This window comes from Cervus canadensis, chromosome 6 (genome assembly GCF_019320065.1).
Source record: "Cervus canadensis isolate Bull #8, Minnesota chromosome 6, ASM1932006v1, whole genome shotgun sequence".
In the NCBI taxonomy this organism is placed as follows: Eukaryota; Metazoa; Chordata; class Mammalia; order Artiodactyla; family Cervidae; genus Cervus; species Cervus canadensis.
Genome location: NC_057391.1, coordinates 22,436,399 through 22,508,487, shown reverse-complemented (window position 1 = coordinate 22,508,487; position 72,089 = coordinate 22,436,399). Strand labels below are relative to the sequence as shown.

Genomic DNA, 72,089 nt, shown 5'->3' with positions numbered 1-72,089 from the left:
GAAATGCAAATCCAAACCACAATGAGGTACCATTACACGCCAGTCAGGATGGCTGCTATCCAAAAGTCTACAAACAATAAATGCTGGAGAGGGTGTGGAGAAAAGGGAACCCTCTTACACTGTTGGTGGGAATGCAAGCTAGTACAGCCGCTATGGAAAACAGTGTTGGAGATTCTTTAAAAAACTGGAAATAGAACTGCCATATGACCCAGCAATCCCACTTCTGGGCATACACACTGAGGAAACCAGATCTGAAAGAGACACGTGCACTCCAATGTTCATCACAGCACTATTTATAATAGCCAGGACATGAAAGCAACCTAGATGCCCATCAGCAGACGAATGGATAAGGAAGCTGTGGTACATATACACCATGGAATATTACTCAGCCGTTAAAAAGAATTCATTTGAACCAGTCCTAATGAGATGGATGAAACTGGAGCCCCTTATACAGAGTGAAGTAAGCCAGAAAGATAAAGAACATTACAGCATACTAACAAATATATATGGAATTTAGAAAGATGGTAATGATAACCCTATATGCAAAACAGAAAAAGAGACACAGAAGTACAGAACAGACTTTTGAACTCTGTGGGAGAAGGTGAGGGTGGGATGTTGCAAAAGAACAGCATGTATATTATCTATGGTGAAACAGGTCACCAGCACAGGTGGGATGCATTAGACAAGTGCTCGGGCCTGGTGCACTGGGAAGACCCAGAGGAATCGGGTGGAGAGGGAGGTGGGAGGGGGGATCGGGATGGGGAATACGTGTAAATCTATGGCTGATTCATATCAATGTATGACAAAACCCACTGAAATGTTGTGAAGTAATTAGCCTCCAACTAATAAAAAATTAAAAAAAAATAATAACCATTTTGGGGGATAACAGAAATAGCTTTATGGTTATTTTTGTCTCTCTTATAAGATGGCTTCATTTCATTTCCCTTTCCAAATTTTATTTTCCCCTCTTTTCCTCTCTTCTTTTCTCCTACTATCCTCAATTCATTTCACCCCAAGTCATGAGCAACGAGACTAGTAACTATGCTTTATAAAGGACCCAAGTGAAATAGGAGTAAGTACCATACAAGTCATTGGTTCCTGGGCCAAGACCAGAGGAATTCAACAATGTTCATCTGAAATATGCTCACACAGACATAGACTATTTATGTTTGAACTTTGAAAATAACCTTAATGTAAACTTTCTGCATTATGGCTTAACATTGGGGAAATATTATCAGTCTCTTTTGAGATTTGTGTTTAGTCCTGGGCACGGGAGTAGCCCCAATCAAGAAACAGCTGACGCCTGGCTGGGGAGCACCCCAGTGAGCTGCCTGGTGTGGGCTGTGCACGTGGCTGCTGATTTGGCACTTGGGACCTCTCCCAACTTAGGCTCAGACACAGATCCTGAGCGCTGAGGCCTGGGGCTTCAACTATGAGACTGGTGACAGGAATAACTCTTCTCCTAGCTTTGGGTAAGTGATCTGGACCTAAGAAAGAATGACTTTCATGGCTAAAGACAAAGACAGATGTCTGCTGCTTTCACTTCTCCCACTGTGCTTTACCAAACTACAGGGAAGAATGTGCTTCTCTGTGTTTCTCTGTGTCTGTGTGTTTGTCTAGAGACCCTGATCATCACTGTAAGAGGCTATCACATCCTCTACTCACAGAAGATCTCCTGAGTCTCAGTTTTCAGACTGTAAGGAGTCTGGGGCTTCATTGAATCCAAGGGTCACGGAAAACAACAATTTATCTTTGGCTTTGTGGCTCTAAGTAGCTCAGTAATAAATACTAGTAATACTTATCTTGTCCTGTGCAACAAATTTGAAAATCCTCATGGACAGGGCAAAGCCAGAGCAGGGAATTCTGGCAGTGTTTGTGAACCTGCCCTTTAGGCGCACCCTGATTTGACAATCCTGAGCTAATTGATTGTTTCTCAATACCCCAGGTATATTGGGAGATTCTAAGACCACACAGCCAAACTCAGCAGAGGGCGCTGAAGAAGAACCTGTGCACTTGCCCTGTAATCACTCCACAATCAGTGGACGTGAGCATGTATATTGGTATCGACAGATTCCCCACCAGGGTCCAGAGTACTTGATTCATGGTCTGAACAACAACGTGACAAATAAGATGGCCTCTCTGAGCATCGCCAAAGACAGAAAGTCCAGCATCTTGGTTCTGCCCCAGATCACCATGAGAGACACCGCTGTGTACTACTGCGTCCTGAGAGACACACACTGGGACAGACCAGGCTGCGCCTGTGCAGTGTGTCCTTGCTGGGGAAGGGAAGCAGCAGCGATGTGCCTTGTTAGAGCCGGTTTGGAAGGCAACCTTACTATACCCATGAAAACATATAATAGGCATATCCTTAGTTAACAATATTGTACTGAGCACTTTAAAAATTACTAAGAGAATATATTTAAAGTATTCCTATCACAAAAAATAAATAAATAAAATTTTAAAAATAAGGAGAGCAAGAGAAAACTTTTGGACATAACCAGTATGTTTATGACATTGATTATGGTGATGGTTTCAAGACTATATTTTCCCCCAAAACTTATCAAGCTTTATACATTAAATGCATACTGGTTTTTGTACATCACTCATATGTCAAAGAAGTTATTTTTGAAAAATTTCAACACACTGACCTTCATAATATTAAAATTGTTTGCTTCTTAAAAGACACTGTTAGAAAAATTCAAGAAAAATACAAAAGCCACAGACTAGCAGAAAGTCTTCGCAAAATATTTAACAAAAGATCCATATCTAGAATATATATATTATATATAATATGTATACTATACATATAAACTCTTACAATTTAATAAAACAAAAATTTATTGTTTTTACATGGGCCAAAAATTTGAACTCTTTACCAAAGTATGCCTATGTATGGTAAATAAGTACATGAAAAAATGCTCAGAATCATTATAGTATGGGAGATGCAAATTAAAGGAATAAGATACCGCGACATACCTAATAGAATGGCTAAAATAAACATGACTGGCAATTCCAAGTGTTAATGAGGTTTTGGAGCAATTGGAGCTTCATACAGTGCTGCTAAGAATGTAGATGGTCCAACTGCCCAAAACACAGTTTCACTATTTCTTCCAAAGTTAAGCATACACATATCACATAACCTAGCATCTCCTTGCCTACTTAAAATCCAAAAGAAATAAAACCTTATGTCCATACAAAAAACGCTTAGACGTGAATGTTCATAATAGCTTATACAAGAGTAATTGGAAATAACTTTAAAGTCCATCAACTGGTGAATAAGTAAATAAATTGATATACAGCTGCACAGTGGAACACTACTTAGCAATTCAAAGGATGAACTACTACTAAATATAACAACATAGATGAATCCCAAAATAAATATGTGCAAAGAAACCAAGAGAAATTATATACTCTATGATACTATTTACATAATATTAGAGAAAATGCACACCAGTGTATAGTAAGAAAAAGCAGAGTAGTGACTGCTTTGGGATGAATAGGGGTTGGAGGGACATAGTAGGAAGATATATAGGAGGGATTAAAAATGAGCAGAGAATAGGGCCACTAGGGAACTTTAGGATCGTGCATCTGCTCTTTACCTTCACTGTCATAATTTCATCTTTGTATGCCCATATAAAAAATGATCAAATTGTACATTTTAAGTATATGCAGTTATTCAGTGGTCAAGTATGCCTCAATAAAGCAGTTTTTTTTAAAGAATAAAACCAAAAGCAGATAGAACCTAATGATGAAAAACAAGCTACAAATAACAGAATTTTTCACTTTCTCATAATTACAAAGGGGGAACTGTTTCAAACATGTGCATATCACAGGATACTTTATGTATCTCATAATAAATAGCATACTCTGTTGTAAAAAGGGATATAATCCATATATAAATTAATTCCCAAAAGTCATGAATTATTCAACATTTCTCAGTCTAGCCAAGGGACGGCAGTGTCTAAAAAATATTTGAGTTAGGCTTGTGCAGTGCTGGACAAAGAAGAAACCAGAAACCTGGTTTCTGATTGGTGCAGTTTCCTGCACCAATGGGAGACCACTGAGCTAAAGTGACCTCTGCTGGGGCTGGGGAAGCGCATTCAAGAAAACCTGCTTGGGCTCTGTTTCCTAAGGAATCATGGATGGAGACTCTTCTGCAAGTACTGGAAGGGACATTGGAGTTGCAGACAGCCTGTGAGGATGTAGTTAAATGTAGGGGAGTCAGGAGACAATGCCAACTCCCTGAGGGCAGGAACTGAGTCACCTTTAATCCTGGGAAAGCCCTTTTGAGACCCAGATACAGAAGTAAAAGTAGACAGTCTTCTGTGTTGACATAATAACCTTGTTGCCTGGGGGAGTGAGGCAGGGAAAGAAAAAACCATCTCTAGTATGAATGGAAGATCTTATGTGGGTCTCCTGTATTCTCTTTATTTTTGAACAGGTCTCATAGCCAAAAACTGGACCACTGATCACAGTCCCTCATCGTCCAAGAGAGAGAAGATTTCACCATAAACTGTAATTCATCAGAGAACTCACATGCCTTATACTGATGCAGGCAAAAGCATAGTGAAGGTCTGATCTTCTAGATGGTGTTGTGGAAAATTAAAGAAGGAAAAAGTCAATGAAAAATAAGTGCCAAGTCGAATGAGAAAAAGCAGAAAAGTTCCCTGAATATTACAACCTCACAGTCCAGCCACTTGGGCATCAACTCTATAAAGAAGACACATAGCGATCTCCAGACCTCTCCAGGCTGTCCTGAAATATACAGCTGGACCACAGATGCTCCCTGACACAGGACTCCTGAGGGGTGGCTGAGACACTTGCTGAGATGAGGAGCCTAAGAAAGATGCTATTGTCCCCTTGCCAAAGAAAGGGAAAGGAGTCAGAGCAGAAGAAGCTATGCCTTCATTCCAAAATTTAATTTGGCTTTTTGTCCTGGTAACTGTTACTTTTTAGTAGATAAAACCTGAAACAGGGGTGAGAATAGCATGAATGTCAGTGATTGCTGCAATAACTGTGCACAAATCTTGTGCCTTAATTGTCCCTGGGAAACTCTTTCCCATCTGTTATTCACATACCTTGTTAATAGAAAGAAATTCTGAGTCATTTATCAGGTTCCTTGTGGCATATTAAGGCTGCAACATGAGTACTGGTACAACAATATTGGCATACTGGGAAGACTCATGGGGAGTACTTTTTTCTAAGTGTATGTTATAAATATAGAGGTAGACCAATAGATACATGTGAGAGTGGGTGGGGTAGAGGCAGAGAGAAGGAGAAGAGACATAGATCAGCATCTAATCTGGTCTCCTACTGGCCTTTACTACTCCAACCTCGGACCTCACCTGTTCTCACTGCCCATGGGCTGCAGTCACACCCAGTTGGCCTCTCACCTTTGATATAGCTTCACAAAGAAACAAGTCATACTCAGTCCTGCGCAGAGCTCAATTTGTAGACTTTTTTCACTTGTCTTACTGTTGTTGATAAAAAGATCAGAACTTAGGACCACAACTGGGACATGTAAATCTTTTGTTTTCAGTCCTTCACAATCACTGTTACTTTATCTGCCTCCCTCCCATCTCTGTTCCTGCTTCATGTCCAGCCCCTTGTGTACCCTGTGACCCTTTACTACCCCTTTTGCAGACCCAAAGTCTAATGTTTCTAGTCACTGAACTACTTTTCAAAATCTTCTCTCACTTTATGGTTTCCATGCCCATTTCCCAAATCAGTCTTTAAAATGGAGTGATTCATACCCTAAATTACATTCAGTTCAACATGCTGGATTAACTGTCCTCAGATTGTATTTACAAAGGGAATGATTCAGGAGATTGAAAAGAAGTCACCTCAAATGTGCATTTTCAGTTGTTGAACAATTGGGTAGGAAGAATGTTTCATGGTAAAACAGTTTCCCACATTTCCAAACCATAGTGCCTGTGTGTAGGGCAGATTCCCTGAGCAGTGCCAGTGTTGGTATTTTTTAGAAATACATTTTTACTCAAATTTGTTCAGAAGGAAAATATACTATAAGAAGGAAAAAGGATAAAGGATTCTTTTGCTTGTCACTACACACAATAATTGGCAGCATCTGTTATGTAAGATGGATTTCATTTTCATAACAATCATGGAAATAATGGTGTACAATACACATTTAAAGAACCATATTCATTTAGATTTAATATAGTAGAAGGCATCAAATGGAGATATAATTATCTTCATTTTGCTGATAAGAAAACTGAGAGGCAGAAAAATTCCCATCAAGTAACGCTTCTGAGAACATGAATTCTGCGGAGGCACAGGAGATCCACGGCCACTCCAGAGACACTGAAGCCACTCGCCCATTATGTAGTCAGTCCTAGCCTCCACCCTCTTCCTTTCATTAAGTGCCACTGATCAAATTTTCTCATGGTCATCGCTCACTGACCTGGGGCCCAGAGGTAGGTCACACTTTGTACCCACTTCCCCAAACTGCATATCAGAAAATGGTGAAAACTGGGTCATTTTGCTCCTGATCCTATCAGGTAAATGAGCTACATCTTCTTTGATTCCAAAAATCTCTCCCGAGGGACAATGTATGCAGTCCTGGAACTGTCAGTTTCCTGCAGTTGAGAGCAGGGCCCTATAGTTACTTCTGAATACATTTAGAAAATTAAGATCATGGCATCTTGTTCCATCACTTCATGGGAAATAGATGGGGAAACAGTAGAAACAGTGTCAGACTTTTCTTGGGGGGCTGGTCTCCAAAATCACTGCAGATGGTGATTGCAGCCATGAAATTAAAAGATGCTTACTCCTTGGAAGGAAAGTTATGACCAACCTAGATAGCATATTAAAAAGCAGGGACATTACTTTGCCAACAAAGGCCCATCTAGTCAAGGCTATGGTTTTTCCAGTGGTCATGTATGGATGTGAGAGTTGGACTGTGAAGAAAGCTGAGCGCCGAAGAATTGATGCTTTTGAAGTGTGTTGTTGAAGACTCTTGAGGGTCGCTTGGACTGCAAGGAGATCCAACCAGTACATTGTAAAGGAGATCAGTCCTGGGTATTCATTGGAAAGACTGATGTTGAAGCTGAAATTCCAATACTTTGGCCACCTGATGCGAAGAGCTGACTCATTGGAAAAGACTCTGATGCTGGGAGGGATTGGGGACAGGAGGAGAAGGGGATGACAGAGGATGAGATGGCTGGATGGCATCACCAACTCGATGGACATGAGTTTGAGTAAACTCCGGGAGTTGGTGATGGACAGGGAGGCCTGGCGTGCTGCGATTCATGGGGTCGCAAAGAGTCGGACATGACTGAGTGACTGAACTGAACTGATAGTTACTTCATTTTATTTTACTGGGATTTCTGTTTGATATGACTCCTCCTTTATAACTTAACATAAAAACAATCCACCTTTATGGCACAATTTTCTTCCTAAAAAGCTCACTACATGCATTTGCTACTCCTGATTTTCTGGCTTAGCAATGCCAATTAGAACATCATTTGAACAAATAAATTGGAACACACAGAAGTGGTATTACTTAGGTTGTTCCAGTTAGCACACTTTAGACATATATGACATATATCTTAGTAACCTGAGTGTTTTTTAAAATTTCCCTACAAATTGCCATTAACAATCTGAGAAAGTAAGGATGTATTCTTAGAGGGCTGAGAGATATGGTCCTCCATATGTATAAAATTTCTTTGAAATCTCATGTTAATGAAACTCATGTGTTACACTCTATTCTGTACTATAACCTTATTTATTTCAATATAGCAACACAATGTCAAATTGGTGATCCAGAATTGCACACCATGTTTATCCCAGTGGTTAGTGTCACCCTCATACACTGTTTGCTGGCCTATTCTCCCTTAGGGGATACAACTATATTGAAGGAATTCTCAAGGAAATGAAAATACAATCAAGGCTGAGACTGCAGATCTCATGAAGAACTGGAACAAGAGCTTCTCATTGCCATTACAACAACAACCATCGTGATCACAATGGGGGGTAATAGACCTGGTGATAAAACTCTCATCTCGTCATCTTTGAACCTCCCACATTCCATTAAGATAGTATAAGATTAATGCAAATTTGTTTTTATCTAAATGAAGATGTTTCTGTTTTTATTTATGTTTATCTTTATTAATAGTGCACAATTACTATTATTTACTTAAGTAGATATTAATAAAATGCTTTACCCCCAAAAAACAGAATATAGATTATATTCACACCCACACATAACATTTATGAAAGTTGACTCTAGCTCTTAAAAAAAGGCTTAATCAACTTCAAAGAATTTTCAGTCGTTCAGAATATAGTCTCCGATTACAATGGCAATAAACAAGAATTCAATAACAAAAAGATAATGAAACTTCATTCCTGTACCTTGCTAGATACAATAGCCATTTTTCAAAGGTATTCCTCCAGAAAAACATCAATGCAGAACAGTGGTTTGAGGTGGTTCATTCTGAATAGACTGAATGGAACATCTTCCTTATGAACAATACTTCCTGTTTGGGGCAGAAATGTCTAAAAGCTGGAGGAACTCTGCACTCAGCTACTCAGGGAGGACTGGTCTCTGCGGCAGTAAGAACAAGAGCAATTTCAACCAGAGAAGAATGTCTGTCATGATCTTCCTGGTCTGCTGTGGGTGTTCATGGCCATCTTTGGCTTCAGTATGTGTGGCCCTAAACATGGGGCCTCAGCTTCTCTTAGAGCTCAGGGGTGACCCTGTGTAAGTTGTGAGTAGCAGGGGTGTTAGAGGGAAGAAAAGTGGGCAAATGAACACCTGGTGATCCTTTTCTTCGTCCTTGTGTCATAACTTCATCCAACCCTCATGACCCTTGAGACATTTTGGAAAACCAGCCCTGCCTTCTCCTTTTCCCCCCGGATCCAGCATGGCTGACAAAGTAACCCAAGCGCAAACCACAGCAACAGTCGGGAAGGAGGAGCTTTGACCGTGGACTGCACATATGAAACCATTCAGAGGAGATACACTTTGTACTGATACAAACAGCCCAGTGGCGGGATGGTTTTCTTTATTCATCGGCTTGACAACATGCCAAATGAAAAGCAGTATCACTACTACCGGAACCTCCAAATGGCAAAAAAATCCATCAGCCTTACCGTCTCTTCCTTATAAATGGACGACTCAGCAAAGTATTTCTGTGCTCTCTGGGAATACCAGAGTGACAGAAATGACAGTAGAGGATAATCAAAACATGGCTTCAATTAAGACAGCCACCTGCTCAGAGCTTAGGAAAATCCCATGATCGCAGACAGGAAGAAGGCAGGCATTGCGGTAGCACAGTTGAGACTTTCTAATGTCAACTTTCCTTCTATAAAACATTTTCCCTTTGAACTCAGTGTATGAAACAACACTGCTTCCTGAGACTCCTAGGTATTGTGTTTGTATCTGGGGTGAAAATAAATCTCAAAGTGCTTTTCAAATTGTTCCTAAACAGCTAGATTGAGTGAATCTACTTATTCAGGAAAATCAGAAGTAGTTTCCTAATTCTTGAGTTGTTGGATTTTCAGATCTGAAGTTGCAGGAAAAATCACTTTATCTTCCAATAGTATGCTGATTTTAGCAGTTCTCACAAATATAATGTGTTTTATTGATTTGTATATGTGTACATTTTGTAAAAAATTGTAAATATGTAAATATATGATTTTTACTGGAATCAAATAGATAAGAAGGCATCTAATCTTTTTAAAAACCCGGATGGCCAAAAAACAGCTTTGGCTAAAACAATGATCATTAGAAATTCACAATACAGTTGAACCTTGAACAAACCACATGGGTGTGAACTGTGTGGGTTTACTTATACAGGATCCTTTTCAAAAATAAATACTGGCTTAAAACTCAGCATTCAAGAAACTAAGGTCATGGCATCTGAGATCCCACCACTTTTTGGTAAATAGATGGGGAAACAATGGAAACAGTAATAGACTTTATTTTCTTGGACTCCAAAATCACTGCGGATGGTGACTGCAGCCATGAAATTAAAAGATGTTTGCTCCTTGGGGGAAAAAAAAAAAACTATGACAAACCTAGACAGTGTGTTAAAAAGTGGAGACATGACTTTGCTGACCAAGGTTCATATAGTCAAAACTATGGTTTTTCCAGTAGTCATGTACGGACATGAGAGTTGAACACTAAGGAAGGCTGAATATGGAAGAATTGATGCTTTTGAAATGTGATGTTGGAGAAGACTCTTGAGAATCCCTTGGACAGCAAGGAGACCAAAACAGCCAATCCTAAAGGAAATATACCATGAATATTCATTGGAAGGACTGATACTGAAGGTGAAGCTCGAATACTTGGCCACCTAAAGCGAAGAGCAAACTCATTGGAAAAGACCCTGATGCTGGGAAAGATTGAGGGCAGGAGGAGAAGGGGGCAACAGAGAATGAGACGGTTGGATAGTATCATTGACTTAATGGACATGAGTCTGAGCAAATTCTGTGAGATAGTGAAGGACAGGGAAGCCTGGCATGCTGCAGTCCATGGGGTCGCAAAGTGTCAGACATGACTTAGCAACTGAACAACAATAATATTCCATATATATGTTATCACAACCCAGAAGAGTTTCCCAATCTGATCATGTCTCAGATTTCAGCTTGATCAATATATTTTACCTATGGCTCTTTATAGACATAGAAATCATTTCTTTTATTCCCCCTCTAATATACTGTCTCCCTAATCGTTAACAGAAATTATTTTACATACACCCAGAGTCTACAGAAAAAAAAAGACTTTTAAACCCTGAAAAGATAGCACTTCCCTTACACCCAACAGACACACATAAAAGCTCACAGACCACAGTGTGTAGAAGGACTAAACCATAGATGGGTGGAGCTCCCACTACACAGCTGAGTGATGACACTTAGGGTTAGCTTCTGTTGAATCTCTCATGGAAGCAATCAGGCACAGGAACAGAATCAGTCCCATTTTCAAGATATGATAAATACCAATATTTAAAGGAACTTGACATCAAAGTGTGTCCTTGTACAAAAGAGTAAAGAATCATGAAGACACAAAGAAGAGTCTTGCTGAGTCTCCTGTGGATACAGATTTGCTGTGAGTTAAGAACATCCTGGGGGAACATGAAGAAACATCACACTTGAATTTAGAAAGGAACATAGTGGAGGGGAAGATGGAGGAAGTGAGAACATAAGTCTGTTGGGTTGTATCCTCCACCATGAGGATGGAAACTAGAGAAAAATGCCCTCCATTTGCAAACAGCCACAGTCATTGTTCAGGGACCCTCACCTGTGCCTCTCTCTCTTTTTCAACAGGGCTTGGAGTGCAGATGAAGGTGGAGCAGAGTCCTAGGGTTCTGACTCTCCAAGAGGGGAGAAATTCCTCTCTGATATGCAGTTATTCTACTTCCATGACCAGTGTGCAGTGGTTCCAACAAAATCCTGATAGACGCCTCATCTCCTTGTTTTACATAGCTTCAGGAATGCAGCAGAAAGAAAGACTGAAATCCACCATAAATAGCAAGGAGCGTTACAGTCAACTCTACATCAGAGACTCCCAGCCTGAGGACTCAGCCACTTACTTCTGTGCTGTGGAGACACAGTGCTCTGCAGACACTTGCAGCCTTTACCCAAAACCAGAGTTGAGGACCCAACCCCCTGAGTGGGAGCAGATGCCCAATGTGATTAGAATTGAAATATCATTATCTTGCATCTCCTGATTCCTCCAGAAAGCATTTCTATAGAACTACAACTTGACACTGCGGAGTAGGCACATAAGCAGGTCTTCTGGAGATCTCTGTAACTAGGTAAAATCTATACATTGATCAACTCTTTCCTATCTGATTCTGTTTTTCTGGACAGAAGTGAGCAGCTGGTTCAGTGTAGAGCAGAACCCTTGATCCCTCCATCTCTAAGCGCATGGAAGCACCAGTCTCACCTTCTCTTCAACATCTTTTTATAGCTCACACTGGTACAGACAGAACCCTGGGAAAAGCTCTATTTTTCTTTCCAAATACACTTAAATGGGAATAAAAGGAGCAGAAGAAACTAAGAGCCACAATTAATATGAAGGCTGGGCAGAACTTTCTGCACACCAGACCAGAGACTCAGCCACATATCTTGTGTTGCAGCGATACAGGGCTTCCCAGGCACCTGAAGTCTGAACCCAGATGTGTGTCTGCAGTCCCCAAACCCAACATTAGGTAGAGGTGTCTGAATGTTTTTACTCACACCTAATATGGTATTAAGAAGTGACTCTGGATAAATCAAAGTGATTTCACTTTCAAAAAAAATTCGAGGTGCTAATGAATATTCAACCTAGTAACTATCTCTTTCATTTCCTAAATAGAACTATCCCTAACCTCCTAATCCTTAAATCAGAGAATCGGTGATTCAGTAATTCCAGTTCTCAAATCTTGAAGCTAGTTATAAAGCTCTGTGTTAAGATGGGTATATTCAGCCTGAAGGCTGTTTATTCATAACCCATGTTATTCTCATGTATGAAGGAAAATCATAGAAAGTCAAACCTTAAACCAGTCAATCCTAAAGGAAATCAGTCCTGAATATTCATTGGAAGGACTGATGCTGAAGCTGAAGCTCCAATACTTTGGCCACTTGCTGCAAAGAACTGACTCATTGGAAAAAATCTTGATGCTGGGAAAGAATGAGGGCAGGAGAAGGGGAAGACAGACAATGAGATGGTTGGATGGCATCACCAAATTGATGGACATGAGTTTGAGCAAGCTCTGGGAGATGGTGATGATCAGGTAGGACTGGTACGCTGCAGCCCATGGGATTCACAAAGAGTCAGACATGACTGAGCGACTGAACTGAACTGAAAGTGTCAAAGAAAGAGCAGTTAAGGATCTGTAATCCTTCACTTATTTTTGTTTCAACTTCTTACAGTGCATTTAATTGTTAATTTTGTTCATATTCAATAGTATTTACTAATATCATTTATATCATTATCCTCTTTTATGTTTTGGAAGACTATTAGAAAAAAGCTAATTTCCAGTCAATAGTATGCAATTTCCTCTTTAGAAAATGAGTCACCATCTTTGTACATTTTTCAAGAATCCTCAGCTGCAGACGTTATTCTCCACACACCATTACTCGCAGAGTTCATATATTCAATCATTCAACAAATATGCATTTAATATGTGTTAGGTACTAGATAAGGAGCTCCCAATAAATAGTGAGTTCCTTCCCTTTTTGAATATGTATCCGGTGGGGAACCCATTTTTGTTATCATACTGTTCCAAAGTAAGTGTTATAAATACAAATAGATATCAGTCAAAGACAGCTTCCTGAATTATATGGAATCTCAGCTTGAAAACTAATAGATTAATAGAAGTTGATCAGGCTAAAGGACAAAACAGGGTTGGGGGTGGAAAGTGCTCCAATTTGAGGAAAAGCATACGTATGTGTGAAACAAGGCAGATCATGGCTAATTTAAGACCTAAAATGTAATTTTCAAGTGACAAAACACTGCATGGGTGACTCTTTATGTGGTGGGAGACTTAAAATAAAATCTAATAGTTCTTGGAGTGAATAGTTTTAATATTACAATGTGATAAGGTGAAGGATATGGGGAACAAAATTCACTAAGCACATCTACATACTCAGGGTGTACAGACAGGTGGTAATTGCATTGAGAGCCATGAAAAAAATTCACGAAAGTAATTAATGATAAGGAGTATTAGTTCTCTAGAGACCCTATTCCTTTTAAATGCAGAGAACATTTTTAAATAAGCTGCACAAAATGTCATAAATATACATATGCAAAATACATTTATTTGACTGAAATAAAAATGACATTTGCCTTTAAAAGTGAGGAAATAGTGAAATAAGCCAGACAGAGAGACAAATACTGTGTGATTTCATTTACATGCAAACAACAGAGCAAATGAACAAATGTAACAAAACAGAAACAGTGTTATGGATGCAGAGAACAAATAGGCATTGCCAGAGGGATGGGAATGAGGAGGAGGAAGGGAGTAGATGAGGGAGATTAAGAGGTACAAACTTCCAGCAGCAATATAAATGAGTCACAGATATGAAATGAATAGTGGAGGGAATATAATCAATTATTATGTATAATATCTTTGGATGGTGACAAGACTTGTGATCATTTTGAAATACTGAATCACTACGTTGTATAAAACGTATTGGCATTATATGATCTAGCTTGGCATTATAGATCAGTTATATACTTCACAAACAAACAGTCAAACTCATAGAAAAAGAGATCAGATTTATAGTTAGTAGGGGCAGGGGCTGGAGGGAAAGGTAATTGGATGAAGGCAGTCAAAAGGTACAAAGTTCCAGCTATAAATAAATAAGTACTAGGAATGTAATATACAACATAAATATAATTAACATTGCTGTTTGTTTTACATGAAAGTTAAGAGAGTAAATCCTATGAATTCTCACTATAAGGGAGAATGAGAGGGGAATAAATTAATATTTTTTAAAATTTCATTTCTAATTTTTAGTTATTTGCATATAAAATTTTAAAATTTATAAAAATTTTAATATTATGTGACTAAACTGCTTTAATAATGTAATATATTTGTAGATTATTTTGCATTGTTTATATCACAATCATATTTGTGATATGATAGTCCTTGATTTCTAATTGTGAAAGCTTTTGTTAATTTAATTTGGTAGCTATACAAGATAATGGATGTTCACTAAAATTATTCTGGCAATGATTTCATGACATAAGTCAAATCAGTATATTGTACACCCTGATGCAGAGCAGTATGTAAATTCTTTCAATAAAACTAGAGGGAAAAAATGAAGGAAATGCATAAAAACATGCTATCTTAAGAGAAAAATCTACTTTTGGTTCTTATATATAGCTGATACTGGAATTATCTTCTAAGTGTAAACCACTCTAAAACTGGAAAAAGTATGAAACAACTGTTTCCAAGGAGCGTAGACAGTGAAAGTTTATAGTTCGTAGGAGAAAGAAAACCTGCAGAACGACCCCCACATTCACAAGGCATCTCCTAGGGGGATTTTCTAAACCTTCAGCACAAGGACCTGGAGCCCCAGAAGAGTGACAGCTTGCTCTTTGCAGGAAACAGAGATCAGAGTTAGGGCTGGTAACATCACTGGAATCTGAGGGAAAAGGTATTGGAGAGAAGTGAGCCTCGTATAAAGAATCTTAAAACCTGTAGAAGGGGTCTTCTGAGCCTACACACAAGTTGCACGTGCAGAGAGACATGGATACAGCTGGCAGGAAACAGCCTTTGAGGGTCTAAAGACTCCGAGGAGATTTCAGGGACCACACAGTGCTGGGAAGATGTAAGAAGCTCTGGACTTTCCAGAGTAAAGAACATTGGCAAATGCTTTGAACTTTGAATGGAGTCACCAGAACAAGGACTGCAGGCTAGGGGTAAGGGCTAAATTCTAATTTAAAAGAAAACAGGGGAAAAAAACAAAAACTCTGCTCTAAAAGAGATTAAAGTAAACCTCAACAGATTCTAAGGAATAATTTAACAAATCTAGCATTCTTTTAGAAGAAGACAAAATAATTCAGAGTTCTGTATATTATTAGCTGCATCATAGAACACACAATAGAACAGCTCTTCCGGGAATTATCCTCACCTGCGATCATCACTTGCCCAACTGGTTTAGGAGTGAGAGCACAGTAGTGTCTCCTTGCCTCTCACATTGGATTAAGCTGTGAAGACAACCAGATGTGAAGCGAGACTGAAGACAAATATGCTACCTTTTTGGCATCTTCTGGTACCTTTCAACATTATTGCCTCATTTTTTCTATAGACTTTACAGGATTGTATATTTTTTGTCATTTGAGAATATGGAACACATTAAATGATCTCATCCAAATTCTAAGAGAGATGATTTAGTTCAAAGGGTGATTTAATGCAGAGGGTAAATTTTATTGTGGGGGGTCTGTGTTTTTAAGAGAGATGCCCAGAATTTATATCAGATTGAATTGCCTTGTGGCATTTATTTAACCAGAACAAATACTGCACTTCTGAAGACTATGTAGAATGCAACTACATTGAAGACAAAGATTTCAAACTGCCATTGTTATATATTTGTAACCATTGTATTAGATAGACCATCATGTTTTTTGTCCCCCAAGATACCATGTCTTCTTAGTATTTTAAATAAGGTGCCTGTCTAAATACACCAGTTGGCAAAGTGCCGCTCATTTGACCTAACATAATTCTCTATATTGGAGAAGGAAATGGCAACCCACTCCAGTATTCTTGCCTGGAAAATCCCATGGACAGAGGAACCTAGAAATTTACAGTCCATGGGATCGAAAAGAGTCAGACACAACTGAGTGACTTCACTTTCTTTCACTAATTCTCTATATTCTCAGTTATTTTCTACTTGAAAATATATATATATATATATCTTCCCTGGTGGCTCAGAGGGTAAAAGCATCTGTTTACAATGCGGGAGACCAGGGTTCGATCCCTGGGTCAGGTAGATCTCCTGGAGAAGGAAATGGCAACCCACTTCAGTACTCTTGCCTGGAAAATCCCATGGACAGAAAAGCCTGGTAGGCTATAATCCACGGGGTTGCAAAGAGTCGGACACGACTGAGTGACTTCACTTTCTTTCTTTCTATGCATATATATGTATATATATATAAATACAAGTATATATATATGTATATATATAATGTGATCTCTGAAAATCTTTCTTTCTCTTACAAACTCTGATTTTAATATTTTTATAGGGAAGGGATTGCAAACTGATCTTTAAGAAACACAGAAATGCATTATTAGGAATTTTCTGCATGTGGTCAAAAGGGGGCAGTGCTTCCTTTCATAAACATAAATTTGGTTAAAAACAGGACTGTTCATATGTGAAGGCTCTGTGGAAGGAAATAAATGAAGTGGAGGAAGTGGCAGTCAGATTTATGTTTGCTTGGGAAGGAAAGAGGACGACCTGAGTCTTTGTAGGAGAAATGAGTAAACTCCTAGGAACATTGTTGTTGATTCTGTGGCTCCAGTCTGACTGTGAGTTGTGGGCAGGAAGTTTAAATATAGTAGAAAAACTCCAAGAATAATGCAAGGCTGGGAGATGAGATAATTGGGGACTCTTATTTCAATATATCTTCTGGCTCATAATGGTTTTCTGTGGAAATTTTAAGAATAAAATTTGAAATCTGTTACTCTCTTTCCAAACAGGGGTGAAGAGTCAACAGAAGAATGGTGACCAGCGGCAGGTTAAGCAAAATCCTCCATCCCTGAGTGTGACAGAAGGAGGGATTTCTATTCTGAACTGTGACTATGATGACATTATGCTTAATTACTTCCATTGGTACAGAGTCTACCCAGCAAAAAGTCCCACATTCCTGATATCAATAAGTTCCGTTTTGGAGAAAAATGAGGATGGAAGGTTCACAGTCTTCCACAGCAGAAGTGCCAAACACCTCTCTCTGCACATCTCAGCCTCCCAGCCTGGAGACTCAGCCTTGTACCTCTGCGCAGCCGGCACACGGTGCTCCCCAGGCACCTGCAGCCTGTACACAAACGTGCTCTGGGGACTCAGACTCAGAGGCACACACGCTTGTTCCCCATTATACACGGCAGCGTGAGAAGCTGTGCCTTAAAGTGGGTGAGGCTGCTGAGCTTCAAAGAAGACCAATGGTTGGCAAGTTCCACAAATGAGTTAAGAACATTCCATGGGCTCCTGGGTGTCCAGGAATCTAACCATTGTTCTTTTTTACTTTCAGAGAGAGGCTGTGGGTCAGCTGAACTCCAGTCACCGACCGTGCTTTGTTCAGACTTGCTCTGGAATGAGGTACTTTGTTATGCTTGTATTCCACGGAAAAGTGTGTTCAGGATAGGGACCCAGATCCCACTGCAAGTTTCACCAGTGGATGCTGGTGTGCCTTTGAGTATCAGTAGCCATGTGCTTCAGTTTTGTATAAAATGGACAATTTAATACATGATTATTGTTTCTGGATAACTGTGTGTGTGTTACTCACTCAGTTGTGTCTGACTCTTTGCAACCCTGTGAACTGTAGCCCTCCAGGCTCCTCTGTCCATGGGATTCTCCAGGCAGGAATACTGGAGTGGATTCCATGCCCTCTTCCAGGGGATCTTCCCAACCCAGGGATCAAAACTGTGTTTCTTATATGTCTCCTGCATTGGCAGGTGGGTTCTTTGCCACTGTCACCACCTGCGAAGTCCTTAGGTAAATGAACCTTTCTATGTAAAGCATTTGGGAATGTGTATATTGTAAATCACATTTATTTACTCTCTTCTTCACTTATAAGTACTTCTGGGCAATGCCTCAGCAAATCATTTGCTGTGTACTCTTTCCCTGAATGACATTCAATATTTGACACATTGTCCACAAGTATATGTTGATGCCCTGTGAATCATAATAATAAATACAAGCATCTCATGAAGTTTGTCATCTGCAAAGACCTTATAATTGGTAGCCATTCTTACTCTCTGCTGAGATAGATATAGGGCATTGAGCATTTAGGATGCAGTTCAATGTCGAGCAGGAAGAACCAGGCCAAGGTCATTCTAGGATGACCATATGATCCATATGAATTTAGAGGATGTGGAAAACATCCCAAATGTTTAGTAAATCAGAGGTCTTCAGTAGGTTGTCTATTAATCAAAACCTCAAGTAGTTTACAAATTCAAACTTACTGATCTACATGGTGAAAGTTTACCTACATGAAAATCTCCTTTCCTACAATTGAGTAGTAATGAAATGAGTCTGTTAGCTAATAAAAGATACCTTGACATTTTCTATTCTAACTTCCACTGTCTATTTGTATGACCTTTTGCTACCATCCCATCAGTAGATTGGTAGTGAAACAATTTTAATACAAATTATTTTTTGATTTTTGAATATATAATAAATGCATGTGGTATAAAATTTTAAAATTATACAAAAGGGCATATACTGAATGTATCTATAGTGTATGAAAAAAGCAGAGAATGTGTTAGTCACTCAGTCATATCTGACTCTTTTTGACCCCATGGACCATTGCCTGGGTTCATGGGCTTTCCCAGGCAAGAACACTGGAGTGGGTTGCCACTTCCTTCTCCAAGAGATCTTCCCAACCCAGGGATTGAATCCTGCATTGCCAGCAGATTCTTTACCACCTGAACCACCAGGGAAGCCCATCTATTGTGTGTACAGGAAAGTAACATTACTTCTTACATGTATTCCCACTGTCCTCAGAACCCTAGTAAAAAAAAATATATGATTAAAATAAAAAATTTCCTTGAGTTATTTGTATTTTTATTCTTGAGTTATATGTGTTCTTTATGTATTCTGAATACTCAGGCCTTAATAGACATGATTTGCAAATAGTTTTCCCCACTCTGTGGGTTGTCTTTCTCACTTTCTTGATACTGTTGTTTGAAACAGAAGGTTTGCAATTCTGATGAAGCCTAATTTATCCACATTTTTAGTTACTTGTGCATTGCTGTAATATTTTAAAAACCATTGTTTAATTCAAGATCACAACAATTTACATCTATGATTTCTTCTAGGAGTTAGTTCAATAGTTTAAAATTGTATGTAGAAGTCATTGATTCATTTCAGGTTAACTCTTCAATATTGTAGGCGATAGAGAGATGCAACTTCATTCTTTTACATATGAATAATGAGACATTTGATCTGGAGTCCCTAACCAAAAGAAAACTGAGTAGCTATGCTAATATCAGGTAAAGTGGACATTAAAATGGAAATTGTTACTAAGAAAACAGAACAGCACTTCAAAATGATTCAGTACACACTCTACCAGGAAGATAGAAACAATTCTATGTTTATGTGCATGCACATAATAGCATAGCTTCAAACTACATCCAACATAAATCAATAGAGTTAATCAGCAAAATTAAACTTGTAGAATTTATTGATTCTAAAATAATCAATAAGCAAATATACAACCCCTGTGGCAGGACATTAACACACACCTCTCAAGTAGAGAGAAAATATTCTCTACTTATCAAAGACAATTACCTATTTTTTACCTAGTTTACATATATAGAATACTTTAATCCAGAACAACATAATACAGATTATTTTCAAATGCATATGGAATATTTATCAAAGTTGACTCTACTCTGGATCTTCAAGCAAGGCTTAATTATTTCAAAAGATTTCAGTCATTCAGAATACAGTCTCTGATCACAATGGTATTAAGCAAGAATTCAATAACAAAAAGATAATTAAACTTCAATCCTGTAACTTGCTAGTTACAATAGCCATTTTTAAAAGGTATTCCTCCAGGAAACATCAAAGCAAAACCGTGTTTTGTGTTTCAGTCTCTGAATAAACTGAATGGAACGCCCTTATTATGCAAATCACTTCCTGTTTGCGGTGGAATCATCTGAAAGCCACGCGGACTCTGCACTCAGCTGCTCAGAGAAGGGCGGGTCTGTGCCGCACTAAGAACAGGAGCAGTTCCCACCAGAGAAGCGCATCCGTCATGCTCCGCCCGGGCCTGCTGTGGGCGTTCATGGCCGCCTTTGGCTTCAGTACGTGTGGCCCTGAGCCTGGACCCTCAGCGTCCTCTTAGAGCTGAAGGGTGGCCCTGTGCAAGCTGTGACCGGCAGGGGGGTCAGAGGGAAAAGAGGCGGGGAAATGAACAACTAGGTGACCCTTGTCTTGTCCCTGTGTCGTAACTTAACCGAGCCCTCATGATCCCTGAGTCATTTCAGAGGACCAACCCTGTCTTCTCCTTTTTCCACAGGATCCAGCATGGCTGACACAGTAACTCAAGCTCAGACTACAGTAACAGCGCGGGAAGGAGAAGCTGCGACCATAGACTGCACATATCAAACCTCTTGGTCTAGGTATACTTTGTACTGGTACAGAGAGTTTCCCGGTGGAAGAATGGAATACCTTATTTATCAGGATAGTTATAAAGCAAATGCAAGGAGGGATCGCTACTCTGTAAACTTTCAAAAGGGAAAAAAATTCATCAGCCTCACCATCTCTTCCTTGTACCTGGCTGACTCAGTGAAGTATTTCTGTGCTCTCTGGGAATACCACAGTGATAGAAATGATAGTAGCGGATAATCAAAAACCTTAGAGCTGCATTAAGGCAGCCACCTGTTCAGAGGGTTAGGAAAATCCCATGAACCACAGACAGGAAGAAGGCAGGCACTGTGGTAGCACAGTTGAGACCTTCTAATGTAAACTTTTCTTCTATAAAATATGTTCCCTTATTTGAACTCAGTGTATGAAACTGCACTATTTCTTGAGATGCCCACATACTATGTTTGTTCCTTGGGTTAAAATAAATCACAAAATTCTAAACAACCAGATTGAATGCACCCACTTTTTCTGGGGAAATCAGTAGTTTCTAAGTCTTGAATTGTTGGATATTCAGATCTGAAGCTGTAGTAAAAACCATCCGTGGGCTTTCCTGGTGGCTCCATGGTAAAGAGTCCACCTGCCAATGCAGGTGACAGGTTCACTCCCTGGCTCCGGAGGACCCCACGTGGAGCAGGATAGCTAATCCCGTTCAGCACAACTACTGAGCATCGCCCTAGAGCCAGTGCTTCACACCAAGAGAAACCCCTGCAGTGAGAAGTCTAGGCATCACGACCAGAGAGTTGACCCTTCGCACAACTAGAGAAGCCTGCACAAGACAATGAAGATCCAGCACAGCCAAAAAATTGAAAAGTATTCTAAAAAAAATTCACTTTCTCATCTAATACCATCCTGACTTTAACACTTGTCACAAATATATTAATGAATCTGATTATCTTGTATAGTATATATGTGTATTTTATTTAAAAAATTAAACACATAAATATAAGACTTTTTTGGAATCAAATAAATAAGTTACCAATCTTTTGAAAGACCTGGATGGTCAAAATCAGTTTTGCCTAAAACAAACTATGGTTATTATGGATTCACAATACAGTTAAACCGTGAACAAATCACGTGGATTTGAACCTTGGGGGTCCACTTATACACAGCTTTTTTTCAAAAATAAATACAACAGTACTACATGATCCTCGACTGACTGAACTGTGGGCACAAAACCTCAGATAATGGAGGAATCATGTGTAAGGAGGACCTACAGCAAGTTACACACAGTTTGTCGACTCTGTGAAGGGTTATCCCCCAACCCTGGATTCCTGTGATGTTTGAAAGTCAACTGCATTTATTCAGCTCTTAACAAACCCAGGTAGAGAAGACTGAGAAGCCTATTTACCAGTAAGGAAGTGACGGTCCTTAAGATGCGGCCAAAGGAGATACTGGAGAAGAATATCTTTGAGCGCTAAGTTGGAGAATGTGAAAAGCAACGAGCAAGCTAGCTCCTCACATGAAACACAGAGTCTCATCAAAATAGGGCAAGAAATGCCCCAAGCAATTCCTCCTGGGACCATAGACTTGCTTCAGATCAGCGCTGTGTCTCTTCTCTTCCCAAGAGAACTTGGAATGATATAATCCAATGTCTTCTCCGTAATGGTATACTTAGTATGTGGAGCTTACTTGTCTTTCTTCGCTTGTTTGTTTTCTGCTTATTTGTTTTTTCATAGATCTTCACACCAAGAGGCATCTGACGAAAACTACAGGGTCTCAATGAGAGACCCTGCTTTTGCTCAAAAGGGGTGACTGAACAGGGGTTCTAAGCTATCTTCCTTGGAGAAGAAATACCTGAGTTCTTGGTTACAAGTGGAGAGCTCAACTATGGAGCACATGATGCCTATTCATCAGTACTCTATCCAGTTCTCTCTCCTCCAGCCAGGCAAAAGAATTGCCTCCTGAAGACTCACAGGGCCATAGGACTTCCTTCAGCCAAAGAAATGTGAATAGAAATGACATGTGTCACTTCATGATATTTGCATTTAACTGTCTAGTTTAAATTTCAACCTTTACTTTCACAGACTCTGATGATTATTGAATTGTGTGTTGACACAATATTTACAGAGATTCAAATGTGAAAACATTAGTCATCACATGTAGTATAGCTGACCTAGAGAATCACTTTGATTCAAAATGAATTATCACTGTTTCATTGAGCCATGGGTATTTGGAATTGCTTATTATAACAGCGTAACCTATCTTAACTTGTGTACCAAACTTACCTAAATACAGAAAAAAAGGAGTAGGCACTGTAAAAGGACACCACAGTCTTGACACTAAAACTTGAATGAATAAATTTTTTACAAGGTATAAGATAGAGTCTTTCAATGAACAGAAATTCAAAACTTTTAAATTAAATATTAACAAAAGGAATTAACATTTTATATAAAAGCACCCACAACCAAGTTGGGCTCTATGTATGCTTATTCAACACTTTAAATCAATCAAAGTAATAATTCACATTAATGAAAACATCAATACACAATCAATAAAAAATACACAAAAGTATTAAATGTGTAATCAGTGTTCTCTCATTATAAAGAAAGAAATTCCCAGCAACTTATGAATAAAAGAAAACCTTCTTCACTTTGGTAAAGGGTATATGCTATAAACATCAAGCAAATACCCAACTTAATGGTGAAATGTTAAATCCTTTCAAGGAAGCCAAATAGAGCTATTTCTGTTAAACAGTGTACTGGATCCTAGCTAGTGTAGAAAGGAAAGAAAAAGAAACAAAAGTTTCAATAATTAGAAATCAAGGACTATCATATCACAAATATGATTGTGATATAAACAATACAAAATAATATACAAATTACTAAAGCAGTTTAGTAATACAATATTTAAAATTATATTTTATATGCAACTAACTAAAATTAGAAATGAAATTTTTTATATTATCAAAAACACATAAGAATCAATGTACTAAAAATAAGAATCAATATACTTAGGATTCAATTTGTAAAATATAGTTACAATACCACAGCATATAAAACTATAAAAAATAATTTATAGTTGCATACAAATGAGTCTCTGGTGGCTCAGTTGGTATAGAATCTGCCTGCAATGCAGGAGACCTAGGTTTGATCCCTGGGTCAGGAAGATCCCCTGGAAAAGGGAATGCAACCTACTCCAGTATTCTTCCCTGGAGAATTCCATGGGCAGAGGAGCCTGGAGGCTACCGTCCATGGGATCACAAAGCATTGGACATGACTGAGTGACTAACACACACATATAAATGGGAGAATATACCATGTTCATGAATTAAAAGATGAGGCAAAAAATGTCAATCTTCTCACATTTTATAAATACATTCAGTGAAGTCCCCATCAGTCTCATCTCTGTGTATGTGTGTGTAAGTGGAAAAGTTAATTCAAAATGTTGTAATTTTTAAGAGATCAAGATTATTTAAAGCACTCTGAAATTTAAAAAGCAAGACAAGTACTTCGTCTACCTTAAATATTAAGACTATGAAGTTAAAACTATGGTGTGAGTGAAAGAATAGACAACTGGATACAAATTGTCAGCTCAAAGTATTACATTTGTCTCTCACATACAATCACCAATCTTTCTCCTTGCTCTCTGCCTCTGGAGGCTGATCTGAGTGGACCACATCAATATAGCTCCTTTGAAATGAATACTCTTATAAAAGAGGCTCCAAAGAAATCGGTATGTAGGTCAGGAAGCAACAGTTAGAACTGGACATGGAACAGCAATGGTCTGTCTAGTCAAAGTTATGGTTTTTCCAGTAGTCATGTGTAGATGAGAGAGTTGGACTATAAAGAAAGCTGAGTGCTGAAGAACTGATGCTTTTGAACTGTGGTGTTGAAGAAGATTCTTGAGAGTCCCTTGGACTGCAAGGAGATCCAACCAGTCCATCCTAAAGGAAATCAGTCCTGAATATTCATTGGAAGGACTGATGTTGAAGCTGAAGCTCCAATACTGAAAGGTTGTTGCTGAACGATAAGACACTGGGATTCTTGGCCTCTGGAAAAGACAAATTCAATCCAGGGCCAGAGACAAGACTAGATTGCTCAGAGCTTTTGTGTAATAAAGTTTTATTAAAGTATAAAGGAGATAGAGAAAGCTTCTGATATAGGCATCAGAAGGGGGCAGAAGGAGTACCACCCTGCTAGTCTTCAGCTGGATGTTATATAGCCACTAACAGTCTGTTAATGAAAAGAAAGGAATGTCTTAAAACTCAGAATGGCACCAGGCCCCTCATCCATAAGATGCATTTTGAGATAATCTTGGCACCAGATGATTCATCCCCGGCCATAAAATGATTGACTTGAATCTTGTAGAAGGGCAGATTACCATACAAATAGTTTCATTTACATAGATTAGGGGAACAATATCTGAGTATAACATACTGGTTTGTCAAGTAGGTTCTGAGCCATTAGGCAGAACCGACTTGAAGACAGAGCCTGGGGTAAATGCATAGTACATTAACGTAGCTTAAGACAAACATTTGCATAAGAAAAATGAATTGGTTAACTCAAGGTTTGAGAATAGTTAGCTTCAGGTGAAACCAGGTGTCATGGCAACACAGTATTTTAAGAGAAACCTCCTTTTAAATTTGTATAGAGAAGGAAAAAAATATCGCTAGTTTGTTTCCTCCTGCCGCTTAAGAGAGATGAAAATGTCTGACACTTGTAGCCTATTTCCTCCATTTGGAGACCCCTGGCCTTCCTGCCTGCTAGACTCTCACAATAATTTGGCCACCTGCTGAGAAGAACTGACTCATTTGAAAAGACCCTGATGCTGGGAAAGATTCAAGGCAGGAGGAGAAGGGGACAGATGAAGGATGAGATGGCTGGATGGCATCATTGACTCAATGGACATGACTTTGAGTAAACTCTGGGAGTTGGTGATGGACAGAGAGGCCTGGCATGCTGCGGTTCATGGGGTCACAGTCAGACAGGACTGAGCAACTGAACTGAACTAAAAGAGAGCCTTTGCCCCTTCTACCACATGAGGAGACAGCAAGAAGGCATCACCTGTGAGCCAGGAAGCCGATCCTCACTAGACACCCAATCTGCCAGTGAGTGCCTTGTTCTTGAACTTCCAGCCTCCAGAACTGTATGAGGGAAAAAATCTCTGTTGTTTCTAAACTACTCAGTCTGTGGTAATTTGTTAAGGCAGTCTGTTAGGTAGATAGAATGGGGAAAAGGAGTCCAAAATGGCGGTGGCTAAAAGACAAGGAAGGGAAAAGTCCATGAAAATAGAACAGAGGAAGGTCAAATGAAGGTCCGAGGATGGGAGTGAGGACTTCAGGTTGAACAGCACTCCTGCCTAAGCCCAATTTGCATACAGCAGGCCCAGGAGGAAGAAAAGAACATATAAAAAGAGGGGCTAAAGGGCTCTCTCTCTTTCTCTCTCCCACGTGTGCGTGCATGTTTTTCTCTCTCTCTCCCTTTCTCTCTCTCTCTCTCCCACAAGCTGGCGTGCTCCTCCACTCTCTTGTCTTCGCGTTTTTGGGTTCACATGCCCTCACACTTTGAGGATGGATTCTCCTGCTATTATCATCTAAATAAAATAGAGCTGTAACACTGATTTGTCTAAGAGCTATAACATGGTCTGTCCAAGACCCAACAGCTGTGATGCGCCGAGGGCTTCAAAGTCCATCGCTCCAAATCCTGTTGCAACAAGACAAAGAGCCAAGGAGCATACACTTGCCTGACAAGTCTAAATGGACTAAGACAGAAAGAGAGTAGATTAGTGGTTGCCTAGATGTAATTCCATGGGGAGAAATGGTGAGTGTCTGCTAATGCTATAGGTTCCTTTAAGAGATCATGAAATATTCTAAAATTGACTTTAGTGATGGCTGTGAAATTCTGTGAATATACAAAAAAAAACCCATTAAATTGTACAATTTAAATGGGTGAATTGAATCTTATTGAATTGTATCACAAAGAAGTTATTATGTAAAAACAAATCAACAAAAATAAAAAGTGCCACAATATTTACAGTTCTCTGTGCTTGGTCTGGATTGTCTGACCATTGCAGTAAGAAACACTAGATAAAAAGTTGTCTGACCATTGCAGTAAGAAACACTAGATAAAAAGTTGTAACTTGAGCTTGACTTTTGTATCATGTACCTAAAAGATATAATGACTCTTAACTTTCATGTTTCCTTCAGCACTCCCATTATTTCTCTCATTTATATATTTCTACTATTATATGTTATTGTATATATTATATATACTCTATATATAATATAACATAATAATATATAATATAGCATAATAATTTATAAACATTTATATTTCTATCATTTATATATTACACCAGCCTTAAATTTTAATTGTTAGTTTATAACCTGACCAGCAGTAGATATACATTAAATGGTGATTAAATTAACATTGACTACACAACAACTATGCCATAAACTGCCACATTTTCAAAACCAAGTTTTCCCTTTCCTATATATGTGAATTTGCCCTTTTTTGTAGGATAAAAATTAAGAACTGGTGTGCTGTCTATTTGAATTTTCCTCTTAGGTTTGTTCTTGCGTTTATCTTCACAGCTGGATACTTGTGTTCAATTTATTTACCACAAAATTAGAAGCTTTGGTTTGGAATAATTTTGAGAGTCACTCCACATAACTTTTCCTAGTATATATTGATTAATACATTCACCCAACAAATTAGTATTAAGTGCTTAGCCTGTACTAAATCCCATGCTAAAGATGAATTATGGGGCCTTTGGAAACTGTGCTCCAACATGGAAAGTTCAATACAACAAGGGAAGTAAAAGGCATTTGATTGAGGGGATTTAGAATTATTTCTGTGAGGAAAAAAATCTTACAGAATGTGTTCTAAAATTCCCAAGTGACTGAAAATAATTCAATCTTTAGAAAACTGTTAGGAAATCTTGCCACTAGAGGGCCAGAGGGAGCACCTGTGTCATAATTATTCTTAGAGTTTAAACACAAAGCCCCAATGGCTGCTGACTGACTTAAGTTCCATTTCTTAGGAAAGGAGTTCATGTATGCAGTCACAAGATGGGGCTGTTACTCTGGAAAACCAAAGCTCCAAACAGGGTGAGGGAGAGGCTATCAGTGAGTTATACAAAGAATCTACTTTCCTCCTCTTCATCACCTTGTACTTCATAAGCTCACATTGAGCTTCAAGGGCCTGGGTAACCCCCTTCCTAAATGCAGAGCAAAGAGCTGACCCACTCACAGGGAAAAAATGAAGAGAGATGATTAATAGTTGAAATTTTAGTGGCCAAATATCTGTTCCTAGAGTAGAGTAATAAGCTTAGTTACTACAGCTAAATAGGATGAGTAATCTTAATTATTTTTCTATCCATGGGCTTCCCTGGTGGCTCAGATAGTAAAGAATCTGCCTGTAACGTGGGAGACCCGGATTTGATCCCTGGAGTGGGAAGATCTCTTGGAGAAAGGAACAGCACTCGCTCTAGTATTCTTGCCTGGAGAATTCCGTGGACAGAGGAGCCTGGCAGCCTGCAGTCCATAGGGTCGCAAAGAGTTGGACATGACTGAGCGACTTTCAATTTCTTTCACATTTTGTTAATAACTGCTTTGAGGATAACAAAAGAAAATGCCTTATGCTTATTTTCATCTCTCTTATAAGATGGTTTCATTTCATTCTCTTTTCCATATTTTCTTTTCCCGTCTCCTCCTCTCTTACCTTCTCCTTAGTGTCCTCAATGCATTCCATCCCTAAGCATGGGCAGGGAGAGGAGAAAGTATGCATTAAAGAAGGCTCAGGTGGAATAGGAATAAGTAAAATTCAAGTCATCTTTTCCTGGATCAAACCTGAGGGATCCAATAAAATCCACTTAGAAGATGCTCAAGACATCTTTCCAGGAGTCAGTAAGGAGCCCCGCTTACCAGGTGACTTGCCTTTTTAGACTGGATTCTAATTTTCTTTTCCAATCAGACTGAGAACAGCAGTATTATATAACTATGAAGTTATATTTGTCATAAATGTTACAATTATTTTCTTCCACTGTGCCATTTGATTTTTAACTTATGGTAATTTTTTTACACCAAAAAGAAATTTCTAGCTCTTGAAGTAAAATTGTATATATATATTGCTGTTCCTGAGACTTCTTTCCCCTGCCTGGGAATATAAATAGGAATTCCCTTCTACCCCCTATACCCCACGGCTCAACATAGGTTTCCTGGATTAAATGACATTTCATGCCAGCTCAAAGGAGCATCAAATCACCAATAGTGGTTGGTTTTTCCTTGTCATACAAATAGACGGATAACCTCCTTGTGGAAAAAATGATTCATTCAGACTCATTCAGACATAGCTGATTTGAGTTTGAACCTTGAAAGTAATCATACTGTAGGCTCTCTGAATTAGGGCTAAACATTGGGAAAATAGTGTTACACTCTGTTTAGATTTATGTTTAGTTTGGGGGTGTGAGTAGACCCAACCAAGAGACAGCTGATGCTTGGCTGGGGAGCACCCCAATGAGCTGCCTGGTGTGGGGCTGTGCAAGTGGCGGCTGATTTGGCACTTGGGACCTCCCCCAACTTAAGCTCAGACACAGATCCTGAGCTCTGAGACCTGAGACTTCAACTATGAGACTGGTGACAGGAATAAGTCTTCTCCTAGCTTTGGGCAAGTGATCTGGGCCTAAGAAAGAACAGCTTTCGTGGGTAAAGTCAAAGAGCAGATGTCTGCTGCTTTCACTTCTCCCACTGTGCTTTACCAAACTGCTGGGAAGAATGTGCATCTGCGTGTTTCTGTGTGTCTGTGTTTTTTCTAGAGAGTCTGAGCATCATTATCAGAAGTTATCAGATCCACTACTCACAGAGCCCCCATGAATCTCACTGCTTTCTGGCTGTAAGAAGTTTTGGGGTTCAGGGAATCCAAGGATCATGGAAAACAGCAACTTATCTTTGGCCTTGTGGCTCTGACTAGCTCAGTAATAAATATGAATAGTAATTCTCCTGTCCTGTGCAACACACAGGACATGAAATCTCATGAAAATACTCAAGGATGGGGCAAGGCCAGAGAATGTTTATGGGAATGTTTGTGAATCTGCCCTTTAGGCACACCTTGATTTGACAATCCAGAGCTGGTCAACTGTTTCTCAATACCCCAGGCATATTGGGAGATTCTAAGACCACACAGCCAAACTCAGCGGAGGGCGCTGAAGAAGGACCTGTGCACTTGCCCTGTAATCACTCCACAATCAGTGGACATGAGCATGTATATTGGTATCGACAGATTTCCCACCAGGGTCCAGAGTACTTGATTCATGGTCTGAACAACAATGTGACAAATAGGATGGCCTCTCTGAGCATCGCCAAAGACAGAAAGTCCAGCATCTTGGTTCTGCCCCAGGTCACCGTGAGAGACACCGCTGTGTACTACTGCGTCCTGAGAGACACACACTGGGACAGGCGGGGCTGCGCCTGTGCAGTGTGTCCTTGCTGGGGAAGGGAAGCAGCAGCGGTGTGCCTTGTTAGAGCCGGTTTGGAAGGCAACCTTACTACACCCGTGAAAACATGTGATAGGCATATCCTTAGTTAACAATATTGTATTGTACACTTTAAAAATTACTAAGAGAGCAGAGTTTAAGTATTCCTGTCACAACAAAGGACTGTTGCTGAAGCTTGAAGCTCCAATATTTTGGCCACTTGATATGAAGAGTCAGCGCATTGAAAAAGACTGATGCTGGGAAAAACTGAAAACAAACGGAAAAGGGAGTGGCAGAGGATTGAGATGGTTAGACAAAATCACTGACTCAATGGATATGAATTTGAGCAAACTCTGAAGGATAGTGGAGGACCGAGGAATCTGGCATACTAAGTCCATGGGGTAGCAAAGAGTTGGATGCAACTTAGAGACTGAACAACAACGACAACACAATCACAGCAAGTAAATAAAAATTTAAATATAAAGAGGGCAAGAGAAAACTTTTGGGGGTATAACTACACAATGGAATATGATTCAGCAATTCAAAGGAATGAACTATGATAAATGCAACAACATGGGTGAATCTCAAAATAAATACGACTAAAGAAACCAGACAGGAGACAGTATATACTCTAGGATTCTATTTACATAAAACTAGAGAAATTGCACACTGATCTACAGAAAGAAAGAGCAGATTAGTGATTGCTTCGGACTGAACAGGGGTTGGAAGGGGGATGTGGTAGGAAGATATACAGGAGGGGTTAAAAAGGAGCACAAAGAATAAGGCCACCAGGGACCTTTGGGGTCCTGCACGTGCTTTTACCTGTATTATAATAATGATTTCACACATGTACACCTTGTAAAAAATGATCAAATTGTACATTTTAAGTATATGCAACTTATTTGATGTCAAGTATGCCTCAATAAAACAGATTTTAAAAGAATGAAATAAAAAACAGACCCAATGTTAAGAAACAATTCTACAGAGAGCAGAATTTTTCACTTTTTTAAATTTACAAAGGGGAAACGATTTCAAGCAGGCAAGGGTAACAGTGCATTTTTCTAAATCTCATAAAATAACATACTCTGTTGCAATGTGTAGTGCTGTGCTTACATCCTCAGTTCAGTGGCTCAGTCGTGTCTGACTCTTTGCGACCCCATGAATCACAAGACACCAGGCCTCCCTGTCCATCACCAACTGCCAGAGTCCACCCAAAAACATGTCCATCGAGTCAGTGATGCCATCCAACCATCTCATCCTGTGTCGTCCCCTTCTCCTCCTGCCCTCAATCTTTCCCCACATCAGGGTTTTTTTCAATGAGTCAACTCTTCGCATCAAGTGGCCAAAGTATTGGAGTTTCAGTTTTAGCATCAGTCTTTCCAATGAACACCCAGGACTGATCTCCTTTAGGATGGACTGGTTGGATCTCCTTGCAGTCCAAGGGACTCTCTAGACTCTTCTCCAACACTGCAGTTCAAAAGCATCAATTTTTCAGCACTCAGCTTTCTTTATAGTCCAACTCACATCCATACATGACCACTGGAAAAACCATAGCCTTGACTAGAAAGAACTTTGTTGGCAAAGTAATGTCTCTGCTTTTTAATATGCTGTCTAGGTTGGTCATAACTTTCCTTCCAAGGAGTAAGCGTCTTTTAATTTCATGGCTGCAGTCACCATCTGCAGTGATTTTGGAGCCCAGAAAAATTAAGTTAGCCACTGTTTCCACTATTTCCCCATCTGTTTGCCTTGAAGTGATGGGACCAGATGCCATGATGTTAGTTTTCTGAATGTTGAGCTTTAAGCCAACTTTTTCACTCTCTTCTTTCACTTTCATCAAGAGGCTCTTTAGTTCTTCTTCACTTTCTGCCATAAGGGTGGTGTCATCTGCATATCTGAGATTATTGATCCTGTCCAACTCTTTGTGACCTTATGAACTGTAGCCCATCAGGCTCTTCTGTCCATGGGATTCTCCAGGCAAGAATACTGGAGTGGGTTGCCATGCCCTCCTTGGGCAATGGACAAACAAGAAACTAGGTCTGATCTCTGATTGATTCAGTCTCCTGCACAAATGAGGTCTCTCAGAAGAGTCTTCATCCCTGAGCTAAAATGACCTCTTCTAGGAAAGCCCATTCAAGAAAACCTGACTCAGCTGCAATTCCTAAGAAATCAAGGGATGGAGACACTTCTCCAGGGGATCTCCCTGACCCAGGGATCGAAACTTCATCTCCTGCACTGCAGATGGAGTCTTCACTACTGAGCCACCTGGGAAGCCCAGTTAGAGTTAATATTGTTCTGTTTCATGGAAAATGTTGAAATCTTGTACAATATGTCTCTTTATCCATCAGTACTGAGGGTTTTTTTTTTTTTAATAATTGTCCATATATATTACATTTACAGACACTGAAAACCTTACAGCAGAATGTTATAACTTTTGCTTTAAATAGTTGTATGCGTTTTAAGGTTTAATGAAAGAATAAGTAAGAGATCTTTTATTTATCAGCTGTTTACCTTTTCTAGTATTCTTCCTTCATTCCTGAAGATGCATTTCCTCTGATACCATGGAGTTTTCCCCTGATAATGTGTCTGACATGATGTATTTCCCTTCAATCTTGAAAAACTTTTAAAGCATTTCTTCTAGGCTAGGTCTGCTGACAACTATATTTTTCAGTTGTCTTTCAACTTACAATTTTTCTTTTTCTAAAATTTAAAAACTATGAATTTTCCATCACTTCACAAGAGCATGATTAAAGCACATGGCAACTGAAAGGCTAGGTCTTTTCAGTACCTAAAGCAGAGCTGTTTTCTTTTCAAGTTTCTCTTTCCTTATTTTTCAATGACTTCATTTTTGCTCGTTTTTAATGAACCATGGTTTTTGGTGTTCTGAGCTGTCTGTGAAGACTCATTAGTCTTTCTGGCAATCAATATATGTCTTAGAGTCCTGTCATCATCTTTAAAGGAGAATATTCTATTTCTCCTCTTTTCTTCAACTATGAGATGTTTCTTCTACCACCACAGACAATTGGAGAACTTCCTTACATTCTTCTAGTGCAGAGGAAATAGCACTTTTCCAAGGCTTCAAACAGTCCTTTGGACATTGAATTTACGCATGCTGGATTTTGCCAATACCCAGCGACACTGAGAGGAGATAGAATGACTGCTAGCCTGAGAGCCAGCAAGAATTCCTCCTCATAGCTTAATTTTTACTATTTTTTTTTCTTAACCTAACTTTCATCCTCAATATCATGCCATTTACTCTCTGTATTTTGGAAATATGTGTAAATCTCTCATCCCTTGATGATCCCTAATATTTTTACTCTTAAGGATTTTGGCTTATTCTCTTTGTATTTCTACTCTTTTAGTTAAGAGGAAATTTGGAAGAGATGAGAGGTAACTATGCAGGACTATGAATCAGAAGTCCACAATTACAGACTACAAATTTACAAACTGACAGATTACTACACCGTTGACATGAACGTTAGTCTTGACAGGAAGGAACACATGAATGAAAAACCCCAGGAGAGGACTGGGCTCATTCTCCTGGAATCAAAGAAAATACACTTTCTGACTTTTGTCATAGGGCCTCATTAGTCATAGAGAAAACAGAGAATGTCTCCATTCCCAGGTTTTCAGAGATCATTCTTTTTTTTTTTTGGCCTTGTGACATGCAGGATCTTCCCTGACCAAGGATCAAACCAGTGCCCCCTGCACTGGTAGTGTGGAGTCAAGCACTAGACCCCCAGAGAAGCCCCAGAGACTGGTCTTTTGGTGTGGTTGTATTTCCTCTGGCCACAGAGGTTTCTGTAATTGTATTTCCTTTGGCCCTTAAGGCAAAGCCTTCCCAACCAGAGTTACTTCTTTCAACACGGCAGCACTACTCTCATCAATATGGACTCTGTCTTATTTTTTGCCACTTTCATTCATTTCCCCCAACATCCCTGACCACTTTGTTGTTGTTGTTCAATTATGTCTGGCTCTTTGCGACCCCATGGACTGCAGCATGCTAGGCTTCCCTGTCCTTTACCATCTCCTGGAGCTTGCTTAAACTTATGTCCATTGAGTTGGTGATGCCATTCAACCATCTCAAGTTCTGTCGTCCCCTTCTCCTCCTGCCTACAATCTTTCCCAGCATCAGGGTCTTTTCTAACGAGTCAGTTCTTCACATCAGGTAGCCAAAGTATTGGAGCTCCAGCGTCAGTACTCCCAGTGAACATTCAGGGTTAATTTCCTTTAGGATTGACTGGTTTGATCTCCTCGCAGTCCAAGGGACTCTCAAGAGTCTTCTCCAACACCACAGTTCAAAAGCATCAATTTCTCAGTGCTCAGCCTTCTTTCTGGTCCCACTCTCACATCCATACATGAATAGTGGAAAAACCATAGCTTTAACTAGATGGACCTTTGTTGGCAAAGTAATGATTCTGCTTTTTAATATGTTGTCAAAGTTTGTCATAGCTTTTCTTCCAAGGAGCTAGCATCTTTAATTTCATGGATGCTGTCACAACCCTCAGTTTTTGGAGCTCAAGAAAATAAAGTCTGTCACTGTTTCCATTGTTTCCCCATCTATTTGCCATGAACTGATGGGACCAGATGCCATGATCTTAGTTTTCTGAATGTTGAGTTTTAAGCCAGCTTTTTCACTCTTCTCTTTCACCTTCATCAAGAAGCTCTTTAGTTCTTCTTCACTTTCTGCCATAAGGGTGGTGTCATCTGCATATCTGAGGGTATCGATATTTCTCCCTGCAATCTTGATTCCAGCTTGTGCTTCATCTAGCCCAGCATTTCTGATGGTGTACTCTGCATAGAAGTTAAATAAGCAGGGTGACAATATACAGCCTTGACATACTCCTTTCCCAATTTGAAACCAGTCCATTGTTCCTTGTCCGGTTCTAACTGTTGCTTCTTGACCTGCATACAGGTTTTGCAGGAGGCAGGCAAGGTGATCTGGGATTCCCATCTCTAAGAATTTTCCACTGTTTGTTGTGATCCACACAGTTAAAGGCTTTAGCATAGTCAGTGCAGCAGAAGTAGATGTTTTTCTGGAATTCTCTTGCTTTTTCTGTGGCCCAGTGGATATTGGCAATTTGATCTCTGGATCCTCTGCCTTTTCTAAATTGAGCTTGAGCATCTGGAAGTTCTTGAGTCACATATTGTTGAAGCCTGGCTTGGAGAATTTTGAGCATTCTTTTGCTAGCAAGTGAAGTGAGTGCAATTGTATGGTAGTTTAAACATTCTTTGGCATTGCTCTTCTTTGGGATTGGAGTGAAAACTGACCTTTTCCAGTCCTGTGGCGACTGCTGAGTTTTCCAAATTTCCTGGCATATTGAGTGTAGCACTTTCACAGCATCATCTTGTAGGATTCAAAATAACTCACCCGGAATTCCATCACCTCCTCTAGCTCTGTTTGTAGTGACACTTCCTAAAGCCCACTTGACTTCACTCTCCAAGGTGTCTGGCTTTAGATGAGTGATCACACCATCCTGGTCTTTTATGTCATTAAGATCTTTTTTGTATAGTTTTTCTGTGTATTTTTGCCACGTCTTAAGATCTTCTGCTTCTGTTAGGTCCATACCATTTCTGTCCTTTATTGTGCCTGTCTTTGCATGAAATGTTCCCTTGGTGTCTCTGATTTTCTTTTTTTTTTTTTTTTTTATTAGTTGGAGGCTAATTACTTCACAACATTTCAGTGGGTTTTGTCATACATTGATATGAACCTCTAGTCCTTCCCATTCAACTGTTTTTCTCTACTTCTTTGCACTGTTCACTTAAGAAGGCTTTCTTATCTCTCCTTGCTATTCTTTGGAACTCTGCATTCAGATGGATATATCTTCCCTTTTCTCCTTTGCCTTTCCTTTCTCTTCTTTTGTCAACTATTTGTAAAGCTTCCTTGATAACCGTTTTGCCTTTTGCATTTCTTTTTCTTGGGGATGATTTTGATCGCTGCTTCCTGTACAATGTTACAAACCTCCGTCCATAATTCTTCAGGCACTCTGTCTATCAAATCTAATCCTTCCAATCTATCTGTCACTTCCACTGTATAATTGCAAGGGATTTGATTTAGCTCATACTGGAATGGCCTAGTGGTTTTCCCTACTTTCTTTAAGTCTGAATTTTGCAGTAAGGAGTTCATGATCTGAGCCACAGTCAGCTCTCAGTCTTTTTTTTTTTTTTTGCTGACTGTATATAGAGATTCTCCATCTTGACTGCAAAAAATATAATCAATCTGATTTTGGTATTGACCATCTGGTGATGTCCATGTGTAGAGTCAAGGAATACCCTAGGGGATGAAAGAGCACCACGAAGGAAGGAGCCTGCACCCCTGAATCACTGCACCCAGCAGAGTTGCCCTGTCAACCTGATCTCTCACCTAGATGGAGGTATTTATTTGAGAGAGCAGTCACATTCTTTAAGCCAGTGCATTTTGGGGTGGAAGAAGGGAGATCTTAGTTACTACAGTGTACCCTAATTAACTTAGGTTCATTTGAGGAAAATGCAATAATGTTATCATGGCAGAACCAACTTTCCTACCTAATTAGGTGACAGAATCCTCTAGAAGGTAGAGTGGGGAGAGGACAAAACCAAAATTCTAGACCCAAAGTACTAGATCTGGTCTTGTTTTTGTTGACTGTATCGAGATTCTCCATCTTTGGCTGCAAAGAATATAAGCAATCTGATTTTGCTATTGACCATCTGGTGATATTCATGTGTAGAGTCTCTCTTGTGTTGTTGGAAGAGGGTGTTTGCTATGACCAGTGTGTTCTCTTGGCAAAACTCTTGTTAACCTTTGGCCTGCCTCATTTTGTACTCCAAGGCCAAACTTGCCTGTTACTCCAGGTATCTCTTGGCTGCCCACTTTTGCATTCCAGTTCCCTATGATGAAAACAACATCTTTTTTTGCCTTAGTTCTAAAAGGTCTTGTGGGTCTTCTTAGAACCATTCAACTTCAGCTTCTTCGGCATTGATGGTTGGGGCATAGACTTGCATTACTGTGATATTGAATGGTTTGCCTTGGAAACGAACAGAGATCATTTCACAGTTTTTGAGATTGCACCGAAGTACTGACCACTACCTCTGGCAATCTCCAATCTGTTCTCCATAAGCTTATTTTTTTTCTTTTTTAAGATTCCATATATAAGTAATATCATTAAATATTTGTCTGTATCTCACTTATTTCACTACTTTAATGCTTTCATGATGCATATATGTTATTGAAAATAGCTTGATGTTTTCTTCTATGAGTTTTATGTTTTCAGGTCTTATAATCAAGTCTTTAAACCATTTGAGTTGATTTTTTCATGGGGTATAATAGGGTGCTCTTTCATTCCCCTGCATGTGGCTGTGCAGTTTTCTCCTCACCATTTATTGAAAACATTGTCCTTGATCCATTGTATATTCTTTTATTGTAAATTAACTGGTCATATATATGTGAATTTTTTCTGGGCTCTCCATTCCATTGATCAGTGTGATTGTTTTTATGTCAACATCCAACAGTTTTATTGCTCTAGCTTGTAATATAGCTTGAAGTCAGGAAGTGTGATGCCTCCTACTTTGCTATTCTTTCTCAAGGTTGCTTTGGATATTCAGGATCATTTTTACTTCTATAAAAATTTTAAGATTATTTTTTCTATTTCTATGAAAAGTGCCATTGGCATTTTGATACAGATTACATTGAAACTATGGGCTTCCCAGGTGATTCAGTGGTAAAGAATCTGCCTGCCAGTTCAGGAGATGTGGGTTCAATCCCTGGGTCAGCAAGATCCCCTGGAGCAGGAAATAACAACCTGCTCCATTATTCTTGCCTGGAAAATTCCGTGGACAAAGGAGCCCGGCAGGCTACAATCTGTGAGGTTGCAAAGATTTGGACACCACTGAACATGCCCACATGCGTTGAACCTATAGATTGCTTTGGGTACTATGAATATTTTAGCAATATTAATTCTTCCAGTACATGGGAACAATATATCTTTCCATTTATTTGTGTCTCCTTCAATTTTCTTCACCAATGTCTTATAGTTTTGGACCCTGTCTTTATGTCTAAAAGATTTCACAAGCATCATGTGGACTCATGAGCATTAGTCAAAGAAAACATCTCTGCCGTCTTCCATCACCACCATGACAGAGCTGTCTGAGGCATTTAGTCTAATTCCAAAGATTCCCGTAGACTCAAATTCCAACTCTGAGATACCTTTTAAAAACTGATTTCTCAGTGAAGTAACTTGTTACTCTACTTTCATATGACATCTAATTTCTATAGGCTTCCCTGATGGCTCAGATGGTAAAACATCTGCCTGCAGTGCAGGAGACCCAGGTTCGATCCCTGGGTCAGGAAGATCATCTGGAGAAGGAAATGGTAAGCCACTCTAGCACTCTTGCCTGGAACATTCCGTGGACAGAGGAACCTGGTAGGCTACAGTCCCCGGGGTTGCAAAGAGTCAGACACAACTGAGTGACTTCACTTTCTTTTCTTTTTCTTCAATTTCTGTAGACTCTAAGACTAACACACCATCATACATTTGGGATGGTAAAAACATATTGGGAAGACAGAAGTTTTTGATATAGCTCAGAAAGTAAACGGAAGACACTGTTTAGCTCTCCGTGGGGCCTTGGAATCTTTGGTTCCACATTTGGCCTTCAGAGGGCGATGTTGCACAAACTAAAGATCTGTTCAGCTTCCTCTGTTCAGTTCTTCCTGCAGCTTGCTGAGCTCTTTGCAGAGGCAAGAGAGAAGAATCAGACATCAAACATCAGAAAGCTGCAGGCTCATCTCAGCAGCTTTTGTATTTTTATCTTAGCAGGGAACTTGCCCAGCCTTAAACTTCTTTTTCCTGCCACTTTCCTTTCTGCTCAGGGGAGATCATTCAGAGAAGACTTCACAGCGTTTCCACTGGTCAGCCATGCTACTGTTGCTCATCTCAATACTGGGGATACTTGCCCTGAGTGAGTAAAATTTCTTAGTGGTCTGTCGTTCAACAGACTCTTACAAATACAGTTCTTTTCATAGTGATGTCTGCATTGCTTTTAGTGACGTGACATTGATTTTGCAGGAGATTCCACAGGCCAGTCAGTGACCCAGCCTGATGATCCTGTTTTGGTCTCTGAAGGAACCTCATTGGAGCTGAAGTGTAACTATTCCTACAGTGCAACTCCCTATCTCTTCTGGTATGTCCAGCACCCCAGGCAAAGACCCCAGCTGCTCCTCAAGTACTTTTCCGGGAACACCGTGGTTCAAGGCATTAGAGGCTTCGTGGCTGAATTTAAGAGCAGTGAATTTTCCTTCAACCTGAGGAAATTCTCAGCCCATTGGAGTGACTCAGCTGAGTACTTCTGTGCACTGAGTGGCACAGCGCCTGGGACTGCAGGAGGAGTTGAACACAAACCACTCGCGGTGGTGGAGTTTTCAGACACTCAAGATCGCTTCTTGTTTTATTTTAAGCGATCTTTTGCTATATGATTGCAAATGAGGCAAAGAGAGCTGAGCAGACAGAGGTACTTTTATATAAGCCTACAGTTCCATGTCTGGTAAATTTTATTTCGGGAACTTTTTACTTCATTTAGAAACACGTAACAATAAACAGTTAAGATCCTAGAATGATGTTCTTATCATGTACTAATCAGATGCTTAAGGACTTGCCTTTAGGTTGACTGTTTTAGGGGACTGACTGTATGGGTTTTCATTTACCACTTTGTGTCTCGCTCAAGACAGAAAACAAAAGATGAACTGCTCATGTTCTCTCCCTGAAAATTTGCCTCCTTAACTTGGTCATTCACAGAAAATTTTCTTGATTTTTTTTCCCCGTGGGTCTCACTGTGTTGGTCACAAAGTGTTAGAATATTTTCTCTGAATATTTATTTCACTTAGGAGGAATTCCGAAGTTGGTTAACACTAAAGAGATTGATTAGAATCTTATGGGGCTTAGAAAACTGTTATAGTCATGTTAGTTCTGGCAACTATTTAAGAATAGTACCTAAGGAGAATGGAGATTTATAATTCATTTATAATTCATTCATCTAAAGAGTTTTTCTCAGTTATAAAAGTAGCTTCTCATTCTTTTGGTATTCTCTTAAATTCTAGAAATCTACACCAGAAATTTGTGAATATAACTCCTTTGTACTTTCTTCCAGCTATGGACATTTTTCCCCCTGCCTTGCTTTCACCCTGTTCTTGTATGATTTCACTGTTAGAATGTTAGAGTTGGATTCTTACATGTTAAAACTGTGGTAATTAATCAGGTAGTAAGTTTAGCAGTTCAAATTCTGTTAGAATATTGATAAGAATTTTAATGAATACTAGTATGATACTGGAACCAGCATAAATTTGTGATGCATATAAACTTTTTGTCTAGGATGGGAAGAATTGCATAAGAAGCTTTTCTAGTCCTTGTGTTCTTAAGGACTTGGAACATAATGAGTAGAGAAAGAGGAGAAGGAGGAGGAGGGAGTTTTCTGGTTGCCTATCTGGCCTACCCTATAATGTATAAGGAACTTTTCCCAGGTGGCTCAGTGGTAAAGAATTCACCTGCCAATTCAGGAGATTCGGGTTCAGTCCCTGGGTTGGGAAAATCCTCTGGAGAAGGAAATGGCAACCCACTCCAGTATTCTTGCCTGGAAAATCCCATGGACAGAGGAGCCTGGTGGGCTACAGTCCACTGGGTCGCAAACAGCTGGATGTGACTCAATGATTAAAGAGCAGCAGCAGCAGAATGTATAAGGAGATACGTGCACAGGACCTCTCAAAACGCAAAGGGAATGAGTAGAGTGTGACCATGGTTTATCTTAGTGAAATGGTGAGTCTGAAAATAACAATAATTTTAGTACCTACTGATATGTGAAAGGTCGGGGCATGCCCCCGGGAAAGTGCTGCAAGGCAAATTCCGGAGGCTGGCTAAACTTCCAGGGGCTGGCCCCCTGCAGCCTTGTCCAATCAGGTACCAACATAAAGCCCTCGGACACTGACCACCGCTGTAGCCCGCGCTTTCTTCCTTATATGAAAAGACCTGGCCTGGATGCCTGCCCGGACTATAAAACCCCTCCCCACCCCTCATACCTTGCAGACTCCCTTTGTCTCCTCACTCACCAGCCCCCGGGGGTTCTGCCCAAGAGCGACGCTTAATAAAAGGCCTTTACCACCAGTCCTTAGAGGCGGCTTTTTTCCTCCCGCGGTGTTTTTCCTAACAATATGGTTTGTAATAAATGTGTTTAAGTGGTTGCTGGGTAGGTATAAGGAAAGTAAATGGGCTATTGGAGAAACAATTAAGAACAAGAAATGTATGCTCATTTAATGTCTCTTTCCCTTCCTCCCTTCCTTTCTGTTTTTTGGATCACACTCTCTTCTACCTCTCTTTCCAGGTGACTCACTGTCATTGGTTAAACCACACACCCTGAAGGACTACAGGGGCACTTTATCTAGGAGAAGTTTTTGATTTGAAGTCTTTCTTTTGATTCTGAACTCAAGCTGAGTTTGAAGAAAAATAAGTCTTATACCAAGGACCCCAAGCAGCTGGGAGACCATAATCCAACCTCCCAACCCTAACTCTGCCTGTGAAATCAAAGTGGTGTTCCTCCCTCCCTTCTTTCTTTTTATTAATAATTCATTGTTATTTATATAATTGTATGATTTTTAGAAGTTTTCTACAATAATAAATTATATTAGGAATAAAATAAAAATCTTGAACTCCTTTATCTATGAAATTAACAATTTGGACTTTTCCAGTAATTAATCAGGGCTTCCCTGGTAGCTCAGCTGGTAAAGAATCCACAAACAATGCAGGAGACCCTGGTTCGATTCCTCATCAGGAAGATCTGCTGGAGAAGGGATAGGCTGCCCACTCCAGTATTCTTGGGCTTCCCTGGGGGCTCAACTGGTAAAGAATCTGCCCACAATGCGGGAGTCCTGGGTTCAATCCCTGGGTTGGGAAGATCCCCTGGAGAAGGGAATAGCTACCCACTCCAGTATTCTGGCCTGGAGAATTCCATGGACTGTATAGTCCACAGGTTCGCAAAGAGTTGGACACGGCTGAGCGACTTTCACTTCCTAGATACCAGTTGGAAGACAGCTTGATAGGATGGTGCTGTGTGTAACAGGGTTCAGCAGGTGCTTTGAATCAGAGACCACTGTATGTTACTGTCTCCATGTAGCCAGAAGACATGGGACCTGGAATCGAAAGAAGGGAGTGGCTCCTCTCACTGTTACACCTAATAATCCATTAACAAACTTCAATAGATTTCCAAGCTGGCAACTTTATGCATGTAGATCTGGAGATCTTGGTCCCTAAGGGAAGAATTCTTTCACCAGAGCGCAAAACAATGGCTCCAGTCAATGGACAATGAGACTGGATATTTTGGGCTCTCTAGCCATCAACTCAACATGGAAGAATAAAGAACCTATTAGCTGGAATGATTGATCTTGAATAACAAGAAGATACTGGATTGCTTTCATACAATGGAAGCAAGGAATACTGTGTTTGCAGCCTCTTACTACTTTCATGTCCAGTGGCTAAGCTTAATGGAAAACATCAGCAATCAAAACTAATACAGGACCATTGCAAACTCAGATCTTTCTGGAATAAAGGTTTGGGTCACTCAAACAAGCAAAGAACCAAGACCTGGTAGGTTATGACTTCAAGTTGCTTTTTTTGTGACATTTCATATGATAGGATATTAAAATTAACCCTTATGTTAGTTTTCTAAGGCTGCCATAATAAAATACTTTAGCCTGGATGGCTTAAGTAGCAAACATTTGTTTTCTCACAGTTCTAGATGCTATAAATCTAAGATTTGGGTACTGGCAGGGTTAGTTTCTTGGAGGCCTCTTACCTTTGTTTGTAGATGACTCTTTTCTCACTGCTTTTGCCAAGTCTTCCTTCTGTTTCTTGCATGTCTCTGTCCAAATTTCCTCTTCTTCTAAGGACACTACTTACATGGATTAGTACCCATATGACTTCATTTTATCTTAAGACTGCTTTAAAGGCCAGATACAGTCAGATTCTGAGTACTGGGAATTAGGCTTCAACATATGAAATTGGGTGGGGGATATGATTGTCAGTAACAACCCTCTAGTAAATAAATGTAAAGTTCATAAATAAGACAGCTGAGGCCTTCCTTGATTAAAATTTTCCCTAATTTCTGGTACACAGAATGATTATGTATAATTTTGAGGATGAGGTTTCCCACTTTCTCTTGATGTGTTTTTAGAGAAACTTGAAAAGTGGTTCCTTTTAAATGATACATTTAAAAATGCTTCCTTAAAGCTGTTAGTCATAGCTGTCTCTGACCTTTTGCTGTGTCAGATTATGAAATGTCCTCATTTTTAGTTTCATCCTTTTCTGTAAGTAAATCTTAATCTGTGTTTCATCTCTGCTAACTTTCCTCCACTCTTTTTTTCTGTTTGAAAATTAATCTTTTTGAACTTATGTCTTTTTTAAAAATTTGGTCTTACCTTGCAAAAACTAGTTTTGTCCACTAACTTGGTGTCCTCTTGGACTCCTTCACTGCCCCTTAAGCAGAATTGACATTCCTTTGGAATGTCTCTTTGATGGGTCTGGTGGGTTCACTGGGTAAGGCAGGGGGCTTCAGTCTTTACACACAGGGCAGTAGGAACAACCATCAATAGGGGAAGGGCCGTATAGAGGGTAGTATATGCATAGTATGGAATACAGTACTGCAGAAGAACCTGTGTTAATATGTATATACATATATATATTAACCTATGTTAATTTAATAAGACCTACAAGATTTATTATTGAGTCCATAAAGCAAGTTACAGAAATGTATCACAATATGTATCATTTTGTATTAAATAAAAACTAAATAAAATACTAAAAATGCTATATATTTTCTATTGGTTTGTATATTTAGTTTACCTACAGTAAGTGCCCTACATAGGAATGAGTTCTGTTCTGAGAGCCTGTTCATTAAGCCCAGTATGTTCGTAAGTCCAACAAAGTTAGCCTAGGTACCCAACTGACACAACTGAGTATATAGTACTGTACTGTATTAGGTTTATAATACTTTGTCACACAATAATATATAACAAACAAACAAACACAAAAAGTAAAGAAAACCCCTTTAATCTCACAGTACAGTGCCTTGAAAAGTACAGCAGTACAGTACAACAGCTGACATACAGGGATTAACATCTAGTGAAGAGGCAGGAAGAGTTACTGATGGAGGAGGGAGAGGAGGTGGGAGATGGTACAGCTGAAGGGTCATCAGCAATAGGAGACGGAGGGCAGACTGTGATTTCATTCACACCTGATGATGACGGCATACGTTCTGCTTCCTTGCCAGATTCAATTCTATCTACCCTCTTGAAAAAAATGATCCAGGGCTTGTCTGGGTGGTAACTCTTTTTCTCATCATAAAAGACACAGTAGCACTGGACTGCATTCTGAACAACCGCTGCAAACTTTGTGTACTGTTCTACGTTCCGGTCCTCTGCCTCAGAAACGAACAGTGCCTCCTCCAACAAAGAAAGTCCCCTGGCCATTTCTTGCTTTGTGAATCTCTTTGGTTCTCTAGTTACTTCTTCCTCTCTTCTCTCTTCATCCTTACTCTGGGCCTTCAGTTCAGATCTTCATTAGTAAGCCCCATGTTTGCATCTTTGAAAGCTCTCAACTTGTAGGTTCATATGTAGGAGACTTACTGTATATAAACCTATAGTAAACTTTCAGGCATCAATTCTAAATCTATGAATGATCAAAACAGTCAAATTTGGAAATGAAGAATCAAAGAGAATTTTAATTTATATATAATGTTTCATTATTTTAATCCTCCATAGATTCATGAATTCCTCTTAATGTTAAACTTAATAAAATTATAAAAGCTTTCCCAAAATTGTATCCATATTCTGCTATATTCTCATAAGAATGGGGGAAAGAGAAAGCAATCTCCTTTTAATAAGATTTTGTTCATCTGCATCAAGTGAAATATTTCTCTTTCCTCTGGGATCATATAGCTTTCAGTACTTTCCTCTTACGGTCCTACTCTTTGATTCTTGTATAGTTATGTTTACTTTTGTTTTACTCAGTGGACTGTAAAATGCTGTCTCATCCCTTTTACATATTCTTAAAATTTCATAAACTACCTCATTTACAGTAGAATTTTAGTAAAAATTTATGCATTTATTTTGAACTAAGTAAAAAAAAATCAAAGAGCAGTAGATGAGACTTGTCAAATTATTTCATGTTATTAATTTTCATGAAATTCCATCTTAAAAGTAGGATTGGTTCATTTTTAATCTCCATTTAATCCAGGCAGTTATATTGTTTTCTGACCCTCAGCATTTCTTTGACCAAGAAACAGGAAGTGAATGGAGTTGGGGTTATGTAATGTTGAGTTGAGTGAGTGAGTTCAGTCGCTTAGTCGTGTCCGACTCTTTGTGACTCCCTGGACTTCAGCGTGCCAGGCCCCCCTGTCCATCACCAACTAGTTGGTGAGCTTTGTTTCTGCATACTAGGGGGCGCTGTAGGCTTTACAAGAAGTAAAGACGGATTGTTCCAGATGTTCCGAAGAAAGCAGCCCAGAGAGCAAATGTTCAAACACAATTGCACTCTTTTCACACGCTAGCAAGCTAATGCTCGAAATTCTCCAAGGAAGGCTTCAATAGTACTTGAACTGAGAATTTCGGGATGTTCAAGCTGGATTTAGAAAAGGCAGAGGAACTAGAGATCAAATTGCCAACATCCGTTGCATCATAGAAAAAGCAAGGGAATTCCAGAAAAACATCTATGTCTACTTTATTGATTATAGTAAAGCGTTTAACTGTGTGGATCACAACAAACTGTGGAACATTCTTAAACAGATGGGACTACCAGACCACGTTACCCATCTCCGGAGAAATCTGTATGCAGGTTAAGAAGCAACAGTCAGAATCAGACATGGAACAAACAAGCTGGTTCCAAATTGGGAAAGGAGTATGTCAAGGATGTATATTGGCATCCTGCTTATTTAACTTATATGCAGAGTGCATCATGTGAAATGGTGGGCTGGGTGAAGCACAAGCTGGAATCAAGATTGTGAGGAGAAATATCAATAACTTCAGGTCTGTAGATGACATCACCCTTATGGCAGAAAATGAAGAGGAACTAAAGAGCTTCTTGATGAAGGTGAGAGAGAAGAGTGAAAAAACTGGCTTAAAACCCAGCATTCAAAAAGCTAAGATCTTGGCATTTGGTCCCATCACTTCATGGCAAATAGGTGGAGAAACAATGGAAATAGTGACAGATTTTATTTTCTTGGGCTCCCAAATCACTGCAGATGGTGACTACAGCCATGAAATTAAAATACACTTGATCCTTGGAAGAAAAGCTATGACAAACCTAGACAGCATATTAAAAAGCAGAGACAGAAATGCAAATCAAAACTACAAATATCACCTCACACCAGTCAGAATGGCCATCATCAACAAGTCTACAAACAATAAATGCTGGAGAGGGTGTAGAGAAAAGTAAATGTTCTTGGTGGGAATGTAAATTGATACAGCCACTATGGAAGACCATATGGAGATTTCTTTAAAAAAAACTATGAATAAAACCACCATATGACCACCGTATAACTCAGCAATCCCACTCATAGACATATACCCTGAGGAAACCAAAATGGAAAAAGACACATGTATCCCATTGTTCATTGCAGCACTATTACAATAGCTAGAACATGGAAGCAACTGAGATGTCCATCGACAGATGAATGGATAAAGAAGTTGTGGTACATATACACAATGGAATATTACTCAGCCATAAAACAACACATTTGAGTCAGTTCTGTTGAGGTGGATGAACCTAGAACCTATTATACAGAGTGAAATGAGTCAGAAAGAGAAAGATAAACATCACATTCTAACGCATGTATACAGAATCTAGAAAAATGGTACTGAAGAATTTATTTTCAGGGCAGCAATGGAGAAACAAAAGAGAATAGACTTATGGACATGGGGAGAGGGGAGGAGAGGGTGAGATGTATGGAAAGAGTATAACATGGAAACTTACATACTATATGTAAAATAGACAGCCAACAGGAATTTGCTGTATGGCTCAGGAAACTCAAACAGGGGCTCTGTATCAATCTAGAGGGGTGGGAGGGGGAGGGAGATGGGAGGGAGGTTCAAAAGGGAGAGGATATATGTATACCTATGGCTGATTCATGTTGAGGTTTGACAGAAAACAACAAAATTCTGTAAAGCAATCATCCTTCAATAAAAAAATAAAAAGAAAAGAAAAGGAGGAAAAAAAGACTATTTTAAGTGCTTGCAGCTAAATTGTGCTAAACAAGTTGTCAAAACTTGGGTGTGTACCATAAAAGAAAATTGATACAGATAAAGTCAACCTACTTGCATGGGGAAAAAAAAAAAAAGCAGAGACATTACTTTGCCAACAAAGGTCTGTCTAGTTAAAGCTATAGTTTTTCCAGTATTCATGTATGGATGGATGTGAGAGGTGGACCATAACGAAGGCTGAGCGCCAAAGAATTGGTGCCTTTGAACTGTGGTGTTGGAGAGGACGCTTGAGAATTCCTTGGACTGCAAGGAGGTCAACCAATCAATCCCGAAGGAAATCAGTCCTGAATATTCATTGGAAGGATTGATGCTGAAGCTGAAGCTCCAGTACTTTGGCCACCTGATGTGAAGAGCTGACTCAAAGGAAAAGACCCTGATGCTGGGAAAGATTGAAGGCAGGAGGAGAAGGGGATAACAGAGGATGAATGGTTGGATGGCATCATCGACTCAACGGACGTGAGTTTGAGCAAGCTCTGGGAGACAGTAAAGGACAGGGAAGCCTCTTGTGCTGCAGTCCATGGGGCCACAAAGTCAGACAAGACTAAGTGACTGAGCAACAACCAGAAAGCACAGAACAGTCAGATGATGCACAGCAGAAGTGGGGAGAGGGGAGCAGTGTTTGTGTAAAGTTTATCTGAAGTTTCAGCTTTGTCTTTCTCTACAGACTTAGGAAAGTTGGAGTCCTTACCTCTCTAAGTCCATTATGAGGATGATTCTCTGAGCAGAGGTAGAGGAATGAGGATATTAATATTACCGAGCTCTGTGAGCATAGAAGCCCAACAGGAAACATCTCCGTTACCTGTTGTCAATATTTAAATGTTGTGATTAAATTCTCCCAATTCCATGGACCTAGGAAGTTTTCATATATTTCCCCTGAGACTAGAAGACGCAGGAATACTCAGGAGCAAAGAAGAAAGGATTAAAAAGTAAGAAACACAGAAAGAGGAGAGAAAAGGACAATATTTAATTTGACCAGCAATGTGTATCCTTTTCAGAATCAGCTGTTTAGCACATCTGTCTGCCTGTTGGGCAGGAGAAGGAGGGAGGTGGAAGTTAAGTCAGAATGGACATTATACATATATCCTGTGTTTCTTTTAATTCACTGAAATCTTACTAGAATAATATTCTGTGCAGATGACAGCTGTACTTTCTGGGTTTCTAGAGCTCTCAGTTTCAAGAAAATGTATCACCGTCTTCATACATACTGCTTGTATCAGTTTTCCTTTATTAGAATTTACATTTAACTGAATTATTTTTTAAAAATGAGGTATGATGAACATATAGCATGGTATTAGTTTCAGGTATATGACACAATGATTTGATATTTATATATATTGTGGAATGATCATTACAACAAATCTAGTAATGTGTCATACAGAGTTGCAATTTTTTTTTCTTATGATTAGAGCTTTCAAGATCTACTCTCTTAGCAACTTTCAAATATGCAACACAGTATTATTAACTATAGCCATCTTGCCATACATTACACCCCCACAACATTTATTTTATATCTTAGAGTTTGTACCTTTTGACCCCATTCATCTATTTCATTTCCACCCCTCATCCCTGCCTTTGGTATCCACTAATTTGTTCCATCTATGAGCTTGAATTAAAAAAAAAAAAAAAGACCAAAAACTCCACATGGAGTGGAGTATCTATATGGTATTTGTCTTTGTCTGACCTACTTCACTCAGCATAATGCCCTCAAGGTCCATCCATATTGTAGCCAATGGCAATGTTTTATTCTTTTTACAGGCTTAATTGTCGTACAACTGAATTCTTAAATGCTCTCTCATTCTAAGTAATTTGGGAGCGAGCTCACTCTTTCTATGATTCTTCAAGGCTTGGTTTAACTCTGTGGAGACAATGATCCTCTCAGAAGTAACATCCACCCTTTCTCACATACTCTTGCACAAACTTTTCTTACATAAATTGTTTTTAAAATGCTTATATCTTCATATACTACAAATATTGTTCCTACCCTCCTGCACTGTTTGAAACCACAGTTTTGGAGAGATTACTGCACAATCTCCCTGGGTGGCTGTGGGTGGAGCTTCCTGTTAAGTGAATGACAGAGCTCAGATGTGATTGGTTCTCAGTAATACTGGTGAGTTCCAGTAAAACTGGAACATTTTGACAGTAAGAAGAAAACTTCTCTGGACCCAAAACTCTCCACCCTCCAGAGTGGGGGCAGAGGTACCCCAGTAACTGAGCAAGGAGTCATGAAGCGGTGGTGGGAAGCCTTGCTGGGGCTTCTGTGGGTCCAGCTTTGCTGTGAGTCTGGGTTGTCCTAGAGTGCAGCTGGGGAGGGAGGGAAGGTGAGCTGACCCAGAGCTCCTATATGGTCTTACATCCTCATGGGTGTTTCCTGAGATAGTTTCAGGCCTGGAAACTGCATCCATGACTCCCCTGAGACATATGTGTTTGTTTTTCTCTTCCCAAGCAGGGGTGAGAGCAGTGAAGGTGGAGCAGAGGCCTTCAGTCCTGAATCTGCAGGAGGGAGCCAACTGTACTCTGAGGTGCAATTTTTCTTCCACAGTGAGGACTCTGCAGTGGTTCCAGCAGAATCCTGGAGGCAGCCTCATCAGTCTGTTTTTCATAGCTTCAGGAACGAAGCAGAATGAAAGACTGAGTTCCACAGTGAATTCTAAGGAGCTGTATAGTACCCTAGACATCACAGCCTCCCAGCTGGAAGACGCAGCCACCTACCTCTGTGCGGTGGAGGCACAGTGCTCCCAGGCGGCCTGCAGCCTGTGCCCAAACTGCAGCTGCCTCAGCCCCGCCCCTCCGTGGGCTGGCACGTGTCTCCACAGTAGCCTTTGATAGCAAGGTTGAGTCAGTCTCTGACTCTGCAGGATCCTAAAGTGGGTAGCAGTAAACTTTGTCAGTCAATTATTACAAAATAAAAGTTTATATGTCAACATCACAATAATGCTTGTGGGAGAGATATTAGAATTCTCTGAAAATAAGAAACTATGGTTTTGAAAATTGCTGCTACATTGGAAAGCAAATTTTCATATGTGTAGAAATTGAAATTGCATGTGATAATAGTTTCAATGAAACAGAATAGTATTTTCATGTTTGAATTAACCCAACAAAACAATTATTAACATAGAAAATAATTTATACTCACTTCTTCTGTAATTAAACAGTGATGTGATGTATAAATAAGCACTTAATTATAAATAAGTCATGAAGCCAGTTTTAGTCTTATATGCCCTCCACAAGTTACAGAGAATGTCAGTGAAAACATTAAAATGTCCCTGTATAAATTTATATTTGGCATTAAATTCAGAATGAAATTGATTGGTTTGAAGAATTAAGTCATTTCTACAAAAATTGTTCCACTAGAGACATAAACTCTGGATTTACTAGAATTTATCTTTCAAACGAATTTATCAGATATTTATATTATGTTGTTATAGCATACAAAATACTCAAGAGCTCTAGTATCAGTTACATCAACAGAAATATTCTCAAAATTAAAAATTATCAAGAATTTTGTTTACAGTCTTGCATTTACCAATAGCAACTGACATTGCTTTCAACTATATTAATTGAAATTAAATTGTTAAAGTTATAATTTTTATATCCTAATGAATTAATTTGCAGAAAAGCAAGCCAGGCAAATCTTATTATCAAGATATGATATTTATAAAGTATTTGTTATTAATTTATATAGAATTAAGATCCAAAATATTTTTTGCAAGTTTTCAATTTATGTTGTTATTTAATATATCATTATAAACTCTACTGGGCTTCCCAGATGGTGCTAGGGATACAAAACCTGCCTAACAATGCAGGAGATGTAAGACACATGGGTTCAGTCCCTGGGTGCAAAAGATCCCCTGGAGGAGGGCATGGCAACCCACTCCAGTATTCTTCCCTGGAAAATCCCATGGACAGAAGAGCCTGGTGGGTTACATTCCCTAGGGCCACAAAGAGTCAGACATGACTAAAGCAACCTAGCACTCATGCACGCATAAACTCTATTGCCTTTTTTAAGTAAGAAAATATTTTTGAAGATCTTTATATTTTCTTAGTGTCACTTTTTTCTGTTTTTCTGAACAAGGGGCCTCAGATTTTCATTTTGCATGGAGTCCCACAAGTTCTACAGCCATCCCTACCTGGGAATCTTGAGTACTCAAGTCAGACTTGAGAGGAGGGAGCTCTAAGCCAGAATGCAGTTAGGCTGATTGAGAAATAATTTTTTGCTTTACCTGTGAGTGAGTTCCTCCACCCCCTTCTTTCGTTGTTGTTTTTTTTTTTGTTTTTTTTTTTTTTAGTAAGAAATATGTGATATGTTATAGATTTTTTAAAAAAATATGTCTCTGGAAACAAGTTCCCTGCTTACCTATGGCTCATCCATGTGGTGATCTTGATACTCAGTGAGTGAAGTCCCATTTTATTCCATTTTACTTCAGATTTAGGTTCACCTTGATCTGACATTGATCTTATAAGTGAAAAGCCAGATCTGATCTGGTCCCAAGGACCCTGCATCTGCTTCTGAAGAGACCCCCGTGTTGCTTTGTGACAATCTCAGTCTCCCGAGGCTGCATGGGGATGTGAAAACGGTCTTGAGGTTCCATGATGCAGGCGGTTTCTCCCCACTCTTGTGTCACTCTACATTGCATATAACGGGTTCTCAATAAATATTTGCTTTATTAAATAGTATAAGAGAAGAGCTTTTGGAAATTCTTTAATCCAACTTCATTTTACAAAACAGAAACTAATCCAAGATGACAGTAGAAAGCAATTAGATACTAACTGATTCGGGAGAAGAAAGAAATTGGATTTTTCTCACTTCTTCTTTAGCATCTTTTCCCCTGTTTTCTTCCTGTAGGGTCTTATTTCTGAGCAAAGAGAAACTAATGTAAGGTCAGCCACTTAGGTCACTGTAGGTTTAGATATGGGAACCTATTTGACCACCTGAATGAAGAATCCCAATTTATGTGAATATTTGACACTTAGGGCAGGAAAGGAGCCTCAGGTTGAGCCTTTGTTGTTACCAGCAGACCAGTCCATCCTTCACAGGCTTCTGTAGTAATAAAGCCAAAAGTAAATGTGCCATGTCAACACTCAGATATAGTTTAAGAACTTTCCTAGAAATAGCAGCTATATTCATTATTTCAGGGGGATTTCTTGAAGGCAAGATATAACTATAGAGCATCACTAATACATTGTTATAAAAATGATTATTGGATCTAAAGACCATGGGGGAATATTGTCCTCATTCTGCTTGACAGTACATGAAGATACTAGAAAAAGCCTTCTCAGATCAACATCTTTTTATGGTAAGTCAGGCAATGTTCAATGAAATATTTTTGGGGCAGTAAATTTTGCCCAGGGGATGGCTGTGCCTGTACTCAACTTTAATATGTGGAACACTGTGCTGAGCAGAGCATATTCAAACTATACTATTCTGTCCTGGATACCATAACTTGAAAGGGAAAACACTGACCTAAAGTCTCTCTGTCTCTTAGAAGAGGACAAATCTCCCTATAAATTATTAGGGAATTATAGCCTATGGAGAATGGTAGAAAGAATAGAGGATGTCTGGTGGCTCAGATGGTAAAGAATCTGCCTACAGTGCAGGAGACCTGGGTTCGAAACCTGGGTGGGGAAGATCCCGTGGAGAAGGGGACAGCTACCCACCCCAGTATTCTTATCTGGAGAATCCCATGGACAGAGAAGCCTGGTGGGCTACAGTCCATGGGGGTCGCAGAGTCAGACATGACTGAGCTACTTTCACTTTGGAATAGAAACAGTTTATATATGTAAAAACATACATTTTGCATTTACATACAAATTTATGTGTTGATTTCTGATTCTTTATCTTAGCTGTCCTTAAATCTTTAAGGGTGCAAATGTGAATGAGAGATTATATTCATTCTTCATACCTCCAGAAGACCAGTGAGTACAGATCACAAAAAAGGGCCTTCACTTCTATAAATGAGTTAATCTTGCTTTCACTTTTCATGGTCAGTTATTTTTACCTAACCTATTTGGATCAGTTACCTGTTTGTACTACTCCCATAGTAAACACAGGCAATATTTAGGGTTCCTCAGTTTTGTTTTGTTTTGTTTTGTTTCTCTTTTCTTACAGAGGTAATTTGAAAATGCCAAGTTATTAAAGTAGATGACAAAGGAGAGGGAGATAATTCTGGAAGTTTACAGAATTGAAGAACTTTATTAAGGTCTTGGGAAAAGAAAACTGTAGTGGAGTTTGGGAGAAAAATGATAGAGCCTGGAAACTGAGCCAGCAAAAGCCAAGGCAGCAGAGATTCATGCCCTGAGAGTTGGTATATATTTTAGAGGAAATTTCATTAAGATGTGAGTTAGTCATTGCACTTAGGCTAGGCCATGCCTCTTGATGGGCTTCCCTGGTAGCTCAGCTGGTAAAGAATCTGCTTGCAATGTGGGAGACCTGGGTTTGATCCCTGGGTTGGGAAGATCCCCTGTGGGGGAATGGCTACCCACTCCAGTATTCTGGCCTGGAGAATTCTATGGACTGTATAGTCCATGGGGTTGCAAGAGTTGGATGTGACTGAGCAACTTTCACTTTCATACCTTTTGATATCAGAGAGTAAAAACATCTGTAGTATAAATTTACATATGGTTGTTTTCTGAATCTGCAGCTTGATGTTTTATGAGGATTTTTATTTTCTCTCAATACTTTGCAGAATATAATCCACATAAAGGATAGGAATAGATTTCTTAAAGAATGTCCGATTTCTCATTGTAAATCAACACAATCTACAGGTTGAACTGTTTCCTAACTCATAGAGCTTCCTCCTACTGCTTTATCATTGAGATTTGGTCCTTTACCTCATCACAATCTTTGTTGAAGGAAGTTTCCACATTTTGACTGATGGTACTGTCAATTCTCTGGGAATAGCAAGGTCTTGGGCAAGACCAGCTTAGAGGAGCAGAGGTTGATTTAGTAGATCTTTGAAATATCAAATGATCTTCTCTGCTCTTTGATTTTCATGTTCCTTTCATAAAGATTTTTTCTCCATTACAGACAAATGGAGATGTTAGATTTGGTTGAAAAGGAAGATTTTACATTTTCTTTGTTTGAGAGAGTAAATCATGGTGCTTTCCTGATTTCAAACCTGAATAAATGTCAACAGCATTAACTTCTTCCGACTTATTAACAGTGACTCAATCCTGTGCAGAGATTTAAATCTTAATTTCTACATTCTTATTGTGCATTTACTCTCTGATATACACCTAATTTGTTTAATCTCATGCTGTTTTTATGCATCTGAGCCCCTCATAAGCACAGGGTATGAGAAGAACATTTAACCAAAGAGTTCAGTAGCTAGAGATGTGACCACCAGATGGTGGTGCACCTCTGCTGATCAGAACATGTGGAGGGTTCATTTGAGTGGGTTCTGAATGAATAGGCTTGGAGCAGAAGCAGTGCCTTTTTATTATTGGCTGGGTAGACAATGAAAGAAACCACTAGAGAAAAGAAGGGGACACTTGGTAACAGAAGCATCTCTCCTGGCTGGAGACTGCAGATCCACAATTGATCCTAAAAGGGAAAAACAATGAAGACACCCATTGGAGCTTTAATCATGTTTTTATGGATACAGCTGAATTGTGAGTTGAGGATTTAAGGGAAATACAGTGTATTTGTAGATATTCTTTAGATGCCAAGACTGGCTTTATTCAGGTTTCTTCTAGTTATTGTAGAAAAGGAAAAGTAAACTTTAGAGCTAAATAATCTGACAACCCTTCTCCTTTCTCCATAGGTGTCAGCCTGGGAAAAGAGGTGGAGCAGAGTCCTTCTACCCTGAGTGTCCAGGAGGGAAACAGCTGTTTTATCACCTGTACTTATACAGATGTTGCCTCAAGCTACTTCCCATGGTTTAAGCAAGAATCTGGAAAAGGTCCCCAGCACCTTATAGACATTCATTCAAATATGGGTAAAAATGAAGACCAGAGACTGACTGTTTTATTGAATAAGACAGCCAAACATCTGTCCCTGCACATCACCACCACTGAAGCTGGAGACTCAGCTGTCTACTTCTGTGCAGCAAGGACACAGTGCTTCCCAGGCACCCACTATCTGTACTCAAACCTGCGACTGGGGCAGCCCCCTTCCTTTGGCACAACCTTCAAGTTATAGCATTTGTCATAGTGTTTGTCTACAAGTGGAAACTAATGTATCAGACGTGAAAAACATAGAATAAGAAGATTAGGTTTGATATGATGCAGAAAGTGTTGAAACACCTTCTGTTGGATGACTATTGCTTACTGAATTCTTGAAGGGAGTTAGGTTTTATTTTAAAATTCAGGCTCTAAAAATGCCTTTATATTTGCTATCAGACTCCTCTTCTATAAATGAAAGCTTGGGAACAATATTACATTTCTGTTATGGATGGGTTCTTAATGCTTGTGTTTAAAAAATTATGTATGTTATTTTTCATTTATTGTAAAAATTATATTCTAAATGTAGAAAACATGTCTAATACAAAAATGTAAAGTTTATAATTCTGCACCCAGATAATTTATTGCTAATATTTGATTTACTCTCTTTTTAAGTTCTAGTATGATTAGAATTCTGATTTTTTTCACTTAATATCATATCTTGAAATGAGCATTTTCAGTTTCATTTTCTTCATCTCTAGCAACTACTTTTTAATGGCTTCATGAGAGATTTTTTTCACAATTATATTTAAAATTTTCTTTCTATATTTCTGGCAAAATTGGACTGTCCTTTCTATATATTCTGACTACTTTCTTGTTGAAAATGTGACTTGGGTTTTCTTTAGAGCCCAGTGATGGAACATATATATTTTTGTATGTTTGAGGGAAATCAAAATAGAAAGTGATTTATTCAAGAATATAATTTGAAGATTAGGCTCACAAATCTATTCTTCTTTTCAAAATGTTGTTAGTGTTCACGTTTACTCTCATGTAAGTTAGAAGGGAGAGTTATGTCTTTTAATCAAATTCCCTTGTGGTATAATTTTGTAATCACACCCTGACCTATATTAACTCCATGCAAACTTTGATTTTATATTTTTATCTTTTCAGGAATTTTATATGAATAAGTGAAAATTGCTCAGTTCTGTCCAACTCTCCAGGCCAGAATACTGGAGTGGGTAGACTTTCCCTTCTCCAGGGGATCTTCCCAACCTGGGGATTGAACCCAGGTCTCCAGCACTGCAGGCAGATTCTTTACCAGTTGAGCCACCAGGGAAGCCCAAGAATACTGGAGTGGGTAGCCTATCCCTTCTCCAGGGGATCTTCTCGACCCAGGAATCGAACCAAGACCTCCTGCATTGCAGGAGGATTCTTTACCAACTGAGCTATGAGGGAAGCCCTGTACGAATAAAGTCATACAATAAAAAAACCTTTTGAGCAGTCTGCATCTTCGTCAGGTGGAGCACATGGTACTAGGCATGTGTATGATCACTTTCCCTGCCACCGCTCTATTTTTTAACCCAGATGTTTTGAACTTTTAAGTTATTTTACATAAATAACTCATCATTTCAAGTGTTTAAATTCCTTTAGAAATTTTATTTGTATTTCTACAAAAGAAACATTATGGTAACTGATAATGAGCAGGTTCACTGGAGTGTTGGACCAATTCATAATCAAGTTAAGACATATTCTTCATGCAAAGCCAACTGTACCAACTGCATTATGAATTTTTCTAATATTTTTAAGACAAATTTTACTGATCAAATTTCACTTTAGCAGTACTAATTGGGGTATGATTATTATTTGGTGTTTACAGGAGTTGACACTAAATAACATCTCCAACAATTCTTTAACATTGTCGCACAATCAATGGGCTTGTTGAACCAAAGTATAGCATTAGGATGGTTACTGCTTCAAGTGAAGCCAATATGTTAGTAAGTTATTTTATTGGTAGGAGAAAATCATAAAGTAGGGGAAATCATAAATATATAACACACTAGTGTTAAAGTGGGCAAGTACCAGTAAAAAGATGAAAAATAGAAGAATGCGAAGGGTAGTGTGACAAACAGTGGTTCCAGACATCTTAGAGAATTCTCCTGTGGTCTTGGATGGACATATCCACTTTAGGCCATTGTATATTTGTTTCAAGGGTCATGGGTCAACCCCATCTTCTGTGGACTATCTGCTTCTGATCATTCTCTGGAGTACCTCAGTTTAATATCTCTAATGTAAATAACTTTACAATTCTTGTCAATGAGGGGTGCATGATGTTATATTAGTTGGTACACATGCAATGAAGGATCAATTTCTTGTACTTTACCTGCTGAACTGATAACAAATAGAACATATTAAAGTCATTTCCACAAGTTCAATGGCAGTTTTCCTCTGGGTATTTTGCCAGCACTCAGTCACCTAGGTTGTCATGAAAAAACTGATTAAATGAAAGGCTAGGAAATCAACCTGTGCCTGTGATGAAGGGACTGATTATAATGGGTTTATTTATTTAGTTCAGTTGGTGAAGGATTGGAATATGTGTGATTTGGGCCCTTGTGAATTACCTGGGCATATCAGGGACCAGCTGGTAGTGAGACAACGTGTGACTTTGTGAGCGAAGAAAGCAGGGCCATGTGGGCCAAGACTAATTAATAATGTATTAGGCCACAGTAGTTCAAGGGTGTCTAATACTGTAATTCATTTAAGTTCTAATATTTCATTTGTTCTTTCCACTTCTTCAGAAGATAGAGGGACAATAAGAGTGGTAAAATTTCTGAGTGAGAGCAAAGCTTTATATAACTATCTCAGAGAAACTTGCTTCCTTATATAGATACAATTTGAAATGACACAGGTAGTAAACAATGCATCAAGTTCATTTTTAATTATGGTGAGTGCTGTGATTTATCAAAAGGTTGCTTCAAGCCATGTGAAGAATAAAAACTGTTACTAGTACATACTCATAACCTATGGAGATGTGAAACTGTTTAAATTTCTTTTGGAAATACCCAAATATTTCCTTGGTATAGTATTCTAGTTTATAATCGACCTTTACAAGTTTTCTGGGATTTTGTGGGTTCCAAGAAATGCATGAGCTGACCCCAGTATCTACCAATCTAGAAAAGTTTTCCCACAATGTTTTTTTAAATGTTACAGCCAATCTTTCCCCAATGTCATATCTCAAGGATTTGAATAAGAGTTCAATGGAGATCATTTGGCTTCACCAGACAGCTGTCTTGGCTTTGATATATTTTGTCCTCATGGATCAAACAAATCAATCATTCCTAGTCATTCCTTACAAAATCAGGGTCTGGCATTCTGAACCTAAGATGAAATTTTTGAGCCTTTCTGTGGAGTTGCCATTATGTTCTAGAAGAGGTTCTTGCATAAGGACTTTACTCAGAAAGTTACGTTTAATGTGATAATCTGCTCGATCATTTTTTCCCCACACTCTGCAGAATCTTTTGTGCTGAGAGACTTTGTCTTTATAACAAAATTTCTTTGAGTACCATGATGACATCAAATAATTCATGTATTTAGTGTTCATTTTAATTGGAGTGCATAAGACATACACCAAGACTAAGAAAAATCAGAGATTTAGGAAATCTCATTGTCTCCATTGTATTTGGAAGCTATGAACTGCATTCAAAACCTACTGACCAACACTGAATATAATGTAAATTGACTTGCCCAAGAGAGATGCACAAGTTCAGCTACTTGAATTAATTATACTTCCCCTAAGGATTGAGTTTTATAAAGAGGTCTGGAGTAATTATTGCATAAATAGCCTGGTATTGTCCCTTTCAATTTTTGAGATTAAATACTTATTATGAAGAATTTTCTATAAGAATGTCTGAAAGATCTGTTCTGGACACGGACACTTCTTAAATGGCAGAAGTGCAATCATAAGAGTCCTTTGATTGAGAAATAGATTATAGTTGAATAATGGGGGGAGAAATTAATAGTATTTCATATTTATTCAGCCAACTGACATGAAAATGTCGGGTGTTTTCAGAGAGTTACAGTGTATAACTCAGAGAGCAGAGCTGTTTGTACTGCATGTGGTACCATCAGATTTAATGGAGATTTTAGAGCAAGATGTGATAACACTTCAACCAGTTTAGCTGAGGCTGCTGTTATTTTGAGACAAGGCTGATAAACTTTGGATACTGTATCAAGAGGTAGAATAATAGGCCAGGGGTCTTTGTTATTCACCATGATGTTGAATAATATTCCTAGAGCATGGCCTTACTTTTAACATACATATGCAGAGAAAAAGTTTCATTACCGTCAATAATACTGCAATCACAGTCCCTTGTAGGTATATGAGGTCACCTAGAGAAGGAAATGGCAACCCACTCCAGTACTCTTGCCTGGAAAATCCCATGGATGGAGGATCTTGGTAGGCTACAGTCCATGGGATCACGAAGAGTCAGAAGCAACTGAGTGACTTCACTTTCACCTTTCACTCTCATGCATTGGAGAAGGAAATGGCAACCCACTCCAGTATTTTTGCCTGGAGAATCCCAGGGATAGAGGAGCCTGGTGGGCTGCCGTCTATGGGGTCGCACAGAGTCGGACACGACTGAAGCGACTTAGCAGTAGCAGCATGATATGTTCTCCACAGAAATGGGCATACAGAATATAGAAGTTTACTGTGGTTCATTTAGGGTTTCAACTGAAGTAAAGGGGAAAATGTAATTTCAAAGATTTGATAACCTGATGACGAAACTCTGGTGTCTAAATGGCCTTTATGAATGAGTAGAGCTAGGCTGTAAAAACTAACCGAGAAGAGTAGGGAACCTCTGTGATAGGACTCAGTGTGAGTGTGCGGGTGTGCTAAGTCACTTCAGTCTCTTCCACCTCTGTGACACTATGGACTGTAGCCTGCCAGTCTCCTACATTGGCAGATGGGTTCTTTTCCCCAGCACCACCTGGGAAGCCAATTGCTGAGTTATGTTCAACTCTTTGCAACCCCATGGACTGTAGCATGTCAGGCTTCTATGTCCAAGGAATTCTCCAGGCAAGAATACTAGAGTGGGTTGCTGTGCCCCCCTCCAGGGGATCTTCACGACCCAGGGATCAAATTTGGGTCTCCTGCATTGCAGGCAGTTTCTTTACTGTCTGAGGCACCAGGAAGCCCCTTAATCTGAGCAACTTCAGCCTAAATTCTTCAGCCAATTGTGATTAGATATTTTTGCTTTTGACCGCAAGACAGGCAACTGAACATTGATAGTGAAGAGAAATAGTGTCTTAACAGCAAGAAGAACCATAAAGTTACAATAGTTAGTCCAAACAGCTTTCCCTTCTTATTTTTAAATGGTTTATTTCTACCTTAGATTGAAGAACAGCATGCATAGCTGTGAGGATGCATGCTTATTATATCTTACACTGTTTCCATAATGTATTACATATAATATTTTGAAATAACAGCTACCTACTCAATTCCTTCACAGGTGCAATGACTGAACACAACATTGGTGGGGTCATCAATCTTCGCTGCAATATTAGATTTAACTTGTTTTTATTTTCAGATGTAATTGATATCAACTGAAGAGCTGGTTAATGCAAAAGGAAGTTTGGGTTGAGTGAGACTCTCACCTGGTCCATAGAGAAGTTAACATGCCCACATCAACTTGTTACTCTAGGAAACCCCTGCTTCCTGTTGTGGGGCTGCAGCAGCACATACCAGCAATTCTTCCCTAACCCTGTCAGGCTCATCTCACCTTGCACACCCTTGACATTGAAGAAGAAGAAGATATTTTCCATCTAGTGGAAGAGCTGAAACATGCTTCTCTCAAGCTTTCTGAAGGTGGTCGTGGCTTCACTGTGTTTAGGTAAGGATGGTCCCGGTGGGATTGTGACTCCTCTGTGACCTAAGGACTGGGGGAAGAGGCAGTCTTATGGGTACCCTGGGAAGAAGGGGTAGTAGGATCTAAAATAGGATTTCTTTATTCCACACCACTTATTCCTAAAGTTCTGACTCTATTTTTTTCCTTTAGGATCCATTATTGCCCAGAAGGTAACTCAAGACCCACAACCAATGTTAGTACAGGAGAAGGAAGCTGTGACCCTGGATTGCAAGTATGACACCAGTGATGCAGGTTATAGTCTACTCTGGTACAAGCAGCCCAGCAGTGGGGCAATGATTTTTCTCCTTCGTCAGGAGTCTCATAGCAAGCAAAATGCCACAGAAGGTCGCTACTCATTGAATTTCCAGAAAGCAAGCAAATCCATCACACTTGTCATCTCAGCTTCACAGCTGGAGGACTCTGCAGTGTATTTCTGTGCACTGAGAGAGCCCACAGTGAGACACACGTAGGAGGGGCTTGTACCGAAACCTAGGGCTCTGCTCCACCTGCTCTAGGGACCAGGGCAGGGAATTGGCAGCACAGACAGGAAGTGGCTAGGACGAAAGTACAGGTGTAGGGTTGGAGGGAAGACACTCACCCTGAGAAAATATCTCTCTAGGTTCATAAACTGTGTTCAGAGGTATCATCAAAAGCACCCTGATCCCTGTCTTGATAAAAAAAAAAAGCACCCTGATATATGTCTTGAAGGTAGACATATAGCATTTTTAGCTAAAGATCGGAAAGAAAGAAGAGCCACATGAAATCTTTGCCATTTGGTGACCAGATAGAGCTAGAAGAATTGGCTAAGGAAGTTCAGAAACATATGATGGAAAAATCAGTAAAAATATGTGTGAATTGTTGGTTTTTCTGATCAGTTTTTCAATAAATATTTATGGATTATATATTGTGTGGAGGAAGAAAAATTCTCCTCTACCGTCTTTGTGTCCCTGCTTAGGCCTAAGAATTAAACTGACCTAAGACAGATTAGAGGAGAAAAGCATGCAAATTTTGTTAAATTTGTACATGTACATGGGAGCCTTCACAAGAAAATGAAGATCTGAAGAAGCACCCAGAGCAGGAATAGTTTTTATACTTCTTGGATGAAGAAATAATAAATCTGTGAAGAACTGACAAGACCACGGGTTAGTGATAGTCCACTTACCCCCTGTGTATCCTAATCTTTCTTGAATACAAAGAGTCCTTGGTGCCATTATAGAATCTCTCTTCAAAAAAAGAATTAATTTACTGCTTTTAGGCAGAAAAAAGGAATCCTTTCCTGCATTTACTCAAAATACTTTTTATGTCAAAGAAGCATAATTTGCCCTTTAATTTTTTTTTTTTTTTACTTTACAATATTGTATTGGTTTTGCCATACATTGACTTGAATCTGCCATGGGTGTACATGTGTTCCATACCCTGAACCCCCCTCCCACCCCCCTCCCCATACCATCCCTCTGAGACATCCCAGTGCACCAGCTCCGAGCACCCTGTCTCATGCATCGAACTTGGACTGGCGATTTTTTTCACATATGATAATATACATGTTTCAATGCCATTCTCCCATATCGTCCCACCCTTGCCTTCTCCCAGAGTCCAAAAGACTGTTCAATACATCTGTGTCTCTTTTGCTGTCTCGCATACAGGGTTATTTTTACCATCTTTCTAAATTCCATATATATGCATTAGTATATGGTATTGGTGTTTTTCTTTCTGGCTTACTTCACTCTGTACAATAGGCTCCAGTTTCATCCACCTCATTAGAACAGATTCAAATGTATTCTTTTTAATGGCTCAGTAATATTCCATTGTGTTTATATACCACAGCTTTCTTATCCACTCATCTGCTGATGGACATCTAGGTCGCTTCCATGGCCTGGCTCTTAGAAACAGTGCTGCGATGAACATTGCAGTGCACGTGTCTCTTTCAATCCTGGTTTCATCAGTCTGTATGCCCAGCAGTGGGATTGCTGGGTCATATGGCAGTTCTATTTCCAGGTTTTTAAGGAATCTCCACACTGTTCTCCATAGTGGCTATACTAGTTTGCATTCCCACCAACAGTGTAAGAGGGTTCCCTTTTCTCCACACCCTCTCCAGCATTTATTGCTTGTAGACTTTTGGATAGCAGCCATCCTGACTGGTGTGTAATGGTACCTCGTTGCAGTTTTGATTTGCATTTCTCTGATAGTGAGTGATGTTGAGCATCTTTTCATGTGTTTGTTAGCCATCTGTATGTCTTCTTTGGAGAAATGTCTGTTTAAATCTTTGGCCCATTTTTTGATTGGGTCTTTTATTTTACTGGAATTGAGCTGCAGGAGTTGCTTCTGTACTTTTGAGATTAATTCTTTGTCCATTGCTTCATTTGCTATTATTTTCTCCCATTCTGAAGGCTGTCTTTTCACCTTGCTTACAGTTTCCTTCGTGGTGCAGAAGCTTTTAATTTTAATTAGGTCCCATTTGTTTATTTTTGCTTTTCTTTCCAATATTCTGGGAGGTGGGTCATAGAGGATCCTGCTGTGGTTTATGTCAGAGTGTGATTTGCCTATGTTCTCCTCTAGGAGTTTTATAGTTTCTGGTCTTACAGTTAGGTCTTCAATCCATTTTGAGTTTATTTTTGTGTATGGTGTTAGAAAGTGTTCTAGTTTCATTTTTTTATGAGTGGTTGACCAGTTTTCCCAGCACCACTTGTTAAAGAGATTGTCTCTTCTCTATTGTATATTCTTGCCTCCTTTGTCAAAGATAAGGTGTCCATAGGTGTGTGGATTTATCTCTGGGCTTTCTATTCTGTTCCATTGATCTATATTTCTGTCTTTGTGCCAGTACCATACTGTCTTGATGACTGTGGCTTTGTCGTAGAGGCTGAAGTCAGGCAGGTTGATTCCTCCAGTTCCATTCTTCTTTCTCAAGATTGCTTTGGCTATTCAAGGTTTTTTGTATTTCCATACAAATTGTGAAATTATTTGTTCTAGTTCTCTGAAAAATACCATTGGTAGCCTGATAGGGATTGCATTGAATCTATAGATTGCTTTGGATAGTATACTCATTTTCACTATATTGATTCTTCTGATCCATGAACACAGTATATTTCTCCATCTGTTTGTGTCCTCGTTGATCTTTCACCAGTGTTTTATAGTTTTCCATATATAGGTCTTTTGTTTCTCTAGGTAGTTATATTCCTAAGTATTTTATTCTTTTTGTTGCAATGGTGAATGGTATTGTTTCCTTAATTTCTGTTTCTGTTTTCTCATTTTTAGTGTATAGGAATGCAAGGGATTTCTGTGTGTTAATTTTATATCCTGAAACTTTACTATATTCATTGATTAGCTCTAGTAATTTTCTGGTGGAGTCTTTAGGGTTTTCTATGTAGAGGATCATGTCATCTGCAAACAGTGAAAGTTTTACTTCTTCTTTTCCAATCTGGATTCCTTTTATTTCTTTTTCTGCTCTGATTGCTGTGGCCAAATCTTCCACAACTATGTTGAATTGTAGTGGTGAGAGTGGGCACCCTTGTCTTGTTCCTGACTTTAGGGGAAATGCTTTCAGTTTTGCACCATTGAAGATAATGCTTGCTGTGGGTTTGTCATATATAGCTTTTATTATGTTGAGGTATGTTCCTTCTATGCCTGCTTTCTGGAGAGTTTTTATCATAAATCAATGTTGAATTTTGTCAAAGGCTTTTTCTGCATCTATTGAGATAATCATATGGTTTTTATCTTTCAATTTGTTAATGTGGTGTATTACATTGATTGATTTGTGGATATTGAAGAATCTTTGCATCCCTGGGATAAAGCCCACTTGGTCATGATGTATGATCTTTTTAATATGTTGCTGTATTCTGTTTGCTAGAATTTTGTTAAGGATTTTTTTGTTGTTGTTGTTAAGGATTTTTGCATCTATGTTCATCAGTGATATTGGCTTGTAGTTTTCTTTTTTTGTGGCATCTTTGTCAGATTTTGGTATTAGGGTGATGGTGGCCTCATAGAATGAGTTTGGAAGTTTACCTTCCTCTGCAGTTTTCTGGAAGAGTTTGAGTAGGATAGGTGTTAGTTCTTCTCTAAATTTTTGGTAGAATTCAGCTGTGAAACAATCTGGTCCTGGGCTTTTGTTTGTTGAAAGATTTCTGATTACAGTTTCAATGTCTGTGCTTGTGATGGGTCTGTTAAGATTTTCTATTTCTTCCTGGTTCAATTTTGGAAAGTTGTACTTTTCTAAGAATTTGTCAATTTCTTCCAAATTGTCATTTTATTTGCATATAGTTGCTGATAATAGTCTCTTGTGATCCTCAAAGAGGCATGATTTGGGTTGACATATTCTGGTTTCCTTCAATTATGTTATAGGCATGGTTTTCAATTATGAAGGTCCTCTCAGAATGATGTCTCTTTTTATAGACCAAGCTGTTTTATACTATTTCTGAATTAGTTTGATTTAGGTCTGTTTGGTGTGAGTCCATGGTACTCATATTTACTTTCTAAGGTGACTACTATGCAATTTTTCTCGGTTTTTAAAGGACTTGTAATATTTTTCTTTATATTTTAGCTTTTACCTTATCTTCAAACAAATTTCCCACTCTATATTCCTACATGCTCATGTCTCTATACACAGTTAATTTAACTTTCCTTTTTATATTTATTTTTAATTTTCTTCCAGGTACAAAAATGTTATTTAGATTAAATAACTATAGTATTTAACTCAAGAAATTAGTATGAACAATAAAACAAAATGAAAGAAATCAAAAGTAAGGAATTAAAGCAGAAATTGGCTGATCAAGGGAAAATAATAAAATCAATAATAAAACCATAATCTGACATTTTGAAAGGGATTATTCTAATACTTGGAAGTATTGTTGGGTTTGATCTGGAAAGATTTTCTTTCGACCTGGCATGATTCATTCACTATGGCTGTCCAGAACATATGTATTTGTGCAAGCTTATCTGATTTTGGTAGTTCTTACAAATATTTGGATTCCTCTCTAATTTGATTGAAATTATAAATATAGCATTTATGCCTTTTCTTTAACCTCCTTGTTGCATTTAGGTTATTTCTGTGGTGTATAAGAAAAAAATGATTAGTTTTTCTCAACCATATTTATATTGAAGTCTTGGCTTCCACTTACTGCTTGTGTATTTGTCTTTTATTGTGAGGGGCTCCAAGTTTTACTCTAGAAGGTGCTGGGATAGTAACTGTGGTTCAAATTTATGAGATGTATAGATGCTTCAGATTTCTGGAGTGCATCTGAAAATTATTCTCCTTTCTGTCCATAAACCTCTCATAATCTTCTGGAAGTCTCACAACTATGATGATTCTGTAGAGGTCAAACCACGGTTTAAATAAAGTAATTGTATAGGAAGGACTGGGCTTCATGAATAAAGGCAAGAAAAAGGGAAGAATTTTGGCTCTTACCACTTGTATTTAATATTGTACCACGGGTTCTAGTCAGTGCAATAAGGCAAGAGGAAGAAACAAAAGACAAAGAGTTTTGAAAGGAAAAATGAACCTATCTTTAGTCACAGATGGTACAATTGTTTGAGTATAAAATCCATTGGGATCTATGAAAGAAATCTACCAGAAAAAATAAGAAAGTTAGTCAAATATACACCCCCCATATGATCCAGCTATTTCACCGCAGATATTTACCCAAGAGAAATGAAAGCATGTCTATAAAAAAATACTTATTCACACATATTCATAGCAATGTTATGTGTAACAGCCTTAAACTGGGACTAACCTAAATGTACATCAACAGGTGAATAAATAGGAAAATTGTTTTGGATCCATATAATGAAATACTATTCAGCAACACAGAAGAATAAGCCACTGATACTTATAACCATGAAAGAATCTTAAAATAATTATGCTGAATGAAGGAAGCCAGACAAAAAGTATATATTATCCCATTTATATCATGTTATAAAATATGTAAACTAATTAATAACAAGTTTTGCATGAAAATGGGAGTAGGAGGTGGGGAGAGGGTTGAGAGGACCACAAAGAGATGTGAGGAAACTTTTGGTGGTGATGCACAGTTCATTAACTTGATGGTTTCACAATTATGCATATATATGTACATACATATTTGTCTAATCTTATGAAAGCTTACTTTAAATAAGTGCAGTATATTTTTATGAAAATTATGCTTTAATAATGGCATTAAAATCCAAATTTTAAGAAATATCTTCCTTCATTGTTGTACAAGACTTCTGCTGCTGCTGCTGCTGCTGAGACGCTTCAGTCCTGTCCGACTCTGTGAGACCCCATAGACAGCAGTCCCGTGACTCAAATGCAAATATTTGTCCTCTACATTCTTACTGGCCTTAAAATATATTTTTTTAAAAGCGTGGATAACAGCTTTCTGTATCTGTTCATTCTATACTTATTTTTTCAACTCAGCATCATCAAACCTGTATGGTTTTCCCCCTTTATAGCAGAATAAAAGTTATTAGCTGCTTTTCCTGAATTCCTTTCTAGCATAATTTTGAGGCAGGTTCTGACAATGTGATTTGGAAGGCAAAGGAGAAAGGAAGAAATATGTGAGGCCAACCAGTATCTGAGTCTGCTTTTCCTACTTAATCGGGATCTGGGATACCAGGCACATGTTGACTTTGGACTCATGGAACTCCCTGATCTGAAACTGTGAAGAGTCAACTCTCTGAAAGAAACAGCTAAGCTCCCATCTATGTGTCTAGGGACTAATGATTACAGGGGCTTTACTGACTGTTTCCTTCTCCAGAACTTTATCCTGATAGCCCTCAGGATTTTTGGTTTCTTTTAATTTGTTTAAAATAAACTGAACATCAAAAAAAAAAAACGTGAGCTAAAGAAGACTTCATTTTGCTGCTGGTAATTTACAGAGAAGGATCATTTAACACAACTTGTAGAGTCATGGACTTCCCAGGTGGCGCTAGTGGTAAAGAACCAACCTGCCAGTGCAGAAGACATAAGAGACGTGGGTTCAATCCCTGGGTCAGGAAGATCCTCTGGAGAAGGATATGGCAATGCCCTCCAGTATTCTTGCTTGGAGGATCCCATAGACAGAGAAGCTGGTGGGCTATAGTCTAAAGGGTTGCAAAGAGTCTGACACAACTGAAGCGACTTAGCACAGTATAGTCATGGAAACATTTTTCCATTCTGAGCCCAGAGCTTTCTCCCTGAACCTTTGCAACTACCTTTGTCTAGACAATGATCACAAATGAAATTTTGTTGGACTGTTTTCAACAAAACCTCTTAGGGAGCTTTCAAAATTACAAATTCACAAGTCTCAATTCTGGAAAAAAAATGATTCATGAAATTTGTGGGGCGTTCGGAATCTGTAATTTTAAATCATGCACATAATGATTCTATCATCAACTGTTGTATAAATATCAATTTATAAGTCTTTAATGATTTGAAAAGCTGGGAAAGAACAGTTCTAACCAAGCTCCAGGCTTTTGACAGAAATTCACATCTTTAGGGTTCCAGACATGGTGGAGGAAAATTATTTGGTTAAAGTTTGGCATCAAAATGTTGGTATAACATTTTGCTTATTACTTATTACATTAAGTAATAAAAAGTGTACTTGAGATTAGATAGCTGCTAAGTGTATTATTAGTAGGATTTAGTAAGATTAGTATTTGTTGCTCAGACAGGAAAGAATCTGCCTGCAATGAGGGAGACACAGGTTTGATCCTCAGGTTGGGAAGTTCCCCTGCAGAAGGGAATGACAACCCACTCTAGTATTGTTGCCTGGACAATTCCATAGACAGAGGAGCCTGGCGAACTACAGTCAGTGGGGTCACAAAGAATCAGATAAGATTAAATGACTAATACTTAGCCAGCTTGAAACTGTGAGAGAATAAGATATTCATATCAGAACATCAAGTAGAATTTCATAAATTCAATTATGGTGTTTCTTTCTGACTAGGATTCATATTTTCATTTTCAAACGATTTTTATGTTCAGGAATATATGATTATTAGTACTATATGTGACTTTTCCCCCTTAAAAGCTTTTATTAAAAGATAGAATTCCTTACAATTGATATTATTTAGGACTGGTCCCTCGAAGCTCAGTTGGTAAAGAATCAGCCTGTAAAGCAGGAGATCCAGGTTTGATTCCTGGGTCAGGAAGATCCCCTGGAGAAGGAAAGGGCAAACTACTGCAGTATTCTTGCCTGGAGAGTCCCATGGGCAGAGGAGCCTTGCAGGCTATAGTCCATGGGGTTGCAAGTGTTGGACAAGACTTAGCGACTGAATCAACCAACCAAGGAAACAGTGCATTTCAAAAAGTAGTGATTCCTTAAAGATTGTTTATTCATCATGTTTGTTTAATTGGACAGATATTTTGTGATGTAATAATCTCAGTTTACTGCTCTACATATTAGGGTACAGTGTTGAAAAAAAGAATCACTCAGTAATGACTTGATTTTTTATTACTTCTTCTAAGTTCAACACCAAACACTTTTCTGGTATTTGATGAATTATGGCTAGCTCACATTGAATACATGAGGATGTAAAGGACTGTTTTAACATGCTCAAGGAAATTGGTATCTTCTCAGTTACAGACATACCCTAGGGATGTTCTGTTAAAGGATTTCTGTCAGGTAGAGACCTAACAACAAATTAGTCCTAGGAGGTTAGAGCAACTTGTTCAGATTTACAAGTGCCATCTGAAGACTGGTATATATCTCAAAAATAAAGCTGGGGATGGGAACATGTTCTGGAGACTAGGTCACAAGCATCCCATTCCTCTCTCTGTCCACAAGGGGGTGCAGCTTCCTGACACCAACGCATTTCCTGTGTGAAAAGTAGGCTGCGACTTGTCACTTCACTGTGATTTCAACCTTTCTTCCTCTTAAAAGAAGTGTCAGGTGTCACCTCTTTACTCAGGTGACACTCCAGAGATGAGCTCATCTCCAGGTTTAGTGACTGTGATACTCCTAATGCTTGGTAAGTAAAACGCCTCTTAAAACATGGATTCTTCCTTCTATTACATCAGCAAAATCTCTAACCATAATTTTATCCCAGAAAAAAATGCCCAAGGTGACACAAAATTTTTATTTATAATTTGCCCAGGACAAACCCATGGAAACTCAGTGACCCAGATGGATGGCCAAGTGACTCTTTCAGAAGGGACTTCTGTGACTATAAACTGCACTTATTCAACGTCCGGGTACCCTACTCTTTTCTGGTATGTCCAGTATCCTGGAGAAGGTCCACAGCTCCTCCTGAAAGCCACGAAGGCCAACGAGAAGGGAAGCCACAAAGGTTTTGAAGCCACATACAATACAGAAACCACCTCCTTCCACTTGGAGAAAGCCTCAGCCCAAGAGTCAGACTCGGCTGTGTACTACTGTGCTCTGAGGGACACAGTGACGGAAACTGCAGGGGGAGCTGAGCACAAACTCTGAGCAGCAGCGGGGCCTGGATGCTGAGTGTCTCTGACTCCCTCTGGTCCTAGCAGAGTTTATGGTGGTTTGTCGCTCAGTCTCTGGTTGATACAAACATCATACCAATGTCTAGAGCATAAAAACAAGAAGTAAACACTCCCTTGTGTGAGTGCTCAGTCACTTCAGTCATGTCCGACTCTTTGGGACCCCATGGACTGTAGCCCGCCAGGCTCCTCTGTCCATGGAATTCTTCAGGCAAGAATACTGGAGTGGGTTGCCATACCCTCCTCCAGGGGATCTTCCCGACCCAGAGATCGAACCTGGGTCTGCTGGATTGCAGGCGGATTCTTTATCAGTGCATCACTGGGAAACGTTTCCTTTACCCAGCCTCTTATTAGTGAAGCTAAAAACTGACACCAATGGTTCCTTATCAAAGACCAAAGTAATTTCAAGTTTAAACCACATAAACAATGCAATAGTCCCTTGCTCATCCTTGCAGTCAAATCCATGCCCCACAGGTTGTTCCAGGCCAAATTGATGGGTTTTGCTTTACTGCGTTTTATCATACTTTTAGTATACAATATACTTTTAGAGAGCCAGAGTGCACCAGAGAAGGTGTCATTTGCATAGTGTCTTCCTGACAGAGCATGCAGGAGAAGTAATAGGAGAGCTACAGCCTCCAAAAACCATGACTTTGTAAAAACCTTTATTTTTAGATTGAAGTAGAGCTGACACACAGCGTTGTGTCAGTGTCAGGTGCACAGCAGAGTCACCGTCATGTGCACAAGTGTAGTGTGTGACACACGTGGTGTATGGGTTCTTTCCAGATTCTCCCTTATAGGTTACTGCAAAATATTGAGTATTTTGTCATAATCTTGAAACTGTGAGAGATAAGGAAGTAAGAGAAGATGGTGTATTGAAAAGAATAATAGAGCAATCAAGCTCTGTGTTGCACTGCAAATATACTGCTGGTCTTTGCAAATATTGGTGCAATCCTATTTAATTAACATCAGTTTATTGGCACACTAGGAGTACTTTCACTGCTAGGGAGAAAGTTTTAAGCACAGAAGTGAACAACATATGTTTTCTGGTTCTGCAGTGGCTATTATGGTAAGAATGACTAAAAATATTATTGACCTTGAAATGCCTGCTGCTTCTAAAATATTTTTCTTGGCTTCATTCTTCCACATTCATGAAAATTTTCTTCTACTTTTTTCAAAGGCTGTATTTGTAGGCTTTGTGAATGAGCTATAGTCATAACATTAATATATTTTTGTTATGCACTGTTGATTTAAATGTAGTATATATCAGCTATGCATCATTGGTTTAAATCTAGTTAATTTTTATTAAATTGGTTTAAATGCAAATTTTATTTTTAAAGTTCTATAAATAAAATGCATGTCAAAATATACTTCAAACAATACAAAATGTTGTGCAATAAAATGGTTTCTC

The 72,089-nt window shown here is 39.0% G+C and overlaps 1 pseudogene and 9 gene segments (V, D, J or C); all 10 read left to right on the top strand.

Moving 5' to 3' along the window:
• Positions 1 to 1,415, top strand: part of LOC122444225 — a 59,813-nt gene extending 58,398 nt beyond the window's left edge. The window contains 1 exon segment of the V gene segment in view: positions 1,239 to 1,415. Coding sequence covers positions 1,239 to 1,415 — 177 coding nt within the window.
• Positions 1,416 to 1,432: 17 nt separating this feature from the next.
• Positions 1,433 to 2,376, top strand: LOC122444224. The segment is given in 2 exon segments: positions 1,433 to 1,472; positions 1,946 to 2,376. Coding segments are annotated over 2 exon segments (471 nt in total).
• Positions 2,377 to 16,870: 14,494 nt separating this feature from the next.
• LOC122444223 lies at positions 16,871 to 17,560 on the top strand. The segment is given in 2 exon segments: positions 16,871 to 16,979; positions 17,151 to 17,560. Coding segments are annotated over 2 exon segments (462 nt in total).
• Positions 17,561 to 20,381: 2,821 nt separating this feature from the next.
• LOC122444139 lies at positions 20,382 to 21,129 on the top strand. The segment is given in 2 exon segments: positions 20,382 to 20,477; positions 20,693 to 21,129. Coding segments are annotated over 2 exon segments (378 nt in total).
• Positions 21,130 to 29,386: 8,257 nt separating this feature from the next.
• On the top strand, positions 29,387 to 30,315 carry LOC122444222 (annotated as a pseudogene).
• Positions 30,316 to 38,535: 8,220 nt separating this feature from the next.
• On the top strand, positions 38,536 to 40,384 carry LOC122444034. The segment is given in 3 exon segments: positions 38,536 to 38,575; positions 39,074 to 39,162; positions 39,270 to 40,384. Coding segments are annotated over 2 exon segments (450 nt in total).
• Positions 40,385 to 49,660: 9,276 nt separating this feature from the next.
• Positions 49,661 to 50,320, top strand: LOC122444221. The segment is given in 2 exon segments: positions 49,661 to 49,771; positions 49,944 to 50,320. Coding segments are annotated over 2 exon segments (429 nt in total).
• A 4,699-nt stretch (positions 50,321 to 55,019) lies between these two features.
• LOC122444350 lies at positions 55,020 to 55,657 on the top strand. The segment is given in 2 exon segments: positions 55,020 to 55,105; positions 55,258 to 55,657. Coding segments are annotated over 2 exon segments (429 nt in total).
• Positions 55,658 to 61,147: 5,490 nt separating this feature from the next.
• LOC122444220 lies at positions 61,148 to 61,748 on the top strand. The segment is given in 2 exon segments: positions 61,148 to 61,263; positions 61,429 to 61,748. Coding segments are annotated over 2 exon segments (369 nt in total).
• Positions 61,749 to 70,151: 8,403 nt separating this feature from the next.
• Positions 70,152 to 70,658, top strand: LOC122444219. The segment is given in 2 exon segments: positions 70,152 to 70,197; positions 70,324 to 70,658. Coding segments are annotated over 2 exon segments (381 nt in total).
• The last annotated feature ends 1,431 nt before the right edge of the window (positions 70,659 to 72,089 follow it).